Below are 72,089 nucleotides of genomic sequence, written 5' to 3'. Positions count from 1 at the left end.
TTTTAAAGTAATTTTAGAATTTGTCTATTTAACGATGATTCTCATTGAAGTGGGTTTGAAACTGAGGCAAACCCAAACTGGGATTGCACAACATGCTCCCTGCTAGACCTCTTCCAGCTGGGGCTGCAACTGCATGGCAGAGACACTGCACCATGGGAACATGTGACCAAAGAATATCCCAGATAATGCCCATAAAAGCAGAAAATGGCCATTCTCTGTCTAGAGAAGCCATCTTGTCAGGATAGTGGGTTATGTGTGTCTCAGGAGCACAGGCATACGAGAAATGTGAAGAACAGCAATACATAAAAAAAAACCTTATCGGTCTGTGAGTATCATCTTTCTGGTATATCCTCGGTTGTCTCCAGCAACCAGCATTTTAGGGACTGAGATACTAGTTGCGTAGGTGCAGTAGTCTTAAATAGACTTTAAATTGTATATGTCCCATGGATATATCTCAGCCCTTAGAGAATTCATTTCCACATCTGGCTTCCATAACATTCTGCAGCAATGAGTTCAATTTTTAGAGAACTTCCCAAAATAATTGACTAAGCGTTTTTTTTTTCCTGTGTGACAGTAACTAAATTAAGAATCTGCCTTTAGTGTCTGCACAGTGAGGGATTTTGCTATGGGATGAATTTCATCAGGTTACCTACTGGTCAATCTCCAAGATTTCTCAAAAAATCTTTGCAAATAGCTTTAGAGTTGGCTACCCTGAGCAATTTGCATATAAGCAAATTTAATTATGTCACTTCTTGTTTCTTTTTCATACCGTTTACAAGCACACTGAAGAGCCTAGATCCCAGCACAGTCCTGGAGAGGCATTATGAAAAGTGATGATTTATGCCTTCTCTTTTTCCCTGTCTTCTTATTCCACAAGAGGATTTACACTCTTATGCCATTACAGACCCATTTCATCAGGAGACTTCAGTCAGGGAGCAAAAGTCAAAAGAAAAAAAAAAACACCTTTTTTTCCCCTCAGTGAAGTTAAATGTATTTTAAAATACTGAACTGTTTTCACTGACAGGCAAAAACACCTTTGCCGAAGTGAAGTATCTTTGGAAATTCCAAATTGATATGTCATTTGTCTATTTAGCATCTGTATTAGTCACTTTTGCAGAAACGAGATCTGAAGATAGATCTTCCTAGAGCTCAAGCAACCGGAAGATTAGAGATAGTTGGAGAAAAAAGACATCATACAGCAGATGAAACAACACAATGCAATGGTACAAGTATGCAATCCAGTAAACAGATTAAGACATTTCCAAACTTCTGTCTGCTGATAACTGCTAGTCCTTGGGAGATTGCTAAATGACTGCAGATCCATATTAATATGCACTTCACTTTTCTCATCTCTAGAGTGTTTTCAGTTACATGTTTGACGATAAGGCCACATAATCTCCACAAGAAATAATGGAAGTTGTCCATTGCCTTAAAAAGGCTGGCTCCAAACTACTCTCTCTCACACATGTGAAATCTGTAGTAATTCTGCTGAGAACAGATTTCAGCTTCATCGTTAGGGCATATTCTGTCTGAGAGGGAAATCACTGAAGCTATCAAGAAAGCTCTCCAAAAGCATACATCTTGCTATGTATTTCCCCAGTCACTATCCTACTATGATGCATGGCTTCTTGTAAGGTAGAAACTTTTTTCATAAAGTTTTTCAGACTGTCCTTTCTTAGTCTGGTTCGCCATTTAATAAAAGGTAATGATCCTAATCTTCAGTCCAAACCATCATTTAATCCATGATGGCATATTATTACTGCAACTTTTAGATAATAGGAACATGACTATAGCCTGGCCCTTTTCTCGCAGTAAGAATTAAATTATACCCCAAAATTATTGGTACTTTTGTTGAAATTTCAGTATGTGCTAAGACCTTGTGGTACAAACAGAACAGTAACACCCATACTGACCACTGGAGCTCTTCCTACCTGAAACAGATCAGATATTCTACAAGAAGAATAAGCAGTTTCCCTCACTAAATTTTTCCATTCTCATGGCCCTGCAGGAGTAGTGAATGCCATCAGCCGTGCCTTTGATAGTCCATGTGTTTGCACAGAAGTTGCCCACAGGATTAATCACATCAAAAATATCTTTGTGTAAGTGCTTATGGCCAAATCCAGAGAAGCTTATTTCAGCTAAGCCAATATAACCCATGGTAATCCAAATAAAGTGAATACTCTTTTAACAGTGCAGATCACTATGACAAGAGATACATTCAGCAAAACAACACAAATGTGGAAATGTAAACCTCAGGTAATAAGAAAGTGCTCAGTAATACCGACTAGCCTCTAAACCATAACCAGGCAAAATGTTATAAAGTCTCCAGCAACTTCATCTTAAATATGGATTTGAGGAATGATGCCTTTCATGCCAGGTCCTCCAGGCATGCTCAGGACTAACTTTGGGGTACAAGTGAATGGAGCTTAGTGCAGAAGACTGCCATGTGTAAACAAAATACTTGCATCCCCACTGTGGTCAAGGCCAATGTCGCAGGCTGGCTGCTGCCACCAAGGGAAGAGCCAAGCATGAGGTGCAGAGGGCAGTGTCAGAGGTAAGGGAAGCTCACCGAGCTGCAGCCAGCCTGGCCTCCGCGGCTGTGGAAGTAGCAGGCTTGCCTCTGTGGAGCAGAGCGCTCCGTTCCTGCTCCAGCGTGGTCCCTTCTCCCACTCCCCCCCTTGCCTCTGCTAGCCCCCCCGCTTCACAGCTTTGGGTCAGGAAAGTTCATTTTTGCCTGTGGTGCTGAGAAGCCTTGACCTGTCTCTGCATGTATTTGTGTGCAGATGGGGTTATTCGTGCAGCTGTGCTTCAGAAACCTCTGGTGGCTTCTGTTTTCCTGAGCATAGGCTCCATGAGGTGAGTCCCGTAAGGTCCTAGTTCACCTATGAAGCAGGGGCTGGGGAAGAAAAGGAGCTACTGGCTTTACAGTCCAAGCTGGGAGCTTGGGAAGCAGTGAAACACAATAAGTAATCATCTATTCTAGCATAGAGTATTTCCTCTATTGAAGAATGATCTATCTGCAGCCTGTGCAGTTCCTCCTCATTTTAAGAGACTGGAAGCTTTCCTCCATCTCCATAGTTCGCTCAGCCCAAAAAGCTAAGGAAAAAAAAGTCTCCATTGTCTTCACAGTACTACGAAACTTAGAAAGGAAAAAAAAATGCAGCTTCACATCAGGGCAGGGAAAGAAAAATCAATTAAGGGAAAGAAAAAACATATGTGGATCTTTTGGAGAAGGATCAGTTTGGTAAATAAATTATATTGATAAAGTAAACATAAATTTATTATGCAAACTCAGTAGTATGCATAAGTGTATCTTTCATTCCAAGTATTACAAAGACTTTACAGCTCACAGACAAACCTGCACACAATCAGCTACAGAAGAGTCTGTGTGGGGATTGGCAACGTTTGGCATTATCGTGTGCGTTAACAAGTGGAAGAAGGCATTTCAGTTACATTTGCAGATTATATCAGACTGTAACTGAATCAGTTTGTAAGAAAATACTCGAATTTTAGAAGATCTCTACGAGCACAACGACTGTCTGAAAGAAGTAGAAGACAAGACAATGTAAACAAACAGTAAAAGTATCAGAGATGGATAAAAAACAATCAACTGTGTGAACAGCAGATAGGGAGTGACTGGCTGGAGATCAGTTGTGTAGACAGGAGCTGGAGATTGTCCTGAACCACAGCTGAACATGAGTCAGTGGTGCTTCACTGCTGGGGGATGGACATCCTCAGGAGATGTTCAAAAGGACTGCCAAAGGCAGGACGCATGAAATAATCCCCTAAACCCACTCTGCCCTGATAAGGGCTCAGATGAAGCATTGTGTCCATTTTTGAGCACAATGCTTTGAGGAAGATGTCAGCCAACTAGCGAGAGCCCAGAGGACAACTCTGCAACGTCTGTAAAGCACAGCCTGTTGAAAAGGCTGCAAGAAATGCTGCATAGAAAAGATGGCAGAAAATAAAATAAAAAGGTTTCAACACAGTCATTGTCTACCATAGAAAAGCCTCTTACATGTAGGAAAAGTAGTTATATCCAGTCAAGGAAAATGTAGGCTAGGCAATGGGAAAAAACAATAAAGTTAGATTGACCAAGCCCTAACATAAATTGACTAAGGATGCTGTTTAAGCTTCATCTCATGAGGGTGTTAAAATGAGTTTAGACTAATATTACTGGAAAGAGTTTAAATATTGTTTAGACAGGAGATGGACTAGCTGATTTTTCCCACTTTATGAAGAAAGGTCATGTTTCTGCTTCCTCTGGCTGAGGCTGGAGGGACAAGTTCGAGGAGCTGGAATGTACCTTCTAAAAGAAGGTTCCACAGAAAAATTGCCTTGTTTATGTTGAATATCAGCATTTATGTGAAGAATGAATCCTTCCAATATATACACATAAATAAAACACCTTTTCAGGTGATTTCCAGGTGAGCGGTAGAAAATAAGCAGGCCAGACTATGGCTGAACAATGACAGCAGGTGAGGATTTAGAAAAAAATTCTTTATTATTTTGCAGTGTTCGAGTGGCTCTCTTTCTTTTTACTGCTCCATGACCTTTTACCAGGTACCACCACGAGATTATACAGTCTATGAAGCCCACTGTTTAGGAAACACAACAACGTAGAGTTACACCACATGTGAGCTGCAGCACCAGCTACATCAATCAAGACACATATTCCTTGGCTATTTGTACTCTTCGATGTTTAAAAGGAAGCGGCCTCTGTGATTCTCAACACTCCAAGCACAAACAAAGCTGTAATAACTCACAACTTAATGAAAGCAAACCCTGTATAATACACACATACCCTGAAACTTGCAGGACCTTTCAAGAGAAAAATCTTAGCTCAGCCAAAACACGCAGACAAAAGAAGAGGTTTAAATCCCTTCCAGACGCGGAGGCATGAGACACAAGGATATGTTCTATTTATTTAACAAGCCAGAGCTGGAGTAAGAGCCCTCACAATACAATTACAGTGGTAACAACAAAAATACAGCAAACCAAGTATTACAGCCCATGAAAGATGAAGCCAGCAGTATGGTCATGGAACCTGCACACCCAGACATTTTAATACCTATGCCAGACATAGTGCTGCATAATAGCATGAACACAATGAAACACTAGAAATCTAAATCCAAGGAACAGATGGAAAGTCAAAGCTTCTCTGGTGAAACTACTTTTCATTGACGGCTTAACTCCCAGCCCTCCATTTGAAGTCACTCTCAGTTCATACTCCACAGCAGTTCGGAAATACTGCTTTTTCTTATTCCACATGTGAGGAAACACAGCCTCACATATAGACCATTCTCTTGGAGAAAAGATGGTGTATTCCTTGGATGATGTTGAGATTTACTTTTGGAGACAACATTCAATGGCATCATGATAAATATGTCAGGAAGGCTTGACTGAACCACATGCACAAGATGAATATGTAAAGCCATTGCCCAAAAATGGCCACTCCGAGTGGTCAAGGCCCTCATAAAATAGAAACTCTGCTGCTGTGAGACAGGATTTTACCCACAGCTTTTTCACAGAGCCCTCTGCAAAGTCCAGAACTGGAAATGCAAAGCAACAACAAAGGTGAGCCCAAACAACGCTTAGGGGTAAAGGGCACAAGAGAGAAATTAGAGTAATGGTCCTGCTTGGTCCTACGTGATACACAGGTGTTTTTCCTCAGAAATGAGGATGATAGAACCATAGATAAAAAAAAATATGTAGAGAACAGTCATATCAGAATTGCACTGACTTTGGTAGCTAGGCAATACCAAAGAACAAGGATCTGATGGAAAAGTAATGCTTTAGATGTTGGATTTTTCTTTGTAGAAGAACACAAGAAGGGCATTTTCACTGAAGCAGAGAGGTTAACTCCAGAACATCAACTGGCTGTTGGAGTGATCCCATAGGGCTGCTCCAAGATCCCTTTTAAAAGGTAAATGCCATAATTCATACCTATTTCCCATTGTGGCCTATTCTTGTGTTATGCTTGTATCTCACAAAAACATACAGAAGTAATTAAATCACATTGAATAGGCTAAGCTGTATCATGGGAAGCTGAGTGGTACTGTTTTCCAGTTGAAAAGGAAGTGTTTGAAAGATATATTTTTAAACAGCATACAAAAAATTTGAAACACTATGTGTTTGTGATTGAGACCTTGGTTCCAGGCATTGTTTCCTTGGCAAAAGTGCTGATTTAAGAACATACTTAACACTACATATGCTGAGACTTGCTTTAAATGGACTGCGTCTTGTGTCAGTCAGCTCAGAACTAGAAGCAGCAAGAAAGACAAGTCATTTTGCTTGGTTCAGAGCATCAGCAGAAGCCAACAGTGATAGCAGCTGATCTTCTCAATGACATTCCTGCTAGACTGAAGGCTGAAGTCAAGAGGATCAATCACACTAGTCTCGTGTCTCATCTGACAGCTGGGTTAAGAAAATGTTGCAGAAGGTGATTTGGAGATTTGATGGGTCTTGGTTTGAGTGGTAGTTGATCCCATCCCTGATTCTGCAGGCAAGCAATGCAAGGTTGCGGAGAGGTTCATGCTAAAACAGGCCAACATTTAAAACACCCTGAAGGTAGGGAATCTCATCAGGGTGAGTATCAGCTCAGGAATTGTTGGCGTGTGGCACACTAGCAATTTGAGTCAACATTCATCATAGAAAAACCCTCCGCTGTATCTACACATCTAAAGATCTTATAAAGTTGTACAGGGAGATGATTTGGCCTCCCACCCCTCCATGATTCTTCTACTCTTTCTTCAATTGCTTTGTATGTTTTATGTTCACTTACTACTGGAGATCATTTCTATAGATGCAATGGGACTTGCTGTTAAATAAAGCTCACATACAAGTTTATGTTTGGAATACCAAGCGCTCCACTCGTGCTGTTTTAATCTAAGGGGAGAATTTCCTCGTTTCTACTGGTCAGCACCAAACCCAAGAAAGACCTAAACTCCATGCACCCTAGAGATCAAAAGCTCTTTCAAGAGGGAGAACAGCGGATAACTGTAAAGGAAGTTACAGCTGTTTGCCATTTAACGAAGTTAAATGCATGTGTAAATGTTTATAGACTCTAGACTGAACTTAATTTTTTTGGAAGCAAGACTTTTGCAATATAATCACATTCTCCACTATTTTTTCATGGTGGATTGTTAGCTATGCAGAACTCCTTGTGATAATCTGCAAATGCTTCACGCATCTGAACAAACTGAAACACCATATTACATATGTTACACACCTAGCCTCATATGAGTACTACCATGTTTTATTCCCCAAAATAACCTTTTTGCAAACCATCCACACTAACATGATTGGTTTGGTTTTTAATCTCATCTTTTTCCTCCACTCTCCTCAATACGCGATTAGATACTGTTTGAAAACAACAACACTAACAACAAGGAATCCACTCACATTTCTGGGTAGGGGCCAAGCCCTCCTTACGGACTGAATGAATGGTTTCCTCTAAGCAAAGCAAACTTTCAGTCTCTCATCTGGAAAATATTATGCGAGCAGAAGCACAGGATCAGCTATTACCTGTCGTGTCTGAAGCTGTTATCAGTTGATTTTCACTCTTTAGTGGGGGAGGAAGCAGTATATACATCTCAAAAAAAAAGAGGTTAAAACAGTCTTTTTCATCAGGTGAATGTAAAAGTCAGAGGCAATTTACAAAACACCATAGAAATCTAATTTAATAGAGTTAAATTTAAGAAAAAGAAAGATTCTTTCCCTTTTACCAGTATGGGATTGTTCCTTTGCTCCAGTCTCTAAGCCATCTATTCATGTGCACTAAACCTAAGCTGCCTTAAGAAGACCTTCAAACAAGAGACAAAAGGACCAAGACAAAAAGACCTCCACGAATCGCCCACAGTTTCCCTAGCACCACCGCTTGCTGGTTTTCCTGCAGACACGCAGCTGGGAGAATTTACATAATAGCTTTGAGATTAGCGGCATTTTATGCTCGAGAAATCGGAGCGGATAGCAGGCAGTGCCTGGGTAAATGTCTATAATTAAGTAATAATGATGTATGGGATCTGAGCAAAGATCACAGTAAATTTCTTTCCATAAATGGCTGATTAATCCCAGTTAAAGCTACGACACAAAAATCAGATGAGTCTCTGTTTTTTCCATTATATCTCACTCTTGGCGTCTCTCTTAAAGCTTTTCTCTGCTCTGCTTTCTTGTGATTCCCTTGCCACTGTGTGTCAGAGCCCAGGAACTCTGTTTCTGAGCGAGGAAAACAGCCCATCATTCATCTCTGCTGGCTCTAGCAGTGAAGAATTGCTAGCTCCTGCAGTGGCACTGGGTATTAATGGCATCCTTGTAATAGAGAAGGGGAAGCAATTGACTCCCAACACAAGCTGCATTGAAAGGACTGCTGCAGCCTTTGCTTCTCAAAGGACGAAACATCTCTGAATGTCAATGGACCCCATGCAGCCTCCACCTCTGTCTCACCGACCTCTGGACAAGACAGGAGCAGGGAGAGCGTTCCCCCCAGGCTCACAGAGCTGGCACAGCTCCACGTCCAGGCCCAGCGCGACAAGCTGTCAGACCCATAAAACGTTTTGACCTTGAACTCCCCGCCCGAAGGCAGGAGAGCAGCACCGCCGTCACTGGCAGCGTCCTCCTCTAAATTCAGGGCACGGATCTCTGAACGGTTCGCCGGCGCTCGCGCAGCCATGTGCCAATCCCCAAACAATCCACCGGGCCCTGCAATGAAATGCTTCCCCTGGTTCCCCCTCACCTCCTCCTCACTCGCCCCGCGAAACAAAACACCCCTGTTTCTCTTTCCGTCAGACCGGGAGACTACAAGAGCCATATTTAAACTCAGATAAAATAAAGGCATGTCCCTTATGGCCAAAGTGTAAGATGTCATTTAAATAAACTTTCACAAAAATCACAAAGTGCTCGGCTATAAATGAGTGATTCTTAACGCAGCCGGTGATCAACAAACTCACTTCCTAATTAAGTGTAGGAGCGTAATGAGGAACAGGGCGCCCTTTGTTTCACCAGCCCGTGTGAACTCCAGCCACAAGTCCCCAGACTCTCCTAACTCCCGCGCTCGGAGCTCGTAATTAGTACGTAAGGAACCAGGTACCGCAGCAGCAGCCCCTCGGACAGTGGGTCCATTCACAGCCAGCCAGATGTGAAGGAGCGTTCAAAGGGGGCCGACTGACTCACATATTGCGTGGTGTTGTGTGACACTATAATCTCTGGTTTTCAGCCCCACAGTCAACGGGCACTGTCATTTTTAATGCATTCTAATTAGCCGGTAAGGCCTACAGAAAAGTTCAGCAGTGCGAGCGGAGCTACTGAGCTCACGGGTGGAGGGTGAGTACCTAAACTACCCCCAGCTTCATTAGCAGCAGAGATATTCATACTAGTGTGGCAAAATTGGATCATGGGGTGCATAATTAACTTAAGCAGCTTTCAAATGTGCCTCTTTTGAACATCAGCCCACAAAATAAAAAGAAACTGGAAAAACACACACAGAAAACACCATGATGAATAGAAGTGAACTTCTGCCTGAAGCACCGGGAAGTCTCCAAGGGAACCTCGTTCAACGTGCCCATCAGCTACCCACCTCTGAACAGTGAGTCACCGTTCACTCAGCTCTCCATCCCAGAAAAATTCAACCTCTGAGGCAGCGGACCACATTCAGAGGTCAGGAGCCACCATTATCTCCCTTGCAGACCATCTTAGCTTGAGGTCTTGGACCAGCTCAGTAACCTCAGCTCGACTGACACCCCCGAGCAAAGGGACATAGCCCCTCCATCTGCCAGTAGAAGGTAGTGGTAGAAAGTAAAAAATGATAATAAAATATTTGATTTTAAAAGTATTAGCACTATTGAGTGTAAACTGCTCCTCTGAAGGCAGGAAAATGGAGTCCTCCTGTATGTGATGCTTTTGCTGTCCTCCAGGAAGACAAGATGGAGAACACAGCATGTGTTCAGGGCGCCTTTCCAAGCAGACAACCAGCAGCTTTCTGATAGCAATGAAAATTTTCGTGCAATGCTGTGATGCAGCACTGAATGAACAGAGCGACACCATTCAGTGATTTGCATAAGCATCTCCACAGATGCGTGTTCAGCCTGGGCTTACAAAGAGCTGCTACAGAATGGTTTGTGCAGCCAGCTTGCATCTCTCGGCTCTGGTCTGGGGAGTATGTAGGCACTGAGCATAAAAGAATAGCAGGTGAGCTAGTGATAATTACTGAGCACCATCAACAAATTATGAACTGCAAATAAATCAGCCTAACAAATAAGCTGAGGGGCCACAGGCTGTTACATACTCACATTAATCATCCGCTGAATTACTTCGAATATAATGATAATAAACACATTCAAACAGAAATATCAAGTTTTCTTGTAAAATAAGGTAGAGAAACAATTGTGTTGAATGCAAATTGTAACTTTGGATTTAATTCTAGTTAATGGTGAAACAAAGAGGCAGGGGAGAACGTTTTTAAAAACTCTATGCACATACCAGATTCCATCAAATGAAAAATCCCCTTTGAGGAAACAGATTATCTGTTCTTATCCCACGTTGGAGAAGCAGGCCCGTACTTATACTTGCAGATTAGTATGTCACACATCTAGACGCAGTTTTCAAACTGTGAGGCATTATTGAGTTTTCTGTTCACTTTGTTTCTTTTGTAGGTGGATGAGTTCAAAAAAACCTCACAACTCCCATCCTACAATGAGCCTGGTGTATCCGCTTAACTAGATACACCTGCACCTCAAGCGGCTTTAATTAATAACACAAGTGTAAAGGAGGTAAACACGGTGACAGGGAAGACAGCTTTTCAAGGATCACCTCTCTTCCAGTGTAGTCTGTGATGATGTATTCTCCATGTCATGAATAATGCTGCTTCTTATGTGTTGGGCAATATCAGACGCCACTCAGATGCATTACTCATCTACTTACCCAAGTCAAAGCCAATCTAAGAAAAAATGTGACAGAAGCATTACAGGCTTTTTAACAATACCGTTCCTGAGGAATTATTAATGACCCAGCCTCTGCTGCCTGCGACCTCCAGGCAGGCTGTTTGCTCTCAAGATGCATGGCTTTTGCTGGGTTTGAACATCTGAAAGAGGTGGACTGCAGGAGCTCATGCACATGATTTCAGGATCTGACCTGTTTTTTTTTCTGAAAGTCCTTTCTCTTGTCATAGTAGATGGATATTAGAAGCACACAGCCAGTTTGTGCTTTGGACTTGATGATCGTGGAAGTCTTTTCCAATCTTAAAGCTCATCTAGAGTCAGCTGATGGCAGCTGAGAGCACCACATGGAAATCCACATACCTATCCCAGCTGCCACCCAAGAATCTCACTCAAAGTAGCCTAACATGTAAACAGGAACTTCTGTATTTTATTAAAAGGCAGATATCTCAAAATCTGGCACAGTCAGGTATTCAATGTATGGTAGAAGGAGAGGAACAGTACAAGAAATTCCTATACAATGAGACAGAGATTTGTTTAAATCAACGGACCTCCACCACAGAGTTTGACTGATTTTCTTCTTGTGTCTTCCTGTTTCTTTCCACATCACTTGTACCTGCAATTCACATTGAATGGCTTTTTGTCCGTTCTCAAATTCTTTTTCACTCTCTCCTAAAGTGGTTTCTGAACTCAGAACATGCACCTGAATCCACTTGATTCATGCATTACAAAAGCCAAAATAATTAAATAATAAGTAAAGCTTTCTTCATGCTAACACCAGCACAGAAATCACAGACTTCTGTCAACCAGTGATTGATATTTTTTTTTATCCTCACTGTTACTGTCGTGATTTTTGCAGGGCTGTGTGTCACTATCTGGGATATCCCTTGCTGAAAGAGGGAAGCTCTGTCCAAACTGCTTTGTCCTGTTGATATCACCTCCAAACACCTGTTCATCCACTCCTTTCTGGTCACGCATTGCAAACAGCAGAGGTCATCTCCTGTTAGCTGACGTTTGCTTACGCTCAGCAGACACCCTGACCTCAACCATGCCTGTGAAAAAGCCTGGCTGTGTGAAAAAAAAAACAGGGAGAAGGAGACGTTGCTGAACCCGAATCATCTTGCACAGCTTTGGTGTGTGTGCTGACAGGCGGTAGTTGAGAGGGAATCTGCGGTTATTGGTATGTTAACGGGTTTCTCCTTAAATCCATCATATTAGGGGAGTCCTTATGTGACATGTGGGAATTATGATAGGTGGAAAATGGGAAATACACACTAACAATAAAACTGGGTTTTAATCAAAAACACACCTGGTGAAAGAATGGAATGATTTCAACTTGAAGAATTGCATACAATGCAAAGTCAGGCTTAACCAGGCAAACTTTAAAGACCAGGTCAAGAAATTATCTCACCATGCGAAGATATAACCCATGTTACAGGGTAAAGCACAGCAGATCTCAATCAAATCCTTATTTTTCCAAATAATGATTGCAACCTAAATATCTTCTGTACCTGATGAAAACACAACTATGTTAGTAATAATTTCATTTAATTTATTCAATATCGCATTATTAATACTTCTTTTGTACAAGACACTTTAAAAACTCCATAGTCAAGGACGGATTTTGGAAATTAAATGTTAGCTCTGAAATGTAACAACAAGTATTTGTTGAGCTGATTTCACAGCTGTCGTTAGCGGGAAAATTCCACTAAAACTTGGTTTATACAAGTCTTAATAAAAAATACCATACTCAAATGGGCATTTTTGTGAATACCAGTCAGTGCCTAGCCACAGCTCCAGGAACATGCATCTCTCTGCTAACATAACAACATGTCCTCCACAAACCTAAGGCTGTTTCTGTACCTCCTGAGCAAACCTAAGGCTGTTTCTGTACCTCCTGAGCTATTCCAGATATTCCCACGGGGCAAGGCCTAGTGCACCGCTGAGCAGGGATGCTACCCCGGCTCTCGGAAATTTACCACCAAATGGCCAGAGTAGCTCCTCCATCACATCCCCTCGGCACTCTTCTCTTCCCTTTTCTGACTGCTGACTTCATCTTTCTTGAGATATCATCTAGGTCTATCCCATCAAGTAATTTTTTAAAGCTCAAGCATTCAGGGAAAATACCTCCACAAAGCAGGCTCTTTTATTTCCACATATAAGTACTGGTAATTTTGGGGCAGATTAACAACTGACAGACACACTTCGTTGTAAAAAGATTATTCTCATATTCAATACCATAATATGACCAAAAAAAGCAAAAGCGGAGAGGAAGACAAGGAATAGAAGTGACGTTTTAAGGTAAAATGGGCTGTGACTCAATTAGGAGAAAAGATATTGGAAGGCTGCTCTATACAGAGCTTCTCTCAATGTAAGCTGCTATGGACAGCAAAGAGTATTGTTCCTCCCAATACTTGAGATAATCACAAATTAAATATTATGTTTCAGTGAGCCTATTTTAATAACAGTCATGTTGATGAATCACACCAAAGTCATGACACTTTACATCACTTAGAAAAGAGATATATTTTAGTGGTCTGGGTTTCCACGGTCTCCTTATCATTGGACAGCATCTTCAGCTGGTTGATATTCTTCAAAGCATTCACAAATACAGTGGATATAGATGTTCATCTGTCATATCAAATACTTAAACACACTGAGAGATTAGGGGAGCCTTCAGGAAACACCATAACAAAAAGTTGTCCATTAAAAAAAATTTAAAACCACACACACGTTGCCGTATTTCTTACCCTGAGTCAGTTGTGCACAGACCTCTGTAAGTCTATAGTCTTATCTGAGTGTCTATGCTTGAGATCACAATCATAAAACACTGGACAATTTAAAATGGAAATTTTAAAGGTACAAACTAGCTGTTGCCGTAAATCTTGCTACTGCTTGCTAAAAATCCTGAAGGAAATGCTTTTTTTTTCATTTCCAGCCACTGGAGTACAGAAAAGAGAAACGCAGAGAAATAGCTGGCATCGCATGTCCTACTTTTAAATGACGAGCCAGATCTCCACTTGATTTTAAACAGTTAACTTCATTATGTACCCATGAAGCATCTGATTCACGAGCTGTTAGTTGCTATTCTAGCGTCCACAATAACAGGTTTGGAACCCTAAAATAGTTGAACTAATGACTCACTGAAGAGTTATGAGAAGGTCTCCTTTCCCTCATATCAAGACAGTCAGATTCTTCCAGTTTTTTTACATTTCACACTTTCATCTCAAGACATCATCGAAAGATTGAAGTGTTCAATGGCTTCTTTCTAACTAAAAGAATGGCCATTTTTTGTCAAAATCATATCTTTGCAACATTTTGGCTAAGAAAACTAAAAAATGTGCTTGTGTTCTGAATTACTCACTCCCATCTGTAAGGGCTGATAAGTCCTGGTGTTCGTTGGGCAAGATGACCTGTGTGCTTAAAGTTAACCAGCCTCTTACAGCTTGTACTGATTTAATGCTCATCACTTTTCACTTGTACCATCTAGTGCCTCTTAGAGAATCCTAGAACATCTCAAATTGGAAAGGACCCATAAGGATCATCAAGTTCAACTTCCAGCTCCTCGCAGGACTACCCGGAGCTAAACCATACGGCTAAGAGCATCATCCAGACACTCCTTGGACTCTAACAGGCTTAATGCCATGACCACTTTTCTGGGGAGTCTGTTCCAGTGACCTCTTATAAAGGAATGGAAAGAAAGTGGTGACTTGTTGAGGTCATGCAATATTTAATCCCTCCATTGACAGGAATTCCATCAAATGCACTGCAATCACCTTTGCTTCAGAAATTGTATTTTTTAAAATTTCCTAAATTCCATTTAGGAAATATAATTTTTAGAAATTAGAGGAATAGGTAAGGAAGGACATGGTAGTCTGACCCACGTATTCACCATGAGGCTGATGAGCTGCTCAGTGAGCTGGGACAAAAGCTTAAAATTCAGCATCTGGAGCATGTGCAGGCTTTGAGTCAGCTCATGCGAGGTTTCCTGAGTGATGGCTCTCTGGATTACCTATCCTCTTTTGGGAGGGCTTGATGCTGCATCACTTCTTTCTTTGTTTTTGAAGGGGGCTTTACTGATAACTCTGGAAGGTCTGTCAAGCCTCAGAACAGGGCTCAACTTCAATAGGTATCCAATTTTAAGATTAGTGTGCACATATTGCAGAATTCTCTAAGGATAATTTAAAAAGGTGATTACAATTACAGATATTCTAATTCTCAATGCCAGAGAAGTGTGAGAAGGAGAAGCCTGCTTTATTCTGACAGATTCATCTTCTGTTTATTTTCACACTTATAATCTTATTGATATTTGCCTTTTCCCCTGGGCTCTCAGAGACCATCCCTTCTTAGACAGAAATAAATAGATCCATTAAGTAACTTCTTAAGCTGTGCTGCAGGCATAGGGAAAACACTTCTAAAAAACACTGATAGGGTCCCGTGCACAGAAGCTTTTGAGTAAAATTCCACCTTGAACTTCCGTCATCACTTTGAATATCCTTACCTGCAAAGAAATCACTTAATATGTAGACAGGTGGTTTTTCATACTGAAACTAGTGCACAGCATAAATCATAAATACTGACACTAATTAAGGTTAATAATCTTAATAATTAAATGGTTTTTGTAGTTCTCCATGGGGCCATCGTATAACTGAAGATGACGCTGACAGTGAATGTTGTTGTGAAAACTGCAGATAAATTATCCAAGAAGTTATCCAGGCAGCATGACTAGTAAAAATAGCTCTGTGTAATTCTTCAAAATTTGAAAATGCTTCTAACTCATACCTAACTGTCCACATCACTCTCTGAGACCTTTTGGATGTCGGACTGTCTAATTGTCTCTTATGAACCTGAAGAGAGAAGAGATGAAAACTTCTAAGAATAAAGAATGACCCTATTTGATAGAATTAGTTTTCACACCTTTATGCTTCTACATTTGCTCATGTTGCTTTGTGGCTTTAAAGCACTCAAAGTAAGTGCGATTGGAGAGGAGCCTTTTTTAGGAGAGGGAGCCAAGAAAATGTTGGTGCTGTAAGGAGAGGTGGTAGCAGTATATTTTTTGCTCTGAATTTAATTTTGATGCTAAAATCTGGACATACATTATTGGAAGTTTCATCTTCCACGTGATTGTCTTGGTTTCAGCTGGGAGAATTAATTTTTTTCCTAGTACATGGTATAGTGCTGTGTTTTGGATTTAATATTAAAATTATGCTGATGATATAATGATGTTTTTAATTGTTTCTGAGTAGTGTTTATACTAAGTCAAGCACTTCTCAGCTTCCCGTGCTCTGCCAGCAGGAAGGGGCAGAAGAAGCTGGGAAGGAGTATAGCCAGGACAGCTGACACAAGCTGGCCAAAGGGATATTCCATATCATATAACATCATGCTCAGTATATAAACTGGGGAGTTGGCCAGGAAGCAAAGGGGGAATCACTGCTCGGGAATGGCCTGGGCATCATCTGCCAGGTGGTGAGCAAGTGCATTGTGCATCACTTGTTTTGTATATTATTATTATTATTATTATTATTATTATCATCATCATCATCATCAAGTGTGTTGTGCATCACTTGTATATTATTATTATTATTATTATTATTATTGTTATTATTGTTATTATTGTTACTATTATATCTTCCTTTACAGTCCTATTCAACTGTCTTTATCTCAGTCCATGAGTTTTACCTTTATTCCAATTCTCCTTCCCCGTCCACTGCAAGTGAGGGAAGTAGTGAGCAAGCAACTGCATGGTACTTATTTGCCAAGTGGGATTAAATCGTGACAATGGTACATAAATCTGAGGTATTAACCACATATGGTTGCCATATGATTCATATAACTTTGCACAAGAGCTTCAATATTAAACTATCCTAGGCCTATTACACCTAGGGAAAATAAATTAATGTCCTTTGTTTTCAACTTCTCAACTTCTTCTATTGAAGAACACTTTAGTGACTCCTGCCCTGGGCCCTAGCACACACAGTGAGATGTCCCTTGAGCTGAGCGGTGTCAAACCACGTACCTGCTCTTAGTCCATCACAGATGTGGTGTACTTGGGCTTTCATCTTTTTTACAGGGATTTTAGGTTCTCCTTCATGCTTGAAGCAACCCAAGAGTTCACATGTGCCCCATTGACCACAGCCCAGGTGAGATGTGGGACCTCATTTGACTGTGGCAAGTCAAGCAGGTTTCTGTGTGACCCCTGATATAAAATCTCTTCTTTGTGGTACATCAGGAAGGTTGGCACATCTGGCAGGACACAATGACCTCTGATGTGAGAAGGGCTGATGGGTAGTTGCCAAGTTCCCATTCCCATCTAACAGTAATTGTTTGCCATTCTCTGCATGAGGGTGTTGGGTGTGGTATCTTTTAGAAGCATACCTGGAGGACAATGAAGAAGGGAAAAAAGTCAACATTGAAAATATGTGGCAAATCTGAACAAGACAGTCTGAGACCTTAAAAACATGAAAAAGTGTTCACGCAACACTCGTGAGTCACTTTTTGGCGACAGTATCTGTGATAGATGGCATCTGCCCTACACATTTGTTCTTAGTTTGCGGTTTGGTCCCACACGCATGCAGGAAGGGGAGACAGCTCCTTCCCTAGGGGTCTTCTGAGCATGACAGGTGGAAAGAAGCTTCCCCAGACTGCAACGATGACCAAGAGAGGCACGGCACGGAGGTGGCAGGGAGGAGAGGGAATAGATTGGCAGGGCCTTGGCGGGATGGAGGGGACATCCTGGAGACCAAAAGCAAGCTGCAGCACTTGCTGCTGCACAGGAAGTCATGGAGCTGGCTCTCAGCCAGGGCTCACCAGAAAGACTGAGAGGGTGATGGCAGCCTTGTTTACAAACCCTTTTACTTCTGTGCTCTCTTCCCTAGCTGCTTGGAGCTTACACGTCTTAAAAAGATAGATTTTGCTTTCCTTTTTTTTCTTTTTAAACTCAAATAAACCCTGCCTTTTTGTACTTAAAAGCTTTTTTTTTTACTAAAAGGGAATGCTCTAAGCACATCCATCTCAAGTCACAGATGCAATCATCATATGACACCATGCAGGGAATGCAGAGTCCTGCAGCCATTTCAAAGCAGATTCTAATTAGCAAATTATACCCCTTTTTTATTTAACCTGATTAAAACTGTGTCTCAAATAAATCAAAAGTAGAAATCTCTCCATAAAACGTAAATAGAAGCTTCATGTATCTTTAAACTCACAGTATGAATACGGTAGCTAGAGTACTAAGGGAAAACAACGGCAACACAAACACAGCCATCTTCTTTCACAGTCCCTCGCTGATCGATCCTTTCTTGTGTCATTTCACTCTTCTGTCATGGCTTTGCTATGTTAATGGCCATAGCCTTCAGCTGTCTCTGATTTCTGAAAATCAGCTTAAACTGAAAATTCTTTAGATCTTTTCTTTTTTGAAGAGTTCATCTCTACCAGGGAAAGAACTCAAACCATAATACATTTGACTGTTTTAAAATGAAAATTGCCTCCCCCTGCACCTCTCTTGTTCCACACTCCATTTGTCGTGGGCTGCAACTGTGTGGTAGTGATGAGCATGCTTTTATCACACTCAAGTCAATAAAACAATTCTTTTCACCAGGACATGAATACTAAAACATTAAAGTTGCTAGAACATCTACAATGGCAAGTCCACACTGGCTGTGTGGACCAGTTGCTCCGTGAACTCTAGGCCACACATGCACGGATGTCTCTCAGATATGAACAAGTCCTTCAGGTGGGCTTTGCACACTTTTCAGGTCAGCCCCAGGCAGTATAGCCACATCTCTGCATGATGCCCTTCAGAGATGTTACGGATTTATAACCAAGTTCTGAAAAAAAAATTTGAGAGAGGGTACTATCTCAGGAACAGGGCAAGACAGAGATATTGTCAAAAGGAGAGAAAAATCAGTTCTAAAGCTCTTAATGCATTTTTGGAATGGACACCTATTTCAGGAGTATTTGTTCCAGAGAATGCAATGCCCTACAGAAGCAGATTAGCAATTGTCACTGCTACTCTAACTGAGTTTTGGTGAAAGAAAAAACTCCTGAGGTATATTTTTAAAGCAATACAAATTTCAGGCTTCTGTTTCACGTATGCCACGCACCAGTTGTGCTGGCAGTGTACAGTCAGGTCCAAGCCTCCTCCACCGGGATTTTCATAGGCGTTCCTAGGATTAGCTGTACACCGTGCACAAACAGTCAGCAGGGCAATAAATACACACATTACTGCTCTTTTCATCAGAAGCTGAACACAGGGAGCATTATTCCCTACACAGATGAAAACCTACCTTTCATATTATGACAACATATAAAGTAGGGACACTATTTACATTGTTTTAAAAAACAAATGGTGCGGTGCGAAGTACAACAGGAGGTAGCATGACTCTGAGAAGACACAGGGCATGACGGAGTCTTGAGCTCTGGATCACTGGTGAAAGTAAAACGAGACAGTGGCTGATCTCTCCCAGGTGAGGACACAAACCTCTAGCCTGTATACCTTCTCTCCCCGCTCTTCTTCCAACAAATTTCAACAGCTTTCTGCTGTAAACTGGTACCACCAGACTACTCCAGCCCTACTCGGCATGTTCACATTTCTAAAACCCTTGCCTTTGTGTTTCCTGGTCTTTGTCCCAAGATTGCAAAATGCAGTAAATTCTGCCAAGGATTCACCTTCAGTATCATTCCCAAATGACATACCAGGATCCATCAATGCAGAATTAATATTTAGACATTTATATTGTTTTGTTTTCAAAAGGTAGTTACTGTTTCCCCATCCTTCCATCCTCATCCTCTATTTGGATGAAGAAACAAAGCCTGAATGTTGCATTGTCTTGGCTCTCTTTGCACAGCACATGGTAATTGCATAGCACGTAATGTTGCAAATGAGTTGGCTCATACGAACATGAGTTTTCAGAAGCTCAAGTCATTCTACCCCAAGATATGAATTAAGAGAACAATAATAATGAGAGCATAACATAAACCACATAAACCAAATTCTAGTCCCTATGATGATAGTTATGAAAGGGAACACGCTCCTGAACTGGGTGCTGATTAGACAGCAAGAGAGACAACAGATTTGCTAACAGTTGAATCAGAGTGGGGGAAAAAATAAAATAATAGATCCTATGGGTTGTAATAGAGCAGAAGTAGCTTCATAATCTACCTTTCAACAAAGGATTTGGAATACCAAAGAAGACTACCAGAAATACTCAAAAAGTATTTGTCTACCCTTCAAAGTATTGTAATTAAGAGTTTCTCATCAACAGAGGTTGAACCCCAGGAAAGAGGAGACCAGTGTATGGATGTTGGAACTGACTCTCAAGGTGATCCACTCTGAAAAGAACCATTGTCCTATGACTGTGCACAGAGACCACGTTGCTATCTGCGAACACATAAAATGCAAATACCAAGGAAGAATGGTGGATGCTGTGGGGAAAATATGATACAAAAACGTATTTTTAGCATGGGACACACCTTTCAACTTCTGCTAGACCACCTACTTACTACTCTTGAATTTGAAGGATGTCATTGGGAGGACAGGCAGCAGCAATTAGTGTTTTCCAGCCAGCTGTGTCTTACACACAGGCTGTACACATGCGTTGGCACACAAATACAGCTCTGCTAGGCACTTTCCTGCTTGCAAGAAAGAATAATGAGGAGCAATAAAGCAAATAGACAGCAAGACATCATTGACGAATGGTTTATGCTGATTATTTACATAGATCTATACCCTCTAACCACACCAATAACAGGGCTCACAATTCCAGTACCTGCAACTGGGGAAATACTATCTGGCTAGGAAAATGCTAAAACATTTTCAATGTAGATTTAGATTAGACCTAAGGAAGAAATTCTCCTCTATGGCAGTGGTGAAGCACTGGAACAGATTGGCCAGAGAAGCTGTGGGTGTCTCATCCCTGAAAACATTCGAGGCCAGTTTGGATGGGGTATTGTGTGACCTGCTCTAGTAGAAGGTTTCCCTGTCCGTAGCAGAGGGGTTAGAACTGGGTGATCCTTAAGGTCCCTTCCAACACAAACTGTTCTATGATTCTATGGTTCTATGATCTTATGCCAAAGGTAAATGTTGCACAGCAGAGGTAAGTATTGCATAAGGAACGCAGGCATATCAGGAGATTTTGGCAACCAGCTGGCAGACTAAACTGAACGAGGATGTATTTTGGAACCAAAATCACCACAGCGTTATAGCAGTACCTCTACAAGAGACCTCACAAACTCGTCAGAGTCCACAGTGACCTGCGGCTGAGATGGTGCAATGGTGTCACTGAACTTGCACAGACCAAAATCTCACTTTAACCTGTCTGCAGGAAACAAGGGAGCAAGTAATCAATTCAAGAAAAACAATTCAGTTTTTCAACTAAATGTTGACAACTTAAGGGCATTCCAGCATTGGTGCTGTGAAGACACTCGCTCAGCTGAAGGTATTGCTTACAGCTGTAGAAAACCAGGATAATAACAAACACAAAAAAAATTCAACTGACGGATGCTGGCAGCTGCCTGAGAAGTGCACTCTCCTGAATCTCAGCAAAGGAGAAAGATGCTCTTCTCTAGCTATGAGGCCTGCTTTCCTTGATTTCTACTTCCTACTTCTGGGCTGGAATTTGCTTTACTCTCTTTGGAGACTTGCTTCACCTTGTTGCCCCAGGGAGTCTTCAGTGATGCCCTATGGCACCCATGGGGAGATGCCTGTCTTCATGCATACAGCAGGGAATCAGCACCTAAAAAAAAAGGAAGTGGTGAATATAAAAACTAGCATGCAGAGCAGCTTATTTTTGAGCAAAATTTTTTCCAGTTTTCCCAGAGAGAGTGGCAATTCTCTCATTTTCGGTAAATGGAATGGTGAAGTTACTGAGACAAAGTCCAAGACCAATTCAAAAGATCAGTCTTGAATTCTAAAGCAGGAGTCTCAAAACGAGTAACAAGATAAATATAAATGAATAGGGGGTTGATTTTCTTATTTTTTTTCCAGTGGAAAAAAAAACAATAGCGACTCCTAATGAAATACTGATGTTTTTCCTCCCTTTTTATTTACTGTGGTTTCTTGAGATTCTAGGGTATTTCAACTCCAGACAAATCTCCGTTTTAGCGGGTAAACTGTGTATTGAGGCTGCAATCAAAACACATCTACAGTCACTCTGGTTTTCTTATGAAGAGCAGGCATACACAAAAGAGCAGAATTGTGTTCCTGAAGGATGCTTGCAGGGAGCTGCTCGTTCTGCTGCAGAGCCAACCGCAGACTTTGAGCTCATCCTTGCAGCAACGCGAACTGCCGAGACAGAGCCAATTCCCTCCACTTTGGATTTCATGCGATCACACAGCAGGTAGCTTTTTCCAGACGGTCTTCAGAGCGGAGTGGATCCATTTCGGGGACCAGCTCGGTCACAAGTCGTGGTTGCTGCTCTCTCTTCTCCGGCTGATGCTCTTGGCCACATGCTGGGAGTTGCTAGAAGTGCACTGCACATGGGAGGCAGGCTTGGACCTCTGCCACCCGCCCCAGACCACGCATTGCACGCCGACAGGAATGGCACATGTGATGCCGCCAGAGTCACACATGAGTGCTGCCACTTCGGCAACAGCTGTAAATCATCTTACCAAAACCCTCAGTTCAAAGTGAGTGTTGATCTCTGCACTCTTGTGATTTTAATTGCTTTGGTGAAACGAGGGGGGCTTGCCTCCTGAGACATGCAATGGGAACAAAGCAACAAAAAGCTGGGAAATGCAGTACTGATTGTATTACAGCCGCTAAGAAAAAGCAGAAAAGCTATGAGAGCTGGGTGGTTTCAGAGCCCTTTGCCACCGGCTTTGACCGTGCTGCATGCTGCTAGTGCATCATCCCAGACACAGGGTCTGTCGACTCCAGGGGAGACTGCTCACAAAACAAGTCATTTAGGTTTGTATTGCTGAGCACAGGACATTCTGGGTCCAGATGTTGTATTCCTCAGACATCCCAGACAAGACAGCAGAGTACGGTTAGCGCTCTGTAAGAGCTCAAGATGGCGAAGTAGCAGTTGGTAATGAGTTTGACTCTTCCTAGCTGTTACTCGTGTCTCCGGGGACCTGAGCTGGCAGGAACTGCCCTTGAAACTGAATGCCAAGTGAAACCTTGGCTGCCTTAGCACGGTGATGTATGTCAAGGCTGTGACATGCCAGTCTGGTCTGACAGAGAGAATCTGATTACTCCACAGAGTGCAGTAGCCGTTCTTCAAGCAAGGCGAAAAGATAAATAGTCTGTGTGCACCTTTCACTAAAAACTACAGCTGAGTGTGAATGTAAAGAAAAAAAAAAAGAGTGAACATCTTTTAGTTCAATTAATTTAATTGATTCAAGTCACCAACCTGCAAAACTTTCCATTATTAATTACAAAGTTGCCTCCCCATTCAGGTTTTACAGAGGGCAGAGAAGGTGCTTGGCAGGTCCCAGCTAAGGTGTTGCTGGCGACCTGTGCCAGAGCACAGCTCTGCTGACTGACATCTGTCCATCAATTTGGGACACGCATAACGCAGAAGGGGAAGGGACCTCCTCACACTGACTCAGCACTGGAAGTAGAGGCACCACGAGACAATCCAGTCTTTAGGCACTCCACTGTGACTGCCAGCTCTGGTAACGGGTTTTATTGTATGGATCAGTATTCATTAAAAGCTGGACCAGAACCAAACAGATACAGATGGAAGTGCCTTTTTTTTCCTCATGGACTGGTTCCAAACCCAAGCTCTAGGTCCCAATATATATCCTCTTACCAGCAGGTTCCCAAAGAGGAAGAATGCCTTACAACAGTTTTATAAAACCCAGCTGTTTAGAAAACTCAGATAATTCACCCTACCCCCAAATCTAGGGATAACAGCCCAAATACCATGAGTTTTTTAACTAGTGTCAATGCACAACAGGCAGAGACACCCAGCAATACACCATGTATCTTGCAAGTGAACTTCTAAACCCAGTTCTTTGCTTTGTTATACAAGATAAACATAGCTATCACACCACAGCATTACCTGATATTGATTTATCCCCATGAAAATTGGCATAGAACAGCAGATAAACAGATGCTCTTTCATATAAAAAGTCCTACATGAAGCAAGAATAAATGTTAACTCCTTGTTTGAATGTTGAACCTCTTTTCTCAGCTGTAGCAAGCAGTGAAAATACTAGCAGTACTTGGAAGCCAGGAATAAAGTCTTAATTTTACTTTTCATTTCTCATTTTTGTTTTGGAGAGCTTACCTACCTCTTTGTCATTCTCATATGCTAGTTCAGGATTCCTACTCCCTGCAGAATAATAAATATGTTCAAGGCAATAAACATCAAAAAAGAAGAACAGGCGCATGTTTTATTAGGAAGCTTCATGCTTAATTGAGGTTTCTCCGTGTCGATAGAAATCAGGATTGAGACTTTTACACAACCTACCAAATAATGATCAGATTGAGGAAAGATGGCAATAAAATGATGGATTTACCGATCCCTGGAACAGTCAGACATGAAGCTGAAAGGCTCATTAAACACATTTCTCCAGAGAAAGGTGCAAATAGTTTACAAGCAGCAGGCTTTCAAGATAATTAATGTGTCTTTTTTGAGGAAAATATCAGTTCAATATTTAAATGCACAAAGAACATACACTACAGCACCCTTCCCTGGCTCCTCATGCAGGAATTGGAGAGCACCAACATTGTCCACCTGCGCCTGTTCACTTCTGTACCGTGAAAAGGTTTAATGAGCCACAAAGTGTATTTTGCTCTCTTCATGGATCACGGAAGCAAAAGTCCTGGGGGTAGAATGGCTTGTGTTGTTTCTGCTGCTGTGAATTGGGCCCTCAGGGGTACATTTTCAGTGCAATGCATGTGGATTTGGCTGCTTGAGTCCCATTGATGTTGAGGGGACTTGTGTAGCTAAAACCCCACGAAGCACTTGAAAATTTGTCCCTCGGTGTCTGTAAAGCATCATTGTCTTTTCAAATAAAATTGACAAAACTGGTCTGATGGTGGTGCTCCTTCTCAGTGAGGTCTGCTTGTGTGGATTTGCAAGGAAGAGTGCACAGGAATGCATGGAAATTCATACCACATCTGTCTCTCCACGCATACTTTTCAAGAACAAAATTGCTCAGGCTTTTGGATCAAAGTAGTAATAAATGGTATTAGAAATGCTAGGAGAAAATACCCTGTCAAAGACTGCTTCACACAGGCCAAATTCCTGTGGCTGATCAGCACAAGTGTCACTCACATTGGGTACAGCATGAGTATCACTCTAGAGAACCACAGAAAATCTGAGCAGAGACGTGATAATGTGCCCACCCTCTCCTCCATGTGATGAGAGGAAGAGGGGAGAGTTTGATAAAACCTCTCCTTTTGCAAAGTAATCAGCACAATTTAAATGACTGCCAGTAACCTGAATTCGAGTAAGCTTATTTAAGTTTGCCAAATATTATTATTATTGTTTATCTTAACGTTTAACCAGGAAATAAAGCCCAACTATTTGACTGCTTTCCAGTTTTTCATAATAGCCTATAATAACCAGGATATGAGACAGGTCAATAGTATCTTCAGTGCTGTGTGTTACTCCAAAGGACCGACTATCTAAGAGCAGAGAGACAGGTATGAGCTGCTTAATACGGTCCCAGCTGTGTGACCCCACCCTGTGTTTTAGATCAATTTAAGTGCTAAGCACGGTGCTAAGACTTTAAAGTGGTTGGAACCAAATAAGCTTTAAAAACAATTACGTGTAAGGGAACAGTAAGAAGGGTAGAGAAGGAAAAAGAGATAATGATGCTGGGATTAGGATTGGGTTTTCTTTTAATCTGCCCATTTATCAAAGAAATACACACAGAAATATCCAGGTAAGGTACACACAGCATGGAAATGCCTGCTTAAGCCTGTAGTGAAACAACTCATTAGTACACCACTAGCATCCACTACAATTATAAGGAGTCATGTCTGCACTAATTGGAGTGATATAATTAGGTATTAAAGCTAGAAGGGACCCTTATTGGAAGAGCATAGGTAAGGACATTGGAGGAGAGGGACAGAGGACAACACGGTGGAGGAGAGAGGCAGAGGGACTGGAAAACTCATCAGGGTTTCAGTTCAGCTGCACAAAATACACATGGGATGTCAAGGGGGTTTCTAACACCCTTCTCCTTCCTATTTTGCTGTCTTTCTGTTTTAGCTTAGTTGGACTTCCCGCATAACACAAGCCACAGAAGAGCAGTCAGGAGTTGAAGCAATAATTTCCCATTGAGCCAGGCTCAGAGCACCTGTGTTAGGCATCCAGGCTGAACATAAATACTCGAAGGAAAATCCACTTCTTTCCTAGACAGAAAGGCATCCTCCAGTTTCAGAAGATATTTGTCTACCTTCAGGTGTCAGAAAGTGAATCTTGGTGCACTTGCTCTTAAATAGTCCACCTCCACCAGCATACAGGCAACAACAGCACAATAACACGTTACCTCAGGCAGATACAGAACTGGTTCTCACAACAATACACCATCTTGGCAAGGCAAAAGGGTCTTTAGAGGGGTGCATGACTATATACTGCCAATTTCAATGGCCTTTTATAACAGAAAAGCTAGTACAGTCCAAATAAGTGCTGAACTTGAACCCATGTACTAATGCTGAAAACCCCCTTTACTTAAAAGTATTGTATGGCAGATTGTTTTATAACTGGACACATGGTTTAATCTGTAAATCACCTTTACTTTCAGACTTCTCAAACAGGAAGGAAGGAAGGAAGGAAGGAAGGAAGGAAAAGAATGAAGGAAGGAAAAGAAAGAAGAAAAGAAGGAAGGAAAAGAAAGAGGGAAGGAAGGAAGGAAAAGAAAGAGGGAAAGAAGGAAGGAAAAGAAAGAAAGAAAAGAAAGAGAGAAAGAAGGAAAGAAAGAAAGGAAGAAAGAAAGAAAGAAAGAAAAGGAAGAAAGAAAAAAGCCTCTTCTCAGTGGTAATTCACAGGATGATTCCTTAAGTGAAAACATCCTAACCATGGAAATCTGATTCCCACAAACATTTTTACATTTTAAAAATGAGGTTTTAAAGAAATCATTGTTTGTTCACTAGGACTAGTTAATTTTATTTTAATTTGGTAATTGAAAGCAGATACACAGTATCTTAACTTCTCTATAAGCATAGCAAATCTAGTGGAATAGGAGATGTACTTCTAAGCTCCAGATGTAGCTCACATGGAATTTTCCAATTATTTCTCTGATAGAGGCTTAATTCATATGATGTAAACTAATATTTATCCTTCAAAGACAGGGTTCTTTTATCTGGCAGTAGCTATAGCAATTCTTTAGACAGTTACTGATTTGTCACTGTTTGACTTTTGCTACGAGCCTGAAGCTCAGAGCAGCAGAGCCAAAGGCTGACTGCATGTCAGAAACCAGAGTGCACTTGAGACAAATGGTAAGAGTACCTGGGGTCAGCTGCAGAGTTGCAGAAAACACATACAATATTTGCATTTTGCTATGGTGTCAGCAAAAAAAAAAAAAAATATATATATATGTACCAAAACGAGCTTTGCTTTGCATTTGCTTATATCCAGACTGAAAGTTGTACTTGGGACTAAACCCAAGCAGAATGACTTATACGAAGCCTTGATAAGTGAAACTCGCTAGTGTGGCTTTTCTGACATAAGTTTGGAACGTATCCCCGTGTGCAACTTCCGCCCCTCCCAGAAAAACATACCAAGACTATATCTGTGAGGTTTTTGTTTGTTTGTTTAAATTAGCAAGTGAAAAGGCAGAATTTGATTAAGGGTTGTTTTTGAAAAATACCAAACAAAACCAATTATTTTTCCAAGAGCCAGCCATTGGGGACGTGACAGGGAAGGAAGAGCTGATTCTGCCACAGGCAAGCTCATGGCACCTGGGTGGATGAAGATTCCTTCTGCACCAGTGAGAAAAGCTGCTGTACCAGCAGCTTATTTCCTAAATTCAAGGATATTTCACCTGTAAATATGACAGTGTACAGCGTAAGTTTTCCTCCCCTCTGATGAGGAACCTAGACAGGCATCATGCTTCAGAAGAGGATGAGGGGGACACCATGTCCTCATGTTCTTCCTAGACCAATACACCCTGATCTTCTCAAAACCCTCCTTCATATGCCCCAATCTATCTCCAAATAATGACTACAGCAAAAAGCTGTGTGTTGTGACATGTGCTTTGTAAACAGACCATTTATTTGTGGTTGCACCCACCTACCAGTATGGACAAAAAAAGAGTTTCATCAAGTTGGCACTCCCTGTTTTTCCCTCTGTTTCTTCCAAAATTTTACAAGCTCTTACAGAGTGACTAAAGCACTTGGAAACTTTGTGCTTCTGGAAGAGGTATAAGACCACTATTATTCTTGGGCTGGCGCAATAGTCCTGCAGTTTGTTCTTCCTCCTCCAAAATGAGAGAATTAGTTTTGCATCCCAAAAACTTATCTTGTTTCCTGTTCCAGCCAAATCTGAGAACACTGTAGATGGGACTCCTTCAGTCATTACAGATGCTGCAGAAATCTCCCACTCTGTGTTTCCAGCCAAAAAAGACAGAGATTGGTCCTCCCAACTTAGATAATGTATCGACTGCTGTGTGATCTTTACTGAAGTTAGAGAAGCAAAAAAGACAGCTTTTAGAAACTCAGTGGCTGTATTTAAGACAGATATGTTTTGCTTTCTTTTTTAATGAGTTGTGACCTCTGTATAGTCAGTTGCAGCTCTGTCTCCCGGTTTAGGATGCGTTCATGCTTTCTCACCACTCTTCAGGATGCTCAGGTTTGGTAGATACAGTACAGTGTGGATTGCCATTTACAGATCAGAAAATGTGGTTGAAGTAGCTTATAGAATCAAAAGGCCTGAGCTGTTTGAACATATTCTCTTCTCATATATAAAAAGAGATTAATTAAAATTAAGATTAAAAAAGAGATTAAAGATAAAAGATAAAAAGAGATTAATTAAAATATTGGAGGAGAGGAAGAGAGAGAGAGAGAAAAAAATATTACAGGAGAGAGAAACATAATGCTAGTAGGTTTTTTCCACTATGACTTTCATAACTCTTGCCCCTTTGTTTCTTGATTAGCATTTTTAAAAATACTTAATGCTATTGAATAAATTATTAATTTTTTTTCATTGTCAATTGTTCACCCAGCTCAGGATGGTCATAAAAGTTCTTTCTGACCTTTAAAATCTATCAGTCTCTGCTCTCTGTTCAGTCCAGATTTGTCAGAAAGACTGTAAATTTCAAAAAGCCTGGCTCATGCTCTGTGTCTCTAATGAAATCCATAAACAGGCATGCTCTACCCTGTGACGGGTTTGGCTAAACCTTCCACATCTCCTGTCAAAAATGGCTATCCAGGGATGGATGTCCAGGTTCTTCCAAGGCCCCGACTTTACATTATTAGAAAAGGAGCCCCAGTGAGCCAGAACAGTTTGTAATTAGAGGATTAATTTCTCAATCCCTTTAAAAATAGCAAAAAGATGTCTAAAATAGAAGATATCTAGAAAGCTACAGTCACCAATGAAGAGAAATATGTGAAGACCTCCTGATCAAATGCCTTGTACAAACTTTATGTTCAAAAGAAAAAATAAAAAAAACGGAGAGAGGAGGAGAAGAGGGAAAGAAGTTTTGCTGATTTGAAGAGATCTATTCAGATTTTAAGGTGACTGCTTCCAGTGTATGGTTGTCATTAGACTACGTCCTATAATTTTGTCATACATCACAGTTGATACTACCGCAGGAAAACTAAAGCTCTGGAAATAAATGTGAAGATCTAAGGAGGGTTACTCTGAATTTAATATGGGTCTTTGAGAAAAATGTCCTTTTTAGACTGCAGTCAGACACTCTGGATCCTGCCCTGGAAGAAAATATCCACCCCAAGCTACCCCACAAACTCCACACTATCATCCCATTGCTAAATTTGTTGACATCCGGTCTGACAATACGATTGTTCCTCTGAGTGCTCCTAATTTGTTTTGGGCTATGTTAGCTGACTTCACTTTACCCTTAGAAATAGCCAGGATACCAAGATGTAGTCACACTACTTAACCCGATCTGACTAGTTTTTCTAATGTGATTTCAGGAATAGTCGTACCATTGGCAGTCCCAGATGTGATGAACCGTTTCATTGCGAACCTCTGATGGAGAGGTGATGATGGCACATGTAGGACATGTGTGTGAATATGCATTGCCATGTTTCTTTCCTGTCTAACTGCTCTCCATAGGTGCTTTTGAAATTATTTTAGGGTGGAGAAAGGAACTTTCTGGTCTTTCTTTCAGACTAGACAGCAAGATTTCCCATATGTCTTCATGTAAGGAACATCTAAGGTGAGTAGCCGCTAATGGATGAGCAATTATGCCAACAAAAATGAATACAATTTGGTTTTGAGTAACTCAGATGGAAGGAACAGAAGAATTTTGAAAACATTTTCCATTATTTTTTTCCAATTCAGATAAAAAGCCAAAATAGTTAAAACTGGAAATACATATAAGCACCAAAAAAGTCAACAGGTAGAAATAAATATGTCCCTTTCTAAGTATTGACACTGAAATTTGTGCTGAATATGCACTGTAATAAAATGCTAAAGCTTCTCCTGAAACTTCATGACAGAACACTTTCTACCAGCTCCCTCAAATCTTTTTCAATGAATACTAATTGATAAGAAGAAATTATTTTTTCTTGAAGAATGTATGGAGAAGGAAAAGTAGTGACAAAGTTATAGTTTCAGCAGACTTCTCCAACTGTCTTACTGGAAATTTTGAGCCAGATTTTTTGTTGTTTTCTTGTTAACAAGAGCTTCCACACACATCCTCACCTTTCCAGTAACTGAGACATAAAGCACCCAACAGAACAGACCTTGACATCTGCCTTCTGTGCGCCCCTTGTATTTCCATGTGTGGTTTATCTGAAGCCCTGACAATGCTGTGCACAAATTGAGAGAAAAATTGGGTATGGTGCAGCTATAGAAGTCTCCACTGCTCAGGCTTTAGCTGTGTCTCTGTTTCTTTGTTCTAACAAACCCATTGTGATTCAGCTCAAAAGAGTCAGGCATGCAGCTTTCCAACACATTGTGTGTGGTTGTATCTACACAACTCCCATTTGTTTCAAACATGAGGGGAAAAAAAAAATCTTAGCAAGCTTTGTGGGGAAGTGCAACATGACCTACTAAAAAGCCTCATTAAGGATACTAGAGAGGAGGTTAGGAAGCGATTTGTTTATGCTAGGGATTCTTTGGTTTGCTTTTGTAAATTCTTTCAAATCTATGAAGGAAGTAAGCTGTAGCATGGTTGAATCGCATTGGATTCACTGTCTAACATCCACAGGGACTTCTCAGTCAAGGCAGACCGAATGCTTACGTTGATACAGGTGTGTCAGTCAGGACATACAGATACTTGCACGTTAATACATGTGAGACAGCAGATGCTTCACTTCCCTTCTGATCTGGCAAAAGAAGTTCAGCAGTTCATTCCACAGAGTCAATCAAACATTAAGATAAACTTAATCTGAAATCCAAAACTTTGTGGTTTTTTTCAGTCTGGACAACTCTGGAGAGCTGATGCACCAAGATAGGTCTTTCTTAGTTCCCATGTCCCTTCTGGGGAGAAACGATGATGTTCCCCAGCACAACTTAGCTGGTGGATCTAAGGCTACCCAGCCAAAATAAACGCTCTCACACTTGGCTGTCATTTCACCCTGGCAGCAGCTAACTTCACTGTGTGCTTCCAGCCTCAGCCTGAGGCGTTGTCTGCACCGAGAGTCCTATTTCCGTGCAGACGCTCAGCTGTGACTTCAAGTTACCTCCGCTCATCCCTGCTGCAGTTTGGTCAGGCCACGGTCTTCTCATGGTCTTCTCTCTATGGTCTCTTACAAAACCATGGGCACCTAATGCAGCTGGGAACAAATCCTTTTTATTCCTAATAAGCACGTATGCTGCCTGAGTCACTTTTTGGGTGGCGAGAGTCTAGATTATAGAGCAGTCATCCATCTGGAGCTGAAGGGCCTGGATTCAATGTTCAGCAGAAGACTGCCCTGATGGTCCCGGTGGGAGCCTGCTCCTGTAATTAGGCTGTTCAGGGGTGAGAACATCCCGCACCCTCACCTCCAAAACTGGGTTGCTGCACCAGTGAGGAGCTCAGCGCTCCTGCAGCAGGAGAGGATGCAAAAAGAAGCCTGCTGTCAGTCACCACTTTGGTAGGGGAGGCTGCTGCTTGACCCTCCGTTCCTACAGAGAGTCTATCCAGGCAGGTGATGTTAAAACGTGCAGTCCCTGGAGTAGGAGTCAGGACATGAAACCCACAATTTCACACCTACGTCAGATGCCAGAGTCCTTAGGCCTGCATGCAAATCCTTTTTTCCAAGCTAGATCTTGGCCTCTCTGGGAGCATGAGTACTGGTTTCAACATCTTAATTCAAAAATGTTTGCCTTTCTTTTCCCTTTTTTTCAGTCTTCAGTGATGTATGTACAGAGACAGAAAAGCTCAGTTGGATTAGCTCAGTCATTTCTTTGCTTTTTTGTCCCTTTGAGTTAAATTGTCTTGAGCAATGCCTCCTGTGAATGATTATTTTCAGCCTGTCCTACCCGTTAGGAAGCTTTTTTCTTGATACACATCCCAAAACCTCCACTTCTTAATGCCGTCCCATCATGTCTGCTTATCCCCTTGCATAAACAACTTTTTGTTCCCTAACAGCATCTCAAGTCTATGTGCTGAGTTACCAGATTCATGTAGAACAGTATATATTCAATTAACTTCTTCTTTTTTTTTCTTCTTGAGAAACCTTTTTACTCACAGATTTCTTCTGGTAGTTTTACTGGCACAAGGGAATAAAAAAAATGGCCTAAAGCTGCTAGACCTCAGTTCTGACCAAGCAGACATCCTGCAGCAGTAACTGCAAACAGAATCAAGCTGAAAATAAGAATTTCAGGAGACGGTAATCACATTAAAAAAAAAAAACCCACTAATTTACTTTGAAATTATTTGCAACCCTATTTAATTCAGTTACTGAGTTATTCAAGTGAGCAGCAGTTTTTGAGGGTTGCAGCATTATTTTCCTGACAAATTTCTGATGTAAGTGCAGCCACCTGAGCAGAAAAATAGGTTTGCTCACCTCTGCCACATTTCTTCCTGTAGCTGGTACAAATTCTACCAAAAAAAAAAAAAATTCCTCCATAAACCATATCTTAAGTAGGAAGTTTTCATCAGCTGATCTGTCCACACATCTTTCAAAAGTGAGCTAAACTGTATCCCTTAAACATCTGTATACATCTCAGTTCCTCACTCACTTGGGACCCAGCTGTGATCAGCATCATTAAAACTTTTCAGAGTGACAACTGAAATTTGACATTCTGGTGTACGTGAACATAAAATATCAATGGAATAAATTTGCAAACCAAATGCTAAGCTTGAGTATTTATGATCTGTACATACATTGTCAAACGGGCGATTCCCAGTATTTTACAACCCTAATTTCTAAACCTGAATCCTTTAACCCAGCACTGCCCTTGTAATATTAACTGTTTCAGAAAACACTTGATAAACATACAGCAAGAAACTCCAGAAAAGTTGTAATACTCTCTCTCTCACCTTAAGTAAATGATCTCAAATAAATTCATTATTCATCTGTTATCACATGGAACCACAGATAAAAATTCTGCATTTCTTTAGTGCATTTGCTCATCATAAATGTTTTCATTAACATTAATCAAGATTATTCTTCATTTTCTTGAAAATAGTTAACCTGAACCTTAAGAACCAGTGAGCTTCTTTTCGGAGTTGCTTTCGGAAAGAATTAAAGCACTTCAGACTTTTGGCATCTTTACCTTGATTCATTTAAAGGTTTAGTACAACCCGATTTCACAATGATTTTTTTTTCCCCTCCCTGGTCAGGTCAAATTTGTGCTGGTGTCACCTGGAGTGACATCAGCGTCAGTGGACTCAAGACATAGTGTCCTAAGACTTGTAAATATTTTCAACGATGCCAGACAAGCAACTGTTAGAACATGTGGAAAATTGCCAGTGCAATACCCATCAGTAAATGTCCTTTCAGTCTAAGTCTTAGTGGATAAAAAAGACCAAAGACCATACCCTTATGATTCAGTAGTGTGAGAGAGCTCAATATACTTCATCTTCAAAACATTACCTGCCTCCCTCCAGCTTTCCTGGCTTTTGAAAGCCCTCTATAATCTGTCAACACCCTGTTCAGCCAAGCTAAGAGGACGCTTGGGGAATTTAAGTGAAACTGATGTAATCCTTTTGCAGTGGGCATTTCTCCTGTGGGTGCACATGCCTTAAGCAAGGATAACCCTGGATGCTGGATATACCCTGCTCAGACGTATTAATCAGAGAAAGAGTTGTGCTTGGAGCTGAACACTCCTGAAGAAGTGCATCCATGTAGTCCTCCCTCCCTCCTAGCTCTACTCCTGTCTGTAAACCAAGAAAGAAACAAACCAGATCCCCTCTGCCTTTCCCTATCAGTATTGTAGATAATCTTGCTTTGGTAACAATCCATATGGGTAATAATTAATCAAAGGGAGTGGATTAACGGCAGTAAGAAAATGGACCGCGACAGAAGACTTTCCCTTGCACCCTGGCTCCTGATCAGAAAATTGTCAGGACAAGCACCTTCTCAGGATAATTGCTGACAAATGTAAGACAAACAGCCTGTTATCACAAACACCTCCCCTCACTTTTAACAAGGGGGATGCAATTAAAGCTTTAAGTATTACACAGAATGTGACATCCGTTTATTGTTCTTGTTTCACACAAATGGGGATTTATCTCGTTTCATACAAGCAGATGCTATTATGAAAGATTCACATTTGGGGAAGAGGCAGGCCTGGGAAATTTCTTGATGAAGATGTTATAGGAAGGATACAGAAACATAAATGCTTCATTCTGTTCGCAAACCAGCGGGTGCTGTGGCAGAGCCTGGCTGTGACAATTGGTATGGGATGGGGCAAAGCTGCTGGGAGAGGGACAGGGAGGGGAGCCAGGGCTCAGAGGTACCAACCAACACCTAGCCATGGCCAGGAGTATTTCTCCCCACACACTGCTGGAAGAGCCATGCTCAGCTGGGGAGAGGCAAGTAAGGAGAGAGAAAACACCATATTGAGTGCAACCAAATGTCCCCTCAGGCCCTTGTCCTCCCTCTGTTGCTGCTCACTGAAAATTATTTGTAGCAAAAGCATGAGACGCAGTGCAGCAGAAGGGCACTTGTCTATGTCATTCATGGCCTTATAAGCCTCTGTCATACCCCCACTCTCTTTTCCAAGCTGAAGAGGAGAGTCTATTCCACTTTGCAGCAAGCAGAAGTCATTTCACACCTCTGACTAAGCTTGCGACCTTTCTCTGTGCCCCTTCTCCTAGACCCGCTTTGAGATGGAGCAACAACAGAATTCAAACCGCTGTGTGCAGGGAAACCATAGCTGCTGGTGCTCTGCCTTGTCTGACTGTTCCATCCTAATCCTTGACACCCTGATTGCTGTTTTAACCAACCTCACAGCACTGAGGTCATCTTTTTAACAGATCATCCACCATCACCCCAAATTCCCTTTCCCAGGTAGCAGAAGGCAATAAGAGCCCATACCTTTGTATGTGTGCAGAAGGGTATACATCAGAGGTCACTTTCAGTGGGTCAGCGGGCATTACCCTCTAACAAAAAAAAGGAAATTCTACTGACTAGCCAGAAGGAGCCAAAGGGCTAATTCCTGATGTTCATTATTTGAGTAAAGGTCTAGAATATCTTCCCTACAGTCCAACAGACAGATAGTGCTCGTATCTGGTCAACTTACATTTCTTGGCCCTATATACTCACATTCAAGGACACAGATTCTGAGAGGAGATTATCAGATGAAAACAGCTTGGTGAAATCCTCTTACAAAATGTGGCTGGCAGCTCCCCAAGTCGTCAGTGCTCTTATGACATTGTGCCTAATGGACAGATGCATTAGCAGCCAGGCTGTGCTAATGAGGTCTCAGCACTTTGTCAACCCCCCCAAACAGCTCCTGGCTTATGTAGTAACTCCTCCAACGTCAGGACATCAAACAGATGAATAAGAATTCATACACATGTATATATGTCTCCTGTGAAGAGACTGTCAGGTTAATATGAATAATGAACAACAGTGAAAAGTGGAATTTACCACTTTCTAACTCTACTAACAACTTATAATAGAATCATAGAATCATAGAATCACATGGTTGGACGGCACCTATAAGATCATCTAGTCCAACCGTCTTCCCACTACCATTGCTGCCACAGCTACTAAATCATATCTTGTAGCTCCTCATCAAGCCACCTCTTGAACACTGCCAGGGACAGCGACTCCACCACCTCCCTGGGCAGGCCATTCCAGTGCCTGACCACTCTTTGGGAGAAAAAGTTTTTCCTCACGTCCAATCTAAACCTCCTCTGGTACAGCTCGTGGCCATTTCCTCGGGTCCTGCTTGTTGCCTGGGAGAAGAGGCCAAACCCCTGCTCATCACAACCTGCCTTCAGGAAGCTATAGAGTGCAATGAGGTCTCCCCTGAGCCTCCTCTTCTCCAGACTAAACAATCCCAACTCTTTTAGGTGCTCCTCATAAGACTTGTGCTCCAGACCCCTCACCAGCTTTGTTGCCTTTCTCTGGACACGTTCCAGGGCTTCAATGTCTTTCTTGTAGTGAGGGGCCCAAAACTGAACACAATACTCGAGGTGCAGCCTCACCAGCACCGAATACAGGGGGATGATTACCTCCCTGCTTCTGCTGGCCACACTATTTCTAATGCAGGCCAGGATGCCATTGGCCTGCAGTCACTTTTAAAGCACTTTTAAAGCAAGCAGTCTGTTCTTATGTCTCTGAACAAACTCATCAGAAATTTACCCTTATTTACAACAGCAGGACTCATTATTGCCCTTAATGTCATGTTTTACTAAATAGGGTACTCAGAAGTGTCTGAATATTCAGAAATGGTATCTCTGATTTTCCTCTATTTTCACAATTTTCATTTTTGTGACAAATTCAGTAAGGAGAAAAAATATTATATATTATGGAATATACCTGGGAGAAAGGAAATAAAATTATAATTTTAATGTCATTTGTTAACATCTTATTCTTTCTACTATCTTTCTTCATCCACTCCCCATATGGAAGAACCCTGAGCAAAGCAGAGGGGGTAAGGCTCATCCATTCTAAGTCTGGCAACCTCTTACCATCATCTTCTATAGCAATTTCTTAAAATAGTGCAGTCTATTTAATAAATGAAAGAATGTACTTTCTAAATATGTAGTTGGTGTGCTCGTACTGTACCAAAAAATAGTAGCTTATACCTATCCCTTACACCTACCTAGGCAATCATTGATGATAAACTTAATTTTGCAAACAGAAAAGCATAGTTGTATATAATTTTACTCTCATGTGATATATTATTAAGGGAAAATCACTATTTTATAGCAAATTATGGAAGATTTTTAAAGTTAAATTGTACAATTAAAATCCTTGTCAGTAACTGCGATTTTTGTGCCACAGGATAATGTTTTTTTCAGTAGATTTTACTGAGGAATAACTAAGGAATTAAGTCTACATTTGTCAGACTTCTGCAAGAATGCATTTAAATCTAGATACATGGAATGAATACCTTTGTTAAATAAGAAAACAAGATGAGGTGAGTATATCACTTGAAATTATATCCATGTACAGAAATCTGTAATGCCAAAGTAGGTGTGAAATTATATCCTACAGTATCTTTACCATGGGATAGGGAGCACGCTCAGTAAAAGAAAAATCATGGCTATTATGTAAATAGATAAGGCAGAGGGAACTGGATAGTGTTAACATATAGCTAACAAAACTCAGTAAAAATAAATCTGACAAAGCCCAGAGCAGAGACTCCCGAAGTCAACCGAAAGCATCCTCTAAGATGATCATGAGTGAACAGCAGACGTTCCAAAGGGAGTTGTTGAGTAAAATACTGAAACTGTCCCATGCACTGTGAATGAAACCATGATACGGAGCTAAGATCATATGTATGGGCAGCTGTCTCATGCTTTTGTGAAAAACTCATGTCATGTATTTTTATTTAACAGCCTGAAAAACACAGCAGGAAATCAAAGGAGCCTGTGGGGAGGATCTTTCTGCCTATTGCAGTCAGAAGACTCACAATGAATAATTTAGTCTTAGTTAGTTCCTTTTCTCAGAGTGATACTTGCAGAGGGGAAAACACACCTGAGTGGGGGGACAAAATGGTAAGAGAGATTACCTGGTACATCTTCACTAAGACAGAAGAGACCATTACAATAACTCCATTTGTAGCTGTCCATAATTGTAGCTGTCCATAATTCCTGCACCAACCCCAGGAAGTGGTGGTAGGACAAATGCAGCCCTGGTAAGGGATAGTCAAGTTTGCTGTAAACCCTCAAAGTGAGGGCAAATCTACCATCACTTGGTAAATAATTTCAGTGGTCATGGACGGATTCAGTGATTTTCTTTCTTTTGACAGCCCAAGAAATCCTCAGGCTCTATTTTAGGAGTAATCTAATTATGATTTAGAAAATTACATAGCAAAACATCTATAGTTGCATAGAGAATTTACTTTTTGAGAAACTACATAAAACTTCACACCTCAGAGCACCAGTCAGTCTCTAGAGTTGACAAGGAATTACCTACAGATGCATAATCAGACTTGTAACGATTTCTTTTTTTTTTCACAACCAGTGTGAGCAACCATGGGAACTGATGTCTCTCTTGTGTCCTGGCCCCCTTTGCAGGTACATATTTCCTATGAAACAACAGATTTCTTGCCTATTGTACTGTATGGCAAATTCAGCACCTTAAATGGTATGAGATGCCGTAGGCTGTGGTGTCCAACACACAAAAGCAACACACATCTGGACTACAACTCCTCTCTATCACCATAGCTGCATGGGTGGATGAAGATTAAACTTGCAGCAAAATGCTTTGACATTTCTAAATGTAAATGTTTTTCAAGAATTTATTTCTTGAGAACCTTTCCCTTCTAATGACCTTTTTGAGGCTAAGAAACCTATTCACTTCAGCAGGTTTTTTTCTGCCACAACATACTACAGACCCTATAAAAAAAACCCAGAATCTCTGAAATCAGTGATTTTTGGTTATTATTTGCAACAGGGATTTTGGCAGCTCTCACGAATCATCTGGTCCTGCCCATACCAGAAAGGAGTTACTACACTGAAAGAGCAATCACCTTATCTTGTACAGAAACATCTCCCTTCCTACAAACTCATCCTGTTGCTTGCAGATCACTGTATGTTCGGCAGGTAGGCTTCCTTTTCCATAAGCTGAGCCCGCAGCATGGTGGTGGGCCGCGGTGGTGAAGTTTTTTCTCTTCCACTGACAAAGCAACCTCGTTTCCCCATCCCCCTTGTTCAGGGCTTTCATACATGGTAATCCTTTGTTCAAACATATCCTCACCTCCCCAGGTGCAGGACAAGAATCAGACATTTACTGCTATCTCTCACCTCAGCCATAAAATGAAACGCTATGGTGGCAAAAATTATATTTTAGAGCTACGTGATTTAATTAATGCTGCGAACTCCTTGGATAATGCTGTTTCCAATTCAATGAAAGAATTTCTTCCAGCTTTCATTTATTTCTTTTTAACAAAGACAATAGCCCTCTCTGCATCTCCTGCTGTCAGCATGTAGTTCCAGCCTGTCCCAAACTAACCTGCCTTCTCCTGTACCACGCTCCTTCAAAATTATGCACAGATGTCCCCGTATATGTATTTTTATTTTAAAGAAAAAAGGTTATTTGTCTCTTATGGGCCAAAGGCTTTGGAAAGAAAATAATCTGAACCAAGTTTTAAAGGGTTATTAAAAAAAAATTAAAACAAACAAACAATCAAGCAATGCTGCAAGGCTGGCTGCAGATGGCTGGGAGCAGCACCTCATTTTTCATGATGGGGGGTGGCTGGTGACTTTATTTTTCTTGGCCCTGAGAAAGACCAAGCATTCCTTATCCATGTAAATATCCAGCTACATCTTGCTTAGTGCAAGATGAACATGTACATGAGTGGCTTTTCACCAGACACATGTGAGCCGCTCTAAGACTGGGATTTCAGGGGGGTGGGGGGAAGAAGGAGTAACAAAGTTCATGGGAATGTCTCCAATCCCTTCCCTTCCCAAAGCAATCCCTGTAAAATGTTGTTAACAAGGTATTTGTGATGCCTCCAGAGCAAAACGTTAGGGACCGTTTATGAACACAGAAACTGCTGGCTCATCTAAGACCTTGTCACCAACTGTGACCGGTTCCACGCACTTCAAAGAGACGTGGCTGACCCAGGCCACCCACCAAGAAAGCTTATCCCCAACTCTGACTAGTTAAGGATGGACCCAAGGCCTGGAGCACTGGGAATTTTCCCTTGGAGGCCACAAGCCTACTCACCTTACCCATGGCGGTTTTCTCGTCGCAGTCACAGAGACGACAAGGAGATCGAGCAAGCAGGATGTAACCCCAAATCACTATTTCAGAAAAAAAAGTTGCAAATAAGGCATTGAAAACACATGCTGCACTTACAAACCAGAGAGCTGTCATTGTTAAACGATATCACAGCTGGTGAAGAGGAATTCTCCTCTGGTGGGCAGAAATGCCTCTCCTGACTAATTTCGTGGATACATTCCTCTTTCCTGTTGTTCATTGTCTGAACTGACTTGAGCTGTCTTTCCAGCTTGTGGTGCAAGATTCAGATTCCTGTTCCTTGTAGAAAACATATAAAACAAATGAAGAAAAATGTATTACCAGCACCAGACTCCTGCCTAATACTTGGTATATGTAAAAAGTTCTTTTTAAAAATTCATTGAAAACATTTTGTCAGGCAATTTCCAGTTAATGTTCATTTTTCTGGAAAAGAAGCGTCTGGATCTCTTGGGCATCTCTGCAAATCTCAACCTCTATTTAAATGTAATTGTGAAAATCAAATCTAAGTGTTTGGTAATTCTTTCTTCTTGACATCTCAAGAAAAATCTTATCTGAATATGAGGACAGGAGTCACAAGACACTAACAGAGCATTTGGCTGAACATTTACAGCTAAATTTTGCAAAGTAGGGTAACTTCAGTGTTCTCCTCGACCACTTTAAGGATACAGTACAAAGTATAATTTCTCTCACATTTTTTCTAGGCATTAAATAGTCTAGTCCAGCAAAGCAGCTATTTGTTTTGCATAGATTCTCTTTTTACTCTTTTGGTTTTTTGTTCAGGAAGACACAGATAGAAACAACTTTTAGTGTGAATGACAGCATAGGAGATCCTCATTAGGCCTGGGGGAAAAAAGATAGTTCTTGTTTTTCAATGAACAGATTTTTTAAATTAAGAAGATCTACTTAGATGGAAAAGACAGATCTTTTAAGTTTCATTGTTTTTTTAAAGAAGACTCTGAAAACATTACATCTTGGGATGAGCTGCCTCTTTCATTTAACTCACAAGTTCTTTTCATTTTCTGAACTTATTCAATTAAAAAAAAAAAAGGAAAAACAAAAAGAAAAACCCAAAGATTTTTGAAAAGGACAACATGTTTTGTCAGTTGAAAAAAAAAGTATTTCAAAATATTTCAAAATTTTCAAATTCACCCCTTCTTTAAGCTAAAATTATTCACTGGATTTGCCTACAAATCCATCCCCTGAAAAGCAGTTTTTGGCAGATGCGTGATTACATTATTCTTTTCCCATGAGTAGAAAGACTATAGATTCCCTGATACATCCCAAAACTAAGACTAAATGTGGTGATTAATTAACCTCATTCACATTATTAGATCTAGACCCTGGTGCTGCTGCAGAAGTGAGAAGAGATGAAACACAGCAAGCCTTTCCCCTTTTTCTTTTTACTCCACCTGCCTACTACCAGCAGCTGAACACCTCCTCTTTGTGCTGGATGCTACCAAGAGCTTTCGCACTCTTTTTACCGAAAGTGCACAGTCACCATAGGCAAAGGGGACGTTTGCCTGAGCCAACACTTTGTACACAAAACCAGCATTGACAGCCTCAGGGTACAGGTCTGAGCATGGATCCAGCATCACCTCCATGGTGCAACTCTTAACTCCTGCCCTAGCTTGGCCATTCATCCCACTGGCATGACCAGTGCTCCCCTGGCTGTTGCCATTGCAGGTTTTGCAGGTGACACACACCAGGGCCAGTTCCTAACAGCCGGGTGGACAAACCTGCTCCCCTGGCAGGCTAGCGAGGAGACTTTGAGTTTGTGGACCCAAACACAACTTGCTACTCGGCCTTGGGGATGAGCAATGGGCTCTGACTCGCTTGAGTAACGACTGTGGGCATAGCCGCTGTGTCTGATATTCTGCAAGAGAGAAACTGTAGTCCTCACTTGAGAAATAATTGAGTCTTTGTCTCTATAAATACTGTATGAACTTGTGAGTAACTTTATTGCCATCATAGCTTTTTTTCAGGAAGGACCTATATTTAGACTTATAAGTCCCAAATCTCATGTACTGCAAACTGGTGTTTTCTTTTAAGTGTACAGAAATATAAAATTTCCCTAGTACAACAGAGAGGAAAAGAAAATAATGTATATATTCTGCTCTAGGATCTCAAGGATCACAATTATTTTCTACCTTTCAGCTTTGCAATCTTGCATGAGAGGTTTCTTTACTAATAATTACATTTCAGAATGCCTTGCTCTGCATTCAGCCTGCCGATGCCCACTGCTTGCAAGAAAATTGTTGTGATTAAGAGAAGCCCCAGCCCAAGAACTGTTGTTATTAACATCTTCTTTGTCCTTTCCCTACAGTAACTCCACTCATCTGTGCAAGGAGCTGTACCAATTGAGTCATAAAGAGGAATGGGAAGATGACAGGAGGATAATCTCACACAAGGGACATAGAAAAGGACACAGACCATAACGACGAGCAGGAAGCAAAGGGGGAGGACCCATGACTGAAATGGCAATACCAACAGCAGGAGCCGTTTAACAGCACTGACAACGTAACGTCAATAGTAATAAAATAAATATTAGTGCTGCATCCCCTTTTCTCTTTCCCCACTATATAACTCTTCTTCTTGCTTGGTATTTGAAAGTTGAACTGTTTTGTTAGTAACCAGTAGAATGGTGAGAATTTAAACAAACCTGTTTGGCGAGAAAGCTCACTTGAAAAAAACTTAAAACAAAGCAACTTCCCAAGCCCAGAGAGAAACAGAGAGAGAATAATTAAAGTCAACTGAGAAGTCTCCAAGGGAAAAAAAGAAAAGGAAGACTTAATTATGCACTAGTTTCTTTTCCTAGCGTGTTTCTTGACTTGGCACAGCTGGAAAATTGAAAACTTACTGCCAAAATATCAAATGTGCCTCATGTGGGCCCAGTGCTCATGAACTTCTGTGTGTATGTTTTTCTCTCACTTTGTCTGATGGCACACTAAGATAAAATAATGGATTCAGCAAGATAAAAACTTTTGAAGCTAACTCTTTCTAAAGGACACTACTGTCAGTCCCCAGGTCCACTTAGCATTTTGCAGTGATAAATTGTTGTCCTGAGAACACGCTTCTGCTGAAGTATGTGCAACAGAGTTAAAAATTATTTTGTTTCACAAACTAGTCGGCTTCTCGTTGTAACTTGTGAACAATGAGCTTTCTGTGCAGTCAGTCTATGATAGGACTGTAAAAGGATATGAAGTTTAGCACAGAAATAGGCCTCAGGCTACACGGCACAATTCACTCATTAAAATACTGACCTTATTCATTCAAATATTAAATTGAATTTATATATTTAAATCAGGAATGGACACCAGCTTTGAAAGAAGCTGAAGAACTATACTTGACAAAGCTGCCAGATTTCTAGTCGTCGGGACTAGGGACAATATTTTGCTGCCCAATTCATATATATTTCTTCAGTGAGATCTTTCTCAGATTCAATTGCATTTTGGGTTATAACATTTTGTGACTTCACTTCCTTTTTTGCTAACTTCTCTCTAGTTATGATAGGTGATATTTTAGACTGGCACAGTGTAAAATAGAAATAAAAAGTCCTCATATAGATATATTTAGACTTTCAAAGATAGTCATATATCATTGTGACACTATGACATAAATAAAAATACAGTTTCAAGCTAGTAAAAACTAACACAGCCCTTATCATATCAACACAGGTCTTAACATGATGGAATGCTTCAGGGATTTGCAAACCAGCCCTTTGTCAGGCAGATTTCCTGCTGAAGACTTGTGGCACTGTCCTTGCAGATGGCTGGAGGTTTGTGGTCCGAAGACGAGTCTGAAGAGACTGCATCTTTAAAAGCCTCCCTCAACAGTATCAGATAGATAATTTTAATATATTATATTAATGACAGTTTAGCATTCAGCGAATAGAAAACTCCTCTGTCCCTTTCCTTTCTTAACAGATTTTGGTAGCATACCAGAGCAGTCACGTGCTAGTGTGTGTGCTTAACTTGGCCACTTAGTCTGCTATCTGTTGTCCAAGCTGGTTCTTTCCATGGAGTGACAGCTTCAGCCTTACTGTGACTTCCTATGTCAGCTAGAAGAGTTCAGGAATGGCTCCACCACCCACAAAGACACTTGGTGCAGAAATAGTGAAAGCAAGCACTGAACTTTATCTTGTGAGGACCTCTCATTGATTATGATGCTGGGAACAGGGAGCACACATTGGCTGGGGACATGATTCTGTAGATGGATAGGTTTAAGACACAGAGAAAGTGTGTTACCGTGTTTGCAGGCAGTGCAGCCTGGCAAGGTTACATCAAACATTACTCTGGACACAAGCATGAATCATGCTTGAGTGAACTAAGAAGATTGTTCAGCACTACCAAAATGCCCCTTGAGGCACAACACACAGGCTCCTCCTCTGCTAACATTTTTACCGTCTTTGCTTTTTATTGGCTTGGTGAATTGTGTGTGCATCATTGGTAAACATTCTAAATCATAGGAAAGGCTGGTCAAAGTGCTTGTCCCCACAATTAATAATACCTTTTGTAATTATATCTGTTCTTGAGGTTCTTTATAGAAGACTTTCCCACCATTATTTGTGACTCTTCTTTATCCTCTATCATGTGATTTTTTTATTGCAGGAACATGGGATTACCCTATTATGCATAGCACCTCCCACCAACACTTGGCTTAAGATGGTTATTTTGTTCATATTTTCCTTTTATGTCTCTCAGTCTTGTCTGGCTTTTTTTCCCTTAAACTCTGGGAACAATGATGGAACCGAAATGTGGAGAAGCTTAATGAAATACGAAATCTGGTGACAGAATAAGATGTGATAAAAAACAGTTTTAAGACTTTCAATAATCCATTCTTCTAAAACTTCACAATCCCACAAATGGGCTACAACATAGATCAGCCAAAATACACCAGCCGAAAGAGAAACTGGATTGGTTTTAGTACCCTGCAAATTGAATTCGATTAGAGCCTTACCTGTTTACATTCTGCTGTAGAACATGCACTGAACACCATGAAATGTTGATTTTACCAGTTCTTCATCGCCTCCCAAAGAAATTAATGAGAAAGTCTGTATACACGGACAGACAAAATACAGTAAAGATGCGTTAACTGCTAAGTGTGATGTTCTTAGGTTACAAATGAGAAAACCTTTCTAGGGAAGAGCAATATCATTTCTTAAAACAGCTAAGATACCTGATTTACTTATATACCCAAAAGCTTGGCCCTTTTCTTCTGACTAGTACAGTTAATATTACCTCCCCATATAAATGCACTGCAGATTTAAATTCATCTCAGTCAGCAAAAGAGTTTGCCAGAACAACAAAAGGGCAGGCTAAATTAGCAAAATGACTTAGTTGTTTCTCACATCTAGACAACTTTATTCAGAAAACTTCCATCCTATACTCATAATTGCAGTAGAGTCAGCCTGCTTTCCCTGAAACATACCTGTACAGGAGAAGCAAGAGGTACTTTGAAGGGCAAATAGACAAATATTCTGTTTCTTTAACCAAGTCTTGAACCTTTTTTTCGTCCTTTTCTAGAAGCCCTGTATACTCAACATGAGAAAGAATGCGAAGGTAACTCAAGATATGCCCACCTGTGACTTTTCTCACTCAGAGGAATTATCCAGGCTTAAAATACAAGACATGTTAAAAACCTTACAATCTGAGACCCTGTGGAGACTATGAACTTGGGGGTCTCCTACCATGAAGGTATTTCCAAAATAGGAGCTAAAAGATGTAGGGAGTTCTAGTCTGAGGCTATTTTAAAAAATAAAAAACAAAACCCACAACGAAACAAACAACAAACTCCAGGAAGAAAAGTTCTCCAACATTAAATTAAGTCTGCGTCTATCTGTCTAACTGTGTGCTGCCGATACCAAGCAGTGACGTATAACAGTCTTTGCCTCTGCTTAGAAGCACAATGGAGAGACAATAATGGATTTGGCATTTTACAGATTTCAATTAGAAATCAAGGGGCCTGTGAAGAGTTCCAGAAAAGAGACAAAGGGAATTGGGCTGTTGTATGGGCCACATCCTTGGGTTTTGTTTGTTTGTGTTTGAGTCCTATTGATAGGAACCTCTTGGAGCATTTACCCTGTGTATGGGTGGCTGGAGAGGTTTCCTGACTCTCTTGCCAAAGCACAAGGTGAGGTCTAGAGTCTAGACAAGGACCGTCTCTCACTGTGGATGAAAACTGACTCTTGGCTTCATTGAAGGGAAAGGGATTTCTGCCGCTGGATTTAACAGGCCAGGACGTAGCCCAAAGTGTTTTCACAGTTTGCAGCACAGTGGTGTTCCCATCTCAGGTAAGTCCTTCAGACAATAATTCAGCAAAAAGTAGAGCATTTTACCAGAGTTTCCTCCAGTTCCATATTCAAAACTTAGGCGCTTAAAATAAAAATCTGGATCACAGCAAAAACAGTAAAACATGAAAAACATTAAGCAAGGTTTCTTCTGAGAACTTTCTGGTAAGGATTTTCTTTATATATATCATTTTGAGAAGCAAAGGTACTTCCAAGCACACTCCTAGAACACTGCAAAAATAACTAAGACAGTTTAAAATGGTACAGTTTACTTGTGATGATAATTGTGTATTTTTCTACTCAGAGATACAAATGCATTAAGGAGCTGAACCCTAGAAATACTAGCACCCACAACAGAAAATGTGGAAGGGAAAGCTTGTATGTGCTGTTTTCTCAGGGGAAAAAAAAAAAAAAGATATTTCCATTCTTTCTGTCACAAAAGAAAAAGAAAAAAAAATGTTGTGACTTCCTCTAAAAATTAAATTACAAAATATTATTCAATATTAAAAACAACACACCATTCTGAATCTTAAAATTTTTTACAGATATCCTTGATTAAAAATTAGGGCAACAAAATGTTAACCCTTCCTTTCAGGAGAACATTATAAATGCAGCTTTACTTAATATTTTTTAAATTGTTGTTTACTGCGAAAACAGAATTTTTAACGAAAGACCATTTTTGATTAAATTATGCAGGCAGGTCTCTTCAGTACTCAAATATGTTTTAATTATCATTAATTTCTTTTTAACAGTGAAGTGAGGCTCAGAAAGATTAAGACTGAATTAACTTGAAGGTAATTGCATTTCTGATTCTCTATGATGTCATCTCGGAGAGTCCTGGGGCACTGCTGTAGTCTTATATAGAAAGTGTGCAAATTGCCTTGCCTAGTCTGCACTTGCAACTTGATATCATAGAATCATAGAATGGTTGGAGTTGGAAGGGACTTTCAAATGTCATCTAGTCCAACCCCCCTGCAAGGAGCAGGGACATCTCCAACCACATCAGGTTGCTCAGAGCCCCGTCCAACCTGGCCTTGAACGTTTCCAGGGATCGGGCATCCACCACCTCTCTGGGCAACCTGTGCCAGTGTTTCACCACCATTATAAAAAAAAAAAATATTCTGTTTACCTAGTCTAAATCTACTTTCTTCTGCTTTAAAACCAGTACAGCTTGTCCATCCTATCAGGCCCTAACAGGCCCTGCTAAAGAGTTTCTCCCCATCTTTTTTATAAGGCCCCTTGAGGTACTGGAAGACAGCTATAAGGTCTCCCTAGAGCCTTTCTTCTCCAGGCTGAACAGCCCCAACTCTCTCAGCCTGTCCTCATAGGAGAGGTGCTCCAGCCCTCTGAACACCTTTGTGGCCCTCCTCTGGTCTCCCTCCAACAGGTCCATGTCCTTCTTATATTGGGGCCTCCAGAGCTGGACGCAATACTTCCAGGTGTCTCAAAGCGGGGAATAGAGGGGGAGAATTGCCTCCCTCAACCTGCTGGCCACATTTCTTGTGATGCAGCCCAGGATGCAGTTGGCTTTCTGGGCTGCAAGCACACATTGCCAGCTCATGTTAGGCTTCTCATCCACCAGCACACCCAAGTCCCTCTCCGCGGGGCTGCTCTCAATCCATTCTCCACTCGGCCTGTGTTTTTCCCTGGGATTGCCCTGACCCATGTGCAGGACTTCGCGCTTGGCCTGATCGAACTTCATGAGGTTTGCACCGGCCCACCTCTCCAGCCTGTCCAGGTCCCTCTGGATGGCTTCCCTCCCTTCCAGGTTGTTGACTGCACCACACAGCTTGGTGTCATCGGCGAACTTGCTGAGGGCGCACTCTACCCCACTGTCCATGTCGCTGACAAAGATGTTGAACAGAACTGGGCCCAATACCAACCCTTGAGGAACATTACTCGTTACCGGTCTCCACTTGGATATCAAGTCATTGACCACAAAACTTTGCGTGCAGCCATCCAGCCAATTTCTTATCCACCGAGGAGTCTATCTGTCAAATCCATGTCTCTCCAGTTTAGAGACAATGATATCTTGAGGGACAGCGTCAGATGCTTTGCACAAGTTATGGACGGCAAAGCTTCCATTTAATTACAGTTCTTGTTAGTTAAATCACTTATCTCTTAGTTTTTTCCAGTGACATCATAAAGCATGTCCCTCCTGGAGTACAGCACTGTTCTCAGGCAGGTCCCTGACATAGTGGCTTTGGGGCAGGCTTTAACTCATTTACAACAGGCTGCTTCTTTAGCAGGAGGTCTCAAAGGTCTCTCTTCCTGGCTGACGAGCTCCAACATGTTCTGAACAAGGATAAAGAGCAAAAGTCTATCATAAAACCACCAAACACATTTTCCGCACCAGACATCACTCATTTTCTGTGTGATGCCTCTGCTGGGACTAGATCTTACTGTGGGGCTCCCTTTTCTGTGTGTTTTACTGAGGGTGAGTAATTTTTTTTTTTTTCTCAACGTCAATGTCATCACTTTCCAGACTAGCTCCTGAATCAATCAACATTTCAGCAGTGTGGGGAAATATAGAAAGTCAGCTGCTCTGCTTTAGCTTTGAATTAAATCCTACCCTGAGAGACTGCATTTCCTCAAGGGAATCATCCTTATAAACACGGAAAACGTTTTAAATATTTATACAAGATTATATTCCATTTAACCAACGGGCTTCAAATCGTTCAGTTACATAGTTCATACTTGTTTCTGAGAACGAGGATCAAACTTACAATTCAATAGGAAGAACATTGTCTGGTTTTCCTATATGGAAACGTACACAAAGCAGAGCACATATAGTAGAAATGGACTATGCAATATAAGTGTTATGTAAATACATTTTTTAAGGAGTGGGATTAAAAGGCCTCTAGTTTGACTTCGAGGGTAGTTTTGACTTCAGAAATATAGTTTTCACTCCAATATCAGACAAATCAGGCTCTAGATAGAAAAATCTATTTCAATTAGCATGATTCACATGATTTTAAATTTCCTGGATGAGAGATGTTTCTTCCTCCAGAATGTTTGTATTCAGATTTAAAAAAAAAAAAAAATCTGTTCACCAGAGCTGTATTCACGTATTTATTCCCTTATCACTGTTACACCTTCTTCCTGAGAGAGGGAGAATATTGACTCAATGTTCTAAACAGGTGAAAAGTGTATTTTAGTGAAATCTTTATGTGCTCTTAACTAGAGAACAGTTGGGAAACTAATCTGAAGATACAAACTTCACAATGTCCAATGCAGGGGGGAAAATGTAGATAACACATAATTTATATTGTATCGTTATAAATTATTTATCTAGGATATTCTATAATATATATTATACATTTTTTGCTAAATGCTATATATTATAGTATATAATATTATATATTATTTATTACATTTAAAATAAAGATTAATACATTAATAAATAAAATATAATAGATTAGCTATAAATATTGCATATAGTATATAAATAGCTAATATGATGTTGTAATATTAGTACCATAATAGTACTAATGAATATATAATGTGTAACAATACATAACATGTAACATATAATACATAATTTATAATATTATACTTTAGAGCACTAATTGTTGTACCATATGGTGCTATCCTATATACTATACAGTATGCATTACTGTTATATATATTATATCATACATCAGACATGGTATAAATAATGGGCTTCTTCGATACACCATGGAGGTCATAAACTTTCTAATTATCCACGGAACCCATGCTTTCACGAGTATAATCTAGGTTTCAATTCAGCAACACAAGGATGAGGTGAAGTTTCATTAAACACATTAAGTTGAGCACATGCTTAAATGTTTTGGTTTTTTTTTTTTAAATTTGACCTTAAAAGGAACATTGCCTTTAAATTTGAATGTGGGGTTCTGCAGAGGGCAGAACTGGACTTCAATGCATGCTCTCTACTCATCACCTGCTTTTGCAGCCTCACTTCGACAATCAGCACTTCGTGGAGCACACACAGCAGGTCAGTGCTGGGGTAAATTTTACATGGAAAAACTGAACATTTTCACCTCAGTCTTTCTTTTATCAAAGAAAACCACTTCCCCGTGCTCTAACAGTCTCTCAGAGGGCACACCTCAGCTCAGGCTGTGACCAGCTTAGCTGTCAGCTCAGGATGTTGCATTTTAAATCCATGCTATGGTATATACAGAAGATGGCACTGGAGCAATTCAGCTCCCCCAAAATCATATCAAACCTCTTCCAGTTCTCATGACACAAGGTCAGGCAATGGCAGAAAGCCTCAGAAAACTCCCTCCAGGATGTTTTTTTTCAGATGGGGCGCAATCCTAAGGTGTTAAGGGAGGTTTTTATTTGGCTGGTGCTCAGCCAAATTTCTCTTTATCCTGGGAATTTAGCATTTGTTGTACTCGGAAAGAAAAAATCTTAAGAACTGAAATAGAAGTAGGAACAGAATTCCCTTTATCTCATTTGGTCTGACACTAATGTGTCAGAAAAGACAATGCAAACCAATGCACTTCTCAAAATACATGTCCTTGGTAGCCTTTATGCAAGTTTATTAATTTTATTTGCCATCTAGGTCAATTATTGCAGCTTAGTATAAGAAAAGTGAAAAAGGAACTGATAGTCTAGTTTGTCTGAGCACCGCTAGGAAATTCTGTGAAGAACACCATAAGAAATCAGGGAATATACCTTGAAACTAAAAATTATCTTAGTGCAGGGCACTTCTGCTCTGACCAAGGAATAGACAGTTTCAATAATTTATGTTATATTAGGGATGAACTTGGCCTCAAAAATCCTGGAAGAAATTATTAAATTAAAAGCACTTTCAAACTGGACAAAGTGGTAAGAAACACACCACAGAAATTAATCTATCTTGACTAAGGAATGGACAAAATGACCTAAGACATCTCCTTCATAGTTAATGTATGTTGTTTTTACAGTATGCTTGAAGGATATAATTAACAGGCTTTAAGTTTCCTTGGCGATTTGGGGTGGATGGTTAATCTGAATGGAAAGTGATAAGGGGTAAGGACGAAATGCAAGAGAGCTAACCAAAGCCACATAAGTCCACAAAAACTGTGTGCCTCTTGTGTGAACTGCTGCAGGGCTAATTTATTCACACCAGTATTTTGTCTCAGTCAATGGCTCTGTGCCACCAAGCCAGGCTGCCTCACCCGGATCAGCTTGGAGCCCACCAACAGCAGAACGCCATGTACAGGAAAGTCATCACATCATGACATCAAGAGCGACGTCAGTGCAATCTGAATTCTGCAGAACTGAGAAACTAGCAGCAATTCCTTGCAGAGGAGGGATCGGAGGGATCAGCTCTGCCTCCCAACATACTGAACCATCACTCATCTCATTCTGTCCCAGTGTGTGTACAAGCTGGAACCAAACACAGCTCTTGCAGAATTGGGTGATTAATAGCACAAAAGTCAGTCACGTGCTCTGCAGGCCAACAAAGAGGCAAGACCACAATTCAGCCAACCACCAGATCAGGGCCAGGGTGCAGGGAGGATGCAGGATGCTGCCTCCTCTGAGGAGAAGCACAGCTCTCAGCATCAGCTCTGGTGGGAAGAGGGACGCAAAAACAGATGGAAACTATGGGGTCAGACTTTCCCCTCAGCAGTGTGGGGCTGCACCTAACTATGATTCTTCTCTGTCTATTTGCAGAACCATTTTTCTCTCGTGCTCGAACACAAAGCTTCCCAATAAGAGCAAAAAAAAATTCCTGATGAAGTGGCCTAATTCCTGTTAAAGGCTTTAGGTGCGACGGGAGGCTTTCCTTCTAGCTTTAAGTTGCATTTTTGAGTAGGATTATGAACTTAATTTATTTTAGTCCTCATTTTGGGGGGGGATCTCTAGTCTAGCCTGCCCTCTAGTGCTCTGTGGAGCCACGGCTGGCTCCTAACACGAGCAGTTGGAGAAATTTTGGCTTGTCAACGAGTATGGGGTGTTATAGCCAGAACATTTCAAATGTTGTACGAGCCGCAGTCTATCACAGATGCCCCAATCAATGCTTTGCAGTGTCAATTCATTATTTAAAGGCAAGCAAAAGTAAGGTTTTTTCTACCTGGAATGGCAGAAACATTGTGTCTAAATACAACAGGGTCGTGATTTAGAGGAACCAGGCTCTCCTTCTTTATTAAGGCACAGTTTTGCAAGCTGATCCTCTACATAGATCCCAGATGTGGCCCCTGTTGGCTTAACTCAGACACAAATACATAATTTTTCCCCTGCCCTTACGTCAAGGATGCCTAAACGTTTGTGCACATCTAACCTGAAAATGACAGTGCTAAAAATCTAACATATAATTCAGCTGGAATACATACCAGGGAAAGGAGGATCTTGATTTCCAATAACTTGAAGTTTCAGTGCCAAGACCGTGGGTGTTTGTAGCAGCACACAGATCTGCAACTATGGCAATGAGAAGAGTGATAATTAAACTAGCTAATTGGAGTGGGAAATTTTTAAAACGTGGAGACACAAATGCAGACATTAGTACACTAATTTGTAAAATTTTCAGGTGGGCAGCTCAGCTGAAAAATACCTTCCCCCCAAAAGGTCCTTTGTTTCTCTTTTGTGAAAGCATTTACACTGAGCTACAGACATTTTTATTTTCCTCTTTCCTTATCAGTATTTTCAGAAATTATTAAAATAAAAAGACTGTTGCCAGTTTCTGATTGTTGGTCTTTTTAGTATGATGAAAAATGTACTTTCAGTAAACCAATGAACTTTGTGATCAGTTCAGTGGTAGTTTCACAAGTATTTTTATTATTTTTATATAATATTTAATATAAAGCCACATATATATGTAGATAGTCATAAAATCCTTTTGAAAATATAAACTGGATCCACTTCAAATAATTTGAACTAAAATCAGCTGCAATGTTTGATTTTTTAAGTAGGTTTTTGGATCATCTAAAGAAGGACAGATTGTTTCCAGTTTTTGCCAGGGAAGCAAACTAGCACACGTAGTCACTCAGTCAGGGGACTCTGCCTGCTCTAGCTCCTCTGCTCCTGTTTCAAGATCCGTAACAATTATTTCTCCATTTCAGATCAGTGAAACCCACACCAAAAACCTCTATCTGACCTTGTTTTCACAAATGAAATGAAATCACTATTAAATTACCAATATGTAGAACAGATCATCCTCAGTCTGCCCCCTGTGTGTTTGGCAGATGGTGGTCCATGGGCAGGACCTGAGCCAGGGGCAGCCATGGGTCCCAGGCACAGGTCCTCTCACACTAGGATCTACCGTGACCCCGTACCACCCACAGCTTCCCAGCACCATCCACCTTGGTGGGTCCCAGCCTGCTCCCACACTGCACCTGCAAATCAGCTCATGCACTCCCTAAATTGTGTTTCAGGCAAGTAAAGTTGGGTCAGGAAAATTTTTTGCAAGGTCACTTTGACTGAAATGGGCTTAGGGGGTGATCACAGATGCAAAACTCAGGAGGAAGGGAGGAGGGCACCCCCAGCAGCAAAGTAGCACAGCATTCACTCAACACAACCGCAACAGAAGAGGAAGGCATGCCCACAGCAGAGAGCGAGGTCAACAGGAAGGATTCAGCCCTCCAGCCGTCACAAAAAAAAATAAAAATCCACATCTGACCCCATCACCTGAGCTCTCTTCCTCATTCGTGTAAAGAAATGAGTTCTTGTAACATGCCATTCATCTGACCTGTTTCAGAGAAACAAATCTCACCTCACCATGCCTATACTTGCACAGGTCTACTGCTGGCCAGAGGAATCCACTTCATCTGCCGTGACAAGGCAGGGAGAAAAATACCAGGAGGTGGGAGCTGTGTGTAAGCCTGTGTTTAAGAGTTTTCCTGTGGAATTAATTTGTCATATTTTTCATTAAGGACCGCAAGCCAGATAAATGAGCCTTCAGTGGATGAGATTTAGGTTTTCCGAGTACTTAAGTTGTTGCAGCTCTTCCATAGGAAACATTAATTTTCTCAGTCACTATTCCATTTACAGCAGCCGAGATATAGTACTTGAGATATAACATGTACTAGACATAATATGTAATTTGGTGTTCTTGTTGTGTCTGAGTAGCAAAGAATAAGGTTTTTCATCCCTACTGTAAAACTTCTTCTTGAGTGTAAGTAGCAGCCAGAGCTTGGTCCCTCTTGAGGAAGGATTGTACCTACATGGCAAATTTATGTAACAGTCCCTTGCCTGCTCTGCTTGCAGCTTGTGACATTGGTCCCCCTGGAGAGATACAAAGTCCCTGCCGGTCACTAACATGGCTGATTAAAATCCTACAGAGAGCTGGTAAACCTGAGGACTCCCCAATTCATTACCTGCAGATTTCTTTCTCCCAGAACTAACACTGACAGCTCACTGATTCTAACTCTTCTTTTCCCTTAGATGTTTCTCCACCCCACACTTTTTTGGGGGTCCATAGAAACTCCTACCCTCTTCCTTTTAAGACCTACACATATCTAAAGAATCACAGAATGGTTTGGGAGGGAAGGGACCTTTAAAGGCCATCCAGTCCAAGCCCCCAGCAGGGACATCTGCAACCAGATCAGGTTGCTCAGAGCCCCATCCAACCTGGCCTGGAATATTTCCAGGGATGTATCATTGAGTACTTCTGAACTCCGGGGATCTAAAGTCATTTGCAGGAGGGAAGATGTTGAAAATCCCAATTAGCTAAAAATCCAGTCATGTAGAGATGTAAGTTGATTCTAGCTCTCACTTATCACTAATTCTGACAAAAATAACACAAAAACAGTCATTACCTCGGTACCAACTCTAGGCATTTAAAAATAATGACTTGGGGCCTCAGAACATTGGCTGAAGCTCCATAAAACTTTTAAAAATAGCCTTTCCTTTTCATCGTAGCCTTGGACACACACACTTTCACTGGTTTTTTCTACAATCAACAGGGACAGGAACGTACCCTTTCTTTAAAGCAAGCTGAGTTTCTGACCTTAGCATATAATTTGGGACCTGAACCTTTAATCCCCAAACTGATAATAATTTTGAAAATACTGACAAAACTACTGTCTTTTTCTGCCTTTCTATAGTTCACACATCCCACAGAGAGTATTAAGGTCACTGTCTTCAGAGATACTTTCAATAATTTTTAGAGCATGTTGATGGCTTGTCACCTCTTTCAGAAAGTTTCTGTAAGATGCATCTCTGTGACTCCTTGTCACTATCCATCTACTCTTCTTTTACAGAAAAAGTTTTCAAAGTAGGCTTTTCTACTTCTCTGCCTATTTATTTTCTTGACTCTTAGATCATTATTTGCATTTTCCTGCTTTCCTTGGGCAATAGGCAGATCTGAAGTCAGATTTTAAATAGTGGAGGATAACATCAAGATCAAATTTCCACGTCTATGTTGCATACTGTTTTGAAATAACTATGGGCTAATAGGAGCCTTACAAATGAACTCATGAAAATCAGCCAAAAGACAGAAGAGATGGGGGGAAAAAAGAGTCTATTAGCATTATCTTGAAATTTAATCTTGAATTTTGGCTGCCCTTTTGTCAGGTTAATATAATCAGATAAGGCTGTGAAAATATAGATAGTAATTAGCATCTTTAACTTGGAATAAATGAAGAAGTAATTCAATACTGGAAATATATTCAGTTTTGTCTCTATTTGTGCAGAATATGACAAACGATTAACTGTCTCCTAGGTTTCCCCATTGTAACTGAGAGCTATTTGTAATAATGGAAAGACTGTAGTATTTTATCTGACAGAATACGCTTATGCGATTTCTTCTGTGTCCAGGTACAGTGGGATTCCATCTATAAAGAGACCTCATTTGATAAACCATAAATTAAAAGACATACATTGTATCTTTTGCTAATTTATTCAAAAGTGGACATGCTCACACAGGCAATTCAGCATAGCTGACTACAAAATTCCTTTACACCTTGAATAAATCTCCATCATGGCAACTACAGTGTCACAGCACTCGTTTTTATGTGCTGTGGGAAAAGAGAGGGTCTTTGTAATAAGAACATTATACAATTCATAGATATAGAGACATATATATACTGCTTTAAAAATCCTCACTTGCATCTCAAGGACTTCTGTGCCCTTCTTGAACGTCCAGCATCCACATGAATTTGACTGCCATCTCTATGCACACTCCTTGTAGATCTCTGCTTTGCTCCATCTCCTTTTGCCTAATTGGAAAAATCTAAAATTTTGTGTCTCATCTCAGGTTACCTCTTTGACAGCTCCTTGTGCAGCACTGCTCCCCAGCTTCAACACGGCTACAACAAAGCTGTGTCTTCTCCCTTGGGTCATCTTAACTCTGCAGTCTCCCCATCATCCTGGCCTTTCTTTCAGGCTTGGGGTTGGGATCTTCGAGTCAGGCATCCATGTCCTCTGCTGCTGAGGTGCTTGTTATGTCTGGCAAAGCATTTCTCCAGTCTCCAAGTCTTCTCAGTCTTGGGTGTTGCAACATGATGTTCTCCTATGATGGGAGAGTTCTGCTTCTTGCTTCCCCATTGAACATGTGCATGCTGGCCTGTGGGAACCATTCCTACATCTCATTGCTTTACAAGATGCTGCTGCTCTTCCTTTTCGTCCACTTGCAGTCTCTTGCAACAAGATTTATTTTTTTTAAGCTGGTTTCGGGCATTGACTGTCTTCTCCTTCTATGGCTATAAGACACCTAGCACAGCAGGCTTCAGGTCCTTGACCAAACTTTCCCAGCATCCTGATGGCATCAACTAGAAACAGCAGCAATAACGAACTCCTAGCAGAATGACTTTCAAATTTCTCATCTACCAGCACAATTGACACAGGAAGATCCGTAAAGGCATGCAGAGCTGGCACAGGTGCAGCCCCGCCCTACCCTTGATCCCTCATGGGTCTTTCCTGCCTCCTCACCACCCTAGGACTTGGGAAGTGAATCTGGGGAGAGAAGCCAAGATAAGAGCTGGGCAGATGATGCAGTAATGGATCCTTTCAACCTTGATCTGCTCCTGCTTCATGACTATCTGCATAATTTTGCTGGTAAGAAGTGGGAAGAAGCTGCCAGAAGCAGGAAGAGGACCAGACTGCTTCCTCCAGCATCAGTGCTGGCTTAGATCAGCTGCTGTTTGTAGGGTTGCAGTCTAAGCAATGCTGGAAGCACATGCAAGGCTAGAGTCCCTCCTTGTTTCTGTTTTGCTTACATCTAGTACCATTGCATGACACTAAAAGCTTTTAATGCCTTAGCTGAGGCTCCAATTAACTCTCACATTTAATTAACTTGACTGCATGCAGACAGAATGTAGAAAAGGAGAACTTTTCAGCTGTCAGTTACAAATAGACTGACTTCTACATTTGTGAAGCAGTTGTTCTGATCTCTTCACCCTCGGATCCTCTTCCTGAATTTAAATGTTAAAGGAAAACATTTGTTAAAGCAATTCAAATTGAGGTTTCCTGGTTTTTCAGCAAACACAGCTTCAAAGTCACAATTCGTCACTGATGAACCCTGTATCATGTTTGGCTCTGTTCCACTGTGCTTTCCTCGACAAGACAGTTAAAGGGCTGGGGGAAGGGACAGGATAGCTTTTTATTTTAGTTTTTGAAATGGATACTTCTTTTTTGGTAAATCTTTAGAGTCAGCAGAAAGCACAGGAATAGAAAGCTCACATCAAAACATCTAAAGAGCTGTACATCTTGTTCAGCTTAATCCTTCACTGCCCTTAAAGTTACTAGCATTGTTTGTGTCTTATAGAAAAGCACTGCATGTGTGGAAGTGCGATCCACAGAGATAAATCAAGGGGATATCATGATGTGCTAGAATTAAACAGTGAACCTAGAAAGTCCAGGTCTGATAACCATGGCCTGGACTGTCAGGATCTTAAAACCGCAGCATGACCTCATTGACAAACTTCTCTGCTCCAAAGTGCTCAGCTGCAGTCACACCTCATTTATCTATCCAGTTCCTGGCAAATCAAACAGATGTTAGAAAAAGAGAGGCTGCAGGATAGCAGATGGTGGATGTGAAGTTGACAGATCTCTGAGGAGGAGAGCTGGTAGGCAAAAACCACAATATGCAAGCAAGCCGTTCAAGCAGAAATCACCCTGGTACCTGCAAGCAGCTTGTCCATCAGGCATCACAGGAGTGTGTGCATCCTCACACAAGATGAAGTTTGAAGGTCCCAGTGTAGCGGTGCCATACAGGCTGCTGCACTCCATCAGTCCCTGGTCACCATCTGCCTTTGCACATGAGCAATGCCACTCTGCCAAAGCCTGCTCTGAACAGTCGGTAACACTCCAAGCCAGTGCAGATTTGATCACTGGTGTCACCTATCTGAGGTGTTCAGTCCATGGACATCTCTATATGCCTCTGAAATGTATGTTTGACGGCATGTCACATATGCTAACTCCCACGGTGTGCACTGTCCCACTGAGACAGGCTCTCTCCAGGCAAGGTTGGTGCAGAAACACAGAACTGATGAAGAAGGTTATGTGGAAAGAAATCGTTCTGCTGAAAGGAAGGATGGTGAAAATTGAAATTGTAGCTCTATCAAGGAAGAAATATCTATTTTCTTAGCTTTTGTCCCTCTGAATGGAGCTCATTTGCTTTAACAATTAATATTTTGCTATTCATACCGTCCCTCCCTTAAGCAACTAAATCATTTTTAAGCAGCATAAAAAGATTAAAACAAAACACCCAGCATGCAGCCCTAAGGTTTCATAGCACTTACCTGCTGAAGTTAAAATTCGAGTGAAAAACCTCAAAGGCAGTTCTTTAGTTGGTGTAAGTAAATGATGGTACGAGTAGCTAGTGTAAGTAAACTTTCATTGACCGTATCAAGGAGCTGAGTAACCAAGGATTGCAAGTGGAATGCAACTGAGTCTCAATAAAAGGATTTTCTGTGAATACAAGAAGAAATTTTGCTGTGTCCTTCTTCCAGAAGACATCAGTCTACTTCAAAGCAAAACTTACAGTTGATGTTTTTGATCCTGCTTTCCCACAACCTTGCTGTCCAGAATAAAACTCAAGAAGTTATTCTTCAGAGTCTGCAAAACAAAGCTTTTTGGATGTATTCACAAAGCCTTCTTGTAACAAAAGGAAAAGAAAGCTGGTCAATGCAAAACACAGAGAACATTTTCTCATAGCCCTCTTCAAAACAGTAACACAGCTGAAATACATAAGTAGATTAACACCTGTGCATCTCTTTCCAAAAGGGAGTAGTTATGCGAAGGTGACATTAAAACCAGTGTAGGGTTCAGCATTACATTCGAATTTCCAGAAGTGACTGCGAGAAGACAGGAAACAATAATGTTTTAAGAGATCTATGAAAGGATCATTGTGCTAGTGTTTCTCCACATTAAATCACACTGTTGTCAGAGCATTTGCAGACTACAAACCATCCCAACCTTCTAACAGTTGCAGCCTGGAATCTATACAGTAAAAATTCAGTTTCCCGGGAGTCCACTTCACAGGGTACTTTTTGTTTAAAAAAATATACTATTACATATTTTTCCTTCACAAAACAAAAGCAATTGTCACCTCCACAAGACTCACAATGTTCATCTTGGGCAACAAAAGGTACATGACAGTAGCCCGGTTGTAAAAGCCCTTCACTACAGCAAAACATGCACACAGTTCTGTTTTTCTTTCAGCCTGTGCCATTCAATGGTTCCCAGTTAGTTTCACTTGAAAACTCATGTGCAAACCTTAATATATAAAAGTGCCTTTTTTTTCCAGGGGAAACTGAGTGCTGAAAACCCAGCCTGCTTAAAATAACTAATTGGAAATACAAGTAATCATTGAAAGGCCAAGCTATTCAATGAATTAATTCTCTATACAGGAGACCAGAGTACAAAATTTCATTATTTATTTACCTGAACATTCAGAGGCAAGAAAAAGAAAAAGAATCATCTCTCCCTAGGCTCCAGGGACTCGGCACTCAAATTACAAGAATAAAATAAAGTGCAAGTAGCTGCATTCCTCCCTAAAGGCATTGCAATCCCCCTCCATGCTTTAAATAGGGATGGCAGTGAGCCCATGCAGACGTAACCCCCTTCTGTCTACTCCCCTTAAAACACCTTCTGGTTTACTGACCATATTTAGACCTTTGGCAGTCTATAAAAAGTGCTACATGATCTTACTTGCACCAAAACCAGTAAGAGTTACAGTCCATTTCACACGCATGGTGAAAAAACCCTCACTTCCTATGGAGGGATTTCCAAAGGTGCCCGAGGGCTCAATCTACAAAGCGATTTTAAGATCCTAAGTCAAATTTCCAAGCACAGCTGGCATCCACAAAAGGACTGGATTCACAAAGGGGATTTAGACTCAGTTCTGCAGCAGCTCACTTCTACCAGAACCCATAGATCTGGATCTGGTGCCCTCACGTAACACAGGAGGAGAATTCCCAAAGTGAGAATGGCACTCACCAAAGCCCTCATGTTGAAAGGAGCCCCCAAACTAGGAAAATGCTGAGGAGAGGAGAACGGCTTAAGCTCTGACACCCCCAGGACACGGGACTAGACCTGCAGAGGAATATGACCGGGATGGCTAACCACTGCTAGAGCTGTGAATCCAAACCCAAATTTCCCCAAACCTGCTGCCTGAAGCTGAAGATGCCTAAGGTTCCTTCCTGCTCACACTAAGGCTCAGCTTAGCAAACACGCTCTAAGAAGGATGGAAACCTTCAGTCTGTTCTGCTGTATTTACTTCCACTTTGCGTAAATACAAAACTTCTATTGCCTTAGACAAGACCCACAATTTAAATGTTCTTTTTACCTTCTGTTATTTTCTAGGTCTAGCTGGTGACCATCACACGTAATGTGTGAAAACTTGAGTATTAGCTTGAGATCAGAAGAGCTCAGGGCATTATTCTTTTGCAATGTTAGAGCGGGAACTTGGAAGAATAGCGAAAATACCTATGTTGTCTTAATGCCTTGACCATTATGTACCACTAAACCTGTGACTGTTGACAAATGAGCAACAGAGACCAGTGTCACATGGCTGGGATTGAGTTGTCTTCTCTCACTGTTCATAAAAGCTATATAGACAATTCCCCCACTATAAAAATGGGAGGGGAAAGCACACATATATTTTAATCTATGCTTTTCATTAGAGATACTAAAAGCAGAATTCCACACGCTTTTAAATGTAAAATAGTCTTCAGAGCTAGTGTCACTGGAAATAAGCTTTCAAACTTACAATTGATGCAGTCCTCCCAGTGCAGATTACATTTATTAATGCCTCCAAACTCGTCAGTTTCATAGTCAGCTGACAATCTTTCCAAACCTTATAAACTAGGTTTAAAAGCCCCCAAGATAAAACTAACTATGCTGTGCAGAAAGGAAGTATTTCGTTCTATGCACTAATGAAAAGGAAAAAAAAAATTAAAATTTACTTAGCACAATAGGATTCAATGATTTAATGCAAATAACTTGCAACACTTACTCTCTTAATATCCGCCAAGAATTATCTGTTTTAAAAGACACTCAGCGTTGCTTAATGGAGTTAATTTTCCCACAGAGGAACCATTTTAAGAACTGAGGTTCCATTTGCCTGGTTTCATCCTGAGAAACTATCAGAGTTTTATTGGAGGCTCTTAAGTTTAAAACTCAGTCACTCCAGGATAGGATTCTTCAACACAGTGGGAAACACAAATATGGCCAGACGCCGTGGTTCACCTAAGGTCTGTATCACTCTGCACCCCACTGTCCCCTGCGCACACGAAAGAGAGGGATTTATCTTGCTAACCTTGCTCGTGAAGTGAATGACAACCTTAAAGCACCTTTTTTTTCCTCTTCCTTAACTCTGGAGGATATATGAGATGATTAGTCTAGACACAGAAGTCCATACTTCAGTAATGAAAATTTAGATAGCGCCCTGTCTCCTGCAGTCTTCCAGGATAATTAACTCTACATCCAGACAGTGATACAGAACTTACACAGTTTGAATAACCAGCTCTATGTTATTTCCTCTGTACATTGTATGAAGAAGGAGTCCAGGGCAAGAGGTAAAGCTCTAATAGAAGACCTTGGTTGAGGTCAGACTAATTAAATTATGACCTAACTGTTGTGTAAGGACCTGTAGAGAGGAGCTAAAATAAATGGAAGCGAGGAGGCGAGGAGGACCCTAAATGCAGGAGGAGAATACTCAGGGCTTTGCAGACATTGGTTAGCCTGAGTGCGTTTGGTGGTTTGGGAAGGGAAAGATACAACAGATGCTTTTTTGAAACATGAACAATATTCCAGTGCCCCATTCTGGCAGGACAGAGCCAGCTGGCAATCCACAACAGAGAACCAAAAAGCATCACATTTGATATGAAACAGTGCTGTGAAGAGGGACAGATTTTGGTCAGAATGATTACAGTTCATGTTTAATCTGCAGACTTTGTAAAAGCAAGAGATTGAATTTTATACAAATCTGCTGAATAAGTCCTATTCCAAGGCATTTCCAAGAGCCACGAAGCAATATCTTATGGAATGATTATTACTTTTATGTGGCTTAAAGCCACGAAGAGCAGGGCAGTTTGGAAGTGTGAGAGCTTCTCAGATAGGCTTACTTTCCCTCAGGGGATGAGTAATCAGGGTTCGCATGACACAAAATTTAAAGGGTCATGGATTTAAGGTGCAAGATTACAATTGCACTGAAGGCTCACAGCTGTTTTCACCCAAAAGCTAGGTTATGTTTTTTTCCCTGTTTTCCCGGACCTGCCATTGAATGGAAGTGAGTTTTAAATAATAATGCTGCTCTGTGGTGTGCTGACTGCACACTCCTGTCTGATCATCTGAAGGTTTTTATCAGTCAGCCAGAAAGATGTCAGCCCTGCAGGGGATAAAATGTGTGCATTAATTTCTTTCATGCTTTGTCCGTTGCTCTGTAAGGAGATGGAAGCAGCCATCAGGTCTGCATTGGTGGATGGGCAATTCAGCTCGTGTAGCATCTTGCAGCTACCAAGAGCTTAATGGGTTGAACCCTGACCTGTCTTCTGAACAGTCAACTCCAGAGCTGTCAGACACACAAAGCTTTCCTGTACTGGTGCACACTTTAAAAATGTTTTCTAAAAAGTCACTTCATATAGTAATAGCATCAGCTATAAAAATTAATTCAAGGAAGGAAAATTCACATAACAGAATAATCTTTGTTGTTTCATCTTGTGCATCAGTCAACAATAAATTTGAGATAAAACCACAAAAAGCATGAAAGATTGCGTGCAATTGCTGGAGTGCACCCCAAGCTCTAAAAATGCCCCTTGGTTCACTTTTAATGTATTGAATTCCCAACTGGCCCCAGTTTGATTCTCTGCTGCAGATTTCCTTGACCTCTCAGTCACTTAGTCTCAGGCACTTTGTTTCGATTTGATGATGATGGAATTAATTTGGCCTGTGCACTGGGACCCTTACTTACTGGCTGGAACTCCAATGGCTTGAGAAAAATCCAACCACTGTACACAGCCTTGAACTAGAGGTCTATTTTCACAAGGCAGACAACAGAAGAGCTAACAAAAATATATGTAAAAGGAGGAAAATCAAAGGGTAGGGACAACTGCAATTCTGTCCAACAGAGGGAAGGTTTGAAGGCTTCTAAAGCTTGGCCCATCCTTTGTTTATAATGTGCATGTCACCATAACATGATCCCCAGTGAAGAGATTTATTAATTTCTATAAAAGGACATGGATCATCTTCAAAGTAATTCCCTACCACAGCTACTTCAGGAGCACTTTTGCATCCAGCTCTTTCCATTTAAATTTTGCATTCCTTTGACAGGTTGGCCTGTTCAACTGCGCTGAAGACCTGTTGTGTTTGGTCCTTTTAATTTGTAGAATAGTAATCGGTGGAAGTTTAGGTCCTTATTTAGCGTATTCAAACCTATTGTGCCCATTTGGGTTTTATCAGTTATCTTTCACAGTTCCCTTCAGACATTGAACCCCAATGTCTGTAGACCAGAGAAAACCACTGTTCGGAGTAGCAGTCACAAAGCATGAGTCCACTACTTTACATTTAGAGGAATTCCTCCTCAGATGTTCCAGCAATAAGGGCTGCCCAACACCTTAAATGTAAGCTGGTGCTGAGATCTGAGATGTAATTTGTCTTAGCTTGTGCTAGAGCAAACAAAAGTAGCAAATAATATGTGGCCGAAAATGAAGAAGTGCAATTTAGTGTTGAAGTGTGTTCAGGAAAACAGCAGCTCTTCAGGAGCATGGGAAAGGACATACTGTGCCAGAGTCGGGTACGAGTTTTGGTGTAATTGTTGTTGCTTAGACAACCTGCTGCTTTGAGGTAAGCAAGTGGCACTGAAGTAAAGTTAACGCTAAAACAAGGCTAGGTTTGTGCTTAAGATCAGTCAGCTCAGGTAAATTTCTTCTATCCCATTGAGCACACTAGAGCATCACCAGCAGACAGAGTTGTATGAAGCTCTGCTGTTTCCCACCACAATAAGAACTTTGTGCAGACATTTTCTACTGTCTGCCTCAGGTTCTGGGTTTGTATAAAGTTAAAAAAAAATGACCTGCAACTGAGTCAAAACCGGTGCATTTCACAGGGCTTCTAAGAAAGCCCCGGGGAATTACAGCTTCCTTACTATTTTGATACAGAACCATACCTCAGAGTGGCTTCTTTAAAAAGTAGTCTAAAGTTTGCTCAAAAAGTAACAAATGTTTTGATTAAACCAGTCTGAGCTTGAAACCAGAGTATAAACTCAAGAAGTGTATGTAGTTTCAGATCTCATATAAACATTTCAAATGGATTTTTAATTGAGCTCTCTTTAGTCCTTCTCACTTACTCGAAAAACAGATTATTTCATATTCTAGGAAGACAGCTTGAAAAACTAGTCACTCAGAGCGTTCACAGACATGCTTTCCAAGCTTAATACGACAAATGCACATCTTGTGTTCAGAAGTATACCACTGATTTACACACCTACAGCAAGAATTTGCACGTGCAAAGGTGCACGTTGCATGTATGCGGCGCGACTTTCCTCATCATTAAAGCGGTGGTGCATTTCGCTCCTGATGTTCTCTTTTTTGTCTCTGGGACAAAGAATGACACAAAAATGATTGCTTCCCCACCATCACCTTCTGTAAAAGAAGGGATTTTATTTCGGTGCCTGGTACATGAGGGCCTTGGAGGGCTCTGCTGTGATAAGGTGTGAGTTGAGTTTATTTGGTCATATATTACTCCTGTTTGATGTTTACGTGCTGCTGTACTGTGGGAGAAATTAATCACACTATGTTTATCAGAGATAAGCTAATCCAACCAAAGTCGAGGGTTTAGTAGGCACAGAGTTTCACAGGACAGCAGTAAATTACAACTGGATTTGATTAAGAGGTAATTAGCTAAACCTGTTTACCTTAACCTTTGCTGCAACTATTGTTTTTACTAGAAGAAGAGTGTCATTAGATTGCGTCTGGGATACAAGTTATGGAGCGTACACCACTTTTCACTGTCCAATTTTCATCTGTTATTCAAGGAAGAGGTAGAAAGGTCAGGATCAAATTGCTATTGTACAATTCTCCCGAGATGAGAGCAGAAAGTTTCCTTGACAGAGACAAAATAAGCCATGAAGAACAGTAGTTTATTTTTCAGTAGGATGGAGGGGGAGTCAAAAGAACACATGTCTACAGCCCTAGACAGATTTTTGCAATAATTCAACTGTCTCAGTAGATTTGAGAGTCATTTGAACTCATTGAGCATTTTACAGAAACAAGGAAGAGTAATACCAATTTGCTGCAAACTACAAAATAGTGCAGCAGAGAAAAGAACTGGGTGAATATTTTTTCAAATGTACTGCATTTCCATAAATTATTTTTAGATGTATTCATTCAAGAGACTTAAAAGAACCATAGGAAGCCAAATCTTAAATTGCTTTATAGCCGTTTAATTGGCCAGTTTAGATAACTCAATTAAAATAGGGGTTTAGATCATTCTGCACTGTTGGCTTATTGATAGCGTTCAGCCAAATTGTAAGCACATTTGAGAATGGTGTAGATTTCTGTTTCTTACTTGAGGGAACTTCAGCTTCATAACGGAAGACAGATAAGCAGATGCCCAAGAAAACACCGTTGCTGAAGGACAAGAGATAAGCTGGTTTTATAATTTTATGGCTAAATGCATATAGATTTAATTCCCTAGTTTTGATCCCTAGAACTGTTCGAGAAGAGTATCTACCTACACAGACTCATAATAGCTTTTACCTAGTTTGAGTTACAGGGACAGCAATTTCTGTCAGCTTGCTGCTCATTCCTGATTGTTCAGCTACAGTTTTCTCCCATGAGCTCTCATTACATCCCAGAAAAACAGAGGAGTTTTCAAGCTAGACCACAAGGTCTCATTTCAGTCAAGTTGTTTCTGGGTGAGGAGAGACAGTTTCAAACCTTTAAAGCATTACTCACCCAGCAACTCTTTTCTTGCTTACCCCAATGGGCACAAGCTCAAAGATTTGGAGTCTGTATTGAAAGAAAAGCATTTTCTCACACAGTTCAGACATTTAAGGGGGAAAAACAGAAGCATCAGTTATACATATATGCCCATGTAGGCTCAACAATAAAGTTGATAATTTAATTTCATTTTTCTGCCTCAGAAAAAAAAAAAAGATTATTGCTTATCTTTGGTTTAGCCTGTCCAGCTAAGAAGGAAGACCTATATAGTGTAGTCTGGTTCTTACTGAAAAGAATATCAAATATTTTGTGAGTTGAACAGTAATATGGAAATACCTTCTCCCACCTCGTTTCTTGAAACTTTATTGGTCCTGAAGAGGAGAACTACTTGAAATACTGTGGACTCTTGCAAAACTAAAGTTTGACTTACTGCCTCAAGAGTTACCTGTGTTGTTCAGTCTTTGTGTGGCCTGAGGAAAGCACCCCAGACTTCACATCTGCCAGTTTATGCAGTTACTGATTATCCCATTGCACTGAATGAGCAAAGGTTTATATCCCTTGGCAGCACGGGCAGCCCAGTTTACGTCCCCTCTGGGTAATCATTTAAGTGGCTAAAGGTGGCCTTCCAGGTAGGTATAGGAATGTCAGTATTTCAGGCTACAGGAAGAGGTTTATAGGCTAAAATGGTCTATTGACTGCATATTTTTAAAGTTTCTTTGGACTAGTGAAACAGGTGTTCTGTCTTTTTAATCTATAGGAGTTTTGCTGCACCGCTACCCAGATTTGCTCTTCGACAGAGCTTTTGGATAGACAGAGTGGAAACAGCTAGGTTTCCACTGGTGATTATATGTTGAACACTTTTTAAATGGGTAGTCTGCTCCTGAAAATCAAAATAAGAGGCTAAACATGAAAAAGAAATTGTGTGTGCTTGTGCATTTGCACGATTATGTCTCCTATGTAAGCAGCAGCTTGATTTCCTCTCCAGGTAGAGCTGGCTAAAATGAAAAAAATGAAAAGAGTTTGGAGATCAGTTTTTATCGTTATGAAAGATCCCAGTTCAGCTCCCAAAGTAATATTTTTTCTAAAGATAGGAATTTCACTTAACTAAGGAATTATTTTTAGCTTCAAAATTCGAAATGTCTTATTCTGAGCTTTCAAAAAGAACTAGAATTTTAAAAAGAACTCTCACAGGAGCCAGGTAAATTGCTAATACCTGACAGGCACTCTGTTCTTCTGAGGAAGTGACATGAAAGTCACTTGATATGACTGCCGTTGCTGAAACACTGTGATTACAGTGATTCCTGACAAATAATATAGGCTTATTGTTTCCTTGCTGTAAGATTTTGGAGGGAGGGATCATCTTTTCATTCTTGAGTTGGAAAGCACCCAACTCAAAAGTGTTCTTGCTTAGAAGGAGGACTTCTAGCCACTACAGTTGCACAAATAAAAACAATGAAATTGTTATAATTATATTGAAACTGACTAATAAACATACACAGTGACAATCTCTTTGGTGTTTTGTTTTGTTTTGCTATGTGCAGACATAAACAAATAACAGAGATAGGTGCAAAGATCTTTTCCAAACCAAGAGATTAAACAAAATGCTAGATCAAATTTAATTTTTTTTTCATGAAGAAAGGCAATTATTTATTACAACAGTTGTGTTTGGACAAAATTCTGTGGTTTTATAAAGGCTTTCCTAAGTCCTAGCTACTTTAGTAGAACAGAAGTCCATCTTAGTATAACAATGCCAGTAAAGTCCAGTAAAGATGGTCAAAATTCAATATTCCTCTCCCATCATAAACATAAATGTTTAGAGGTAAGAAGGTAGATCTTCTCAATTACAAAAAGTAAGGGTTTAAGTATCTTTTAAATAAAATTTAATCATTTACATTAAGAATTTACAATTAGTGTATTTACATTATTATTTTGATTGGTGGCTCCTGATTTTTTAGGCTATGTGGCTCAATAAAGGATCTTAGTGTTTTTCACTCATTCTGAGAGAAAAATTCCTACCAATTTCCGTAAAATAAATATAACAAAAATGCAGTAATAACTACAGAAGATAGAAATAGATGTTGTGGGTTCAAGCCTTTGTGTGTCTCTTCTCTTCATCCCCTATGCAGGCAACTGAGCATTCAGAGGACCAAAATTTCCTATTATGTCAGCAAAGTATTACAAGATGACATATTTTGGCTGTTAATGATTGAGGTTTGGACTGGAAGCAGTAAGATACTTCACGCTTGTGCCCATTTTTAAGTGTGTTCAGCTTTCATTTTTCAGTTAGGATTGTTAATTACTCCTCACACTGGATGTGTAAAGTGCATTTGCCTTTGTTCAGGTCTTTTGAATATATATCTTTACAGACTCATGCTGAAATTATTTCACATTTTCCCTTGCATCAACAATTTTGTGCTGCGTTTCAAAATCCTTGGATGCTTTTATTAGACTTCTTTTTTTCTTTGTAACTCAGTCTTAGATCCTTTAAACAAGATTAGTCAAGGCTGAGTCCGTGCCACTGGCTTTTATTACCAGTTCATAAGCATGTCTGGTTGCAGATCAGGTTCTCATATACATTTACACTGTTGTTTTCCACCCAAGATTAGGAAGTCATGAGCCTTACATCTTCTCTCACGTCTCCAGTTTGTATGCACCATGTTAATGACAAGCCCCAGTTTATAACTGTCATTGAATTATGAATTATGAAGATTCAGCAGCATGATAAGACAGTTGGCACTCTTTATGGGACATCATTAGAAAACTCCTTCTTCTATTGAGATACATCACCAAATGCATTATTTGTCTCACTATTTCTAGATCAGTTGAATTCCACATTTTAAAGAACTTTAGGATCTTAAAAAAAAAAATCAATACTCAGAATAAGACAATTTAATTTTAAAGCATTTATATTACATCTGGCCAAAAAGGTGGTGATATTTTATGTACAAAAATTCAGGGACATAAAAGCTTGAGAAAGCATCGCATTACTCTGGCAAGGAAAACCCTCCTTCACATGTTCACCAGTTAAGGAGCCTTAAATCAAGGAAAATCAGTACTCTTATCTCAGAAAAATAAAAGATGTTGGTGTTGAGCAAAGGAAAGTCATATTGGTTTGTGGATTTCCACACAGACACAGATGAAACTTTCATGTGCCATGGATATGGCAGACAAGGTAGATCATCAGTTATAATCTTTTTTCAGTCTAAGTCTCCCATTTGCTGTACTCCCTACCTGAGTTCCTGGTGACCTGCTATTGCAACTTGTGCTGATGGTGACTCCAGGGGTGGAGGAAGTTGGTCCTGTGACACCGATGCCATGGAAACTGGGCAGTGTTTGAAAACATTTTTTGAGTCTGCGATAGCTGTGCCCAAGTCTCAGAGAACCAATCGCAGTGACTCAAGTCAATGCTATGGGAGAACAAGATGAGTTGCAAGTGGAATTACTTCCCAAAACAATAACTACTTTAGGCATTAGTAAGCATTAAGAAAAATTCTGATTACTCTTGGCTTCCTGCCTTCCAGTTCAGCCTGACACCACCGTCATTTTCACATTTGCTATGGCAACGGTCATGCTAGGCTGTGTATGTGTCCATGCATTCAGTTTCTGAGGGCAAGTGCCATGCCACTCAATTTAAGCCACCGAAAATTCACAGGCTTACCAGCAGCCTCTTCTCCCTCTACAATCGCAGGGAGGAGACACTCACTTATCACAGTTGATTGATCCCATCCTAAGGGATGTACCGCACTTCAGGATGGGTGCAGTACATCACCTCCTGGAGATGCCTGTTTCTCCTCACAGAGTGTAGAAGGAAGCTCAGAGACAAGACACTCAGCTTTCAGTTGCTGTAGCTCAGCTGTATGACCTCCGCTTGCACGCTAGCAATGCTGTAGGAGAAACATAAGGAAAGAGGATGAACCAGGCACATGCCTAAGAGTTCAGGGAGAAGTATTTACTCATGACCCTCCCCATGCCTAGAAATAGCCTTGCAGATGTAGCAGGGGTGAACGTGCCTGTCCTGGCTTCCAGACACATGCAAGGAAAGGACAAATTTAATGTCCCTTGTGGGATCCTAATTAGACACCCTCTCGTAGCATGTCCCTGCCTATCACCTCCATATCCTCCTCCCACAGCCATTGCCCACTGCATGGCATGTGTTAGCTGCTAAGCGGCCTCAGCCCACAGAAGAGCTCACAGCTGGGGATTTCACACCAGCAAACCGGGCACAGCCGATCCTGGCTGATGCTGATGACTCCTTCCTGCTGTCCACACCTGGACAATGGCTGCCTACATTTTGCAACAGTCTGCCCTTGAGAATCACAATATTCTGCAGTAACACATTATGCAGACTTCAGAAAATCACTGAGCAAGTAGAAAAGGATGTTTGAAAACTTCTCATTTGCTAGCAAAGGGAGAGCGCAATTAATTCAGAGACCTGCCAGACTGCAGAGTAGTTTTAGGTTTGGTTTGAAGACAGCTTGTTCACCAATTGGACTTTCTGAACTAATTTAAACAAATATGTTTTGCAATATTTCCCACTGTCTTTCCTAGATGGAGAATTCAGAAATAATAATAATAATAAAAAGACACATTATTAATTAGTTTGACACATATTGGATCCAGGCTAAAACTTTGCTTAGGATTTGTACTCGGACACATTGCGTAAATGGAGTGAAGTCCAGACTAGGTATTTATGACCCTGAGTTTCAGAGGTGTTAGTCAGACTCTTTCTCTGATTTTAATTAAATTGCCATGAGAAATTTCAGGGAGGGGGCTGGGATCCGCTATTTAAAGAGCTGTTTTAATCTGTGTTTCCAAGGCATTCTCTATCCTAGCCTGGTCTCATGCAGAGATAAAACCACGGAATTGCTAAATACAAATATTTGTGGGCTTTCAAGATTCTTTGCTTTTTACCCCAAACTTAATACGAGAGAAAGCTAAATAATGAGTTTGCAAGATTTTTTTTTTTCCTTTTTTTTTCACCCCAAAAAAATGTAAAGATTCATCTGTAGACATCTACCCACAGCTAATGTCTCTGAAAACCAGATCTGAGCAAGTAATGCAGAAAAATTACTTGCAACACCAAAATTAGGTAGCTGAGTTCCACAACACCCAGGTCCCTTAACCAGAACTTATTTCCCTTCAGCCCGTTTCCCACCCTGTCCCTCCACATTCCTTTGAGCCAC

Source organism: Chlamydotis macqueenii, chromosome Z (genome assembly GCF_036417535.1).
Source record: "Chlamydotis macqueenii isolate bChlMac1 chromosome Z, bChlMac1.mat, whole genome shotgun sequence".
In the NCBI taxonomy this organism is placed as follows: domain Eukaryota; kingdom Metazoa; phylum Chordata; class Aves; order Otidiformes; family Otididae; genus Chlamydotis; species Chlamydotis macqueenii.
This window is presented reverse-complemented; position numbering follows the sequence as displayed.